Source organism: Leuciscus leuciscus (genome assembly GCF_965113295.1).
Source record: "Leuciscus leuciscus genome assembly, chromosome: 1".
Taxonomy (NCBI): domain Eukaryota; kingdom Metazoa; phylum Chordata; class Actinopteri; order Cypriniformes; family Leuciscidae; genus Leuciscus; species Leuciscus leuciscus.
This window is the reverse complement of record NC_138725.1, coordinates 7,044,229-7,116,317: the sequence shown is the minus strand read 5'-3', so window position 1 is coordinate 7,116,317 and position 72,089 is coordinate 7,044,229. Positions and strand designations below refer to the sequence as shown.

General features: G+C 40.3%; 2 protein-coding genes and 1 long non-coding RNA gene across 3 annotated transcripts; all 3 read left to right on the top strand.

Annotated features, from left to right (window-relative positions):
• Window positions 1-12,022: 12,022 nt before the first annotated feature.
• Window positions 12,023-58,518, top strand: LOC309492340 (uncharacterized protein). Its single transcript, XM_082161270.1, has 5 exons — window positions 12,023-12,074; window positions 23,999-24,347; window positions 32,100-33,213; window positions 42,981-43,069; window positions 58,451-58,518. The coding sequence occupies exons 2-4, from the start codon at window positions 24,290-24,292 to the stop codon at window positions 43,048-43,050; spliced, it is 1,242 nt and encodes a 413-aa protein (XP_082017396.1). The 5' UTR covers window positions 12,023-12,074; window positions 23,999-24,289; the 3' UTR covers window positions 43,051-43,069; window positions 58,451-58,518.
• LOC309492836 lies at window positions 43,390-44,062 on the top strand. The gene is made up of 2 exons (XR_014203724.1): window positions 43,390-43,935; window positions 43,966-44,062. It is a non-coding gene; the product is annotated as an uncharacterized lncRNA (long non-coding RNA).
• Window positions 53,831-65,010, top strand: LOC309508269 (uncharacterized protein; the record flags this gene model as incomplete). Its single annotated transcript, XM_082182802.1, has 3 exons — window positions 53,831-54,046; window positions 54,764-55,460; window positions 64,782-65,010. The coding sequence occupies exons 1-3, from the start codon at window positions 53,989-53,991 to the stop codon at window positions 65,008-65,010; spliced, it is 984 nt and encodes a 327-aa protein (XP_082038928.1). The 5' UTR covers window positions 53,831-53,988.
• Between the last annotated feature and the right edge of the window lie 7,079 nt (window positions 65,011-72,089).

Below are 72,089 nucleotides of genomic sequence, written 5' to 3'. Positions count from 1 at the left end.
CATAATTTCAATTTAGTACGTCATCATTTCAACTTTTCATCTCATAATCATGACGCATAGTCATAATTTCAACTTTTTAAGTCATAATTTCGACTTTTTGTCATAATTATTACTTAATTCAGAATTACAATTTTTGTCAATTACGCCTTTTTAATGTAATACTTAAAACGTTTTTAAGGCATAATTTGGTTGTTGACTATAGTAGTGTTGATGATGAAACGTGTTGAGTTAGGCTAGTGATTTTTGTCCCTCTCTGCTCTTTTTCAAGATGGCGGAACGACACGGAAGCCTCCTTGGACTTACCCGTCCCATGTAAATAAAGATAAGAAATGATCTTTCTTAAAATCAGATCATTGGCAGAGATCATTTTACACCCATGAGGACATATTTATGAATAAAGACAATGATTTTAGCTAATAAAATACCATTTTTCAACCGAGCGAATCTACACATGAGAGGCCTTCAGAAGTCATAACTTCAGGGGTCAACGGCTTAGGCCCGTTGGTTTAGGTATTTGTAAAAATCAAATACTGTATGACACTTTTCAAAGTTAGAATAAAAAGACCTGTTGTGTTCTGACACAAGGCCATTAACCGGTTCTTTTTTGTTTTAGAAATGTACTTTGCTTATTTCTACAAATATCAACCTGATAAATATGAAAACCATTAAACAAGATCATTTTTAAGAAAAAAAGAAAAAACTTTTAAAATACTTTTAAAATACAACTAAACCATGATAACGGATGATTTTTTGACAGTCCTACATAAATGTTTCAGGCATAGTGCAACCAGATTTCTCTAACATCTCACTCACAACGCAAAACGTTGTAAATAAAATAAAATAAAATATTATAGAAGTCATTGTACTGTAATTTAACCATATTTCATTGATTAACATTATGTTGATTTAAAGTTTTTGTTATTAACTAATACCTACAGTACTAACATCTGGCACAATCTGACCCCAAATAAACAGATAATGGAATGTTCACAATCTACATTGTTAGATATTCTCCTATGTGTGTAAGTAGTTGTGCTTAAATCTTTGGGTCTATCTTTACACGGCAGCATATTTTGTCACACCGCAGTGATGCAAAGTTCCACAACCTATAACTTTAAGAGGTTGTAAGATTCAAAAGACCAAATCACTAAGAATTTGTGATACACAAATAAATACACAAAAGTTTATTACTCCGCTAGATTTAGTAATCTTGTTCAGATAACAGATGACACTGTTTCACATGTTGGACTGTGTATGTGTTTTAGGTGAAGACGTTTCTTTGAGAGCCGTTTATAGAAATAAATGACGCTTAAGAATTTAAGCGATAGTCTTTCTGTTTGACTAAATTGATATCAATCACACAAATACGAATCACACAAACTGTTTTACACTATTACAACAGAATCACATCCGACTACTGCACCGAGAGATGCATACTCATTAAAGCTTGAGGCTGGAGAGATATGTCAGTATTTAATGTTTAATGTCATGTGACGTGTTTTCAGCTTATTTACATAAGGAGATTTTACTTTAATTTTAAGGTTTTTGTTTGGCAGCCGTTGCTTTGACTGTTTTATCATCTGTTTTGTTTTTGTATTAATTACAGATTATTTTGTTAATTTTACATACACTTGTATGTAATTTAAGGAAACACAAAAGTACTGTATAAAAATAAATAAAAAATTATGTATAAAATATCATTAATATCAATGTCAATTTGATAAGATAATTTTACACTGCACCCCAGGCTACTGATTTTACTTCCCCCTTCTTTTTTTTCTTTATGAATCTTAGGAGGCTTGACTTGTCAATATTTCTCTCTCTTGCAGCTGCTCTTATAGACTTCTTTCCTTCCTTGACCTCAGCGGCTGCACTCTCCATCTTCTCGAGGGGTGTTTTGCCCCAGGTTTTCTTCCTGGTGTATTGCCTTGGCATGATGGCTTTTCTACTATGTTTATGACATTAAAAATAAAACATATGTCATGTAATATTACATTAAAATATGTTTAAGACTAAACTTAACTTGTGTCTCATGTCTCACTTTACCCCACAGCATTTGTCTCACTTTACCCCACCGCCACATTTTAGAAAAAAACTATCTCTCTTAGCAATTCAGGCTTATCTTCAGCTAGCATCATCACATGGTTTTATATGTTGGTAGTTCATCAACATGTATGATATACGTTTTTTTACCTGAATCAATTTGCTTTGGCACAACAGTTGATTAAGTTGACAGCAAGAAAATTTACTTTTACATGCAAAAAAAATTTTTTTGTGAAAAAAACATGCTTACGACAGCACCATGAGGTCCTCTCCTTCATGGCCAAGGGGAAATAGAAGGGGCTTGAAAACATAATGGTCATATGACCACAATTGTGTTCCATTGCCTAGATATAGGGGGTGTCTCACATTACCCGATGTCTCACACCTACTGCCATCTGGTGGTGTCAGGAGACTTTTTTTTTTTAACATAAATATTGTCAAGATGGCGGAGAACACAGGCGAAATGTCACGCAGGCACAGACCAAAACGTCCACAAGGTAAAAAATGTAATAACATTTCATTGTTGATTCTTGTTAAGTTATGCATAATAGTGTTGTATGATTAAAATGGCATGCACATTGACAAACTTTTGTAACAGGAAAGATTTACTAGGCTGCTAAATTTGATGTCCACATATGTGGACATTAACTTCGATGAAACTGTAGCAAAAAAATGAAAATTTGTAGTTGCACTGAGCTTCGTGTGATGCACATTGGCTCACACTCGAGCACACACACACACACACACACACACACACACACACACACACACACACACACACACACACACACACACACACTCTTGCTCACTCGCGATCGCGCGCACACATACACACACACTTGCTCACACACTCGCGTACAGACACACACACACACACTCTCTCTTGCTCACTCGCGATCGCGCGCACACACACACACACACTCTCTTGCTCACTCGCGATCGCGCGCGCGCACACACACACGCGCTCACTCACTCACGCACACACACACACACACACACACACACACACAGTGCCGGCCCGAGCCTTTTGGGGGCCCTAAGCAGAATTTGATTTGGGGGCCCCCTCCCACCACGCAGAGTCACCTGTGCTTGACGATTATTGACACAATGTCACGCTATAATGTTACATTATAAATTAATACAATGAGGTTATGTATAAATACAAAATAAATACTTAATAAAAAATAGATACTTAAAAAAGTTTTAACTTTTTCTTTACTCTTTTACTAACTCTTGGAAACTTCTGAAAACAAACTGTCACAAAACATATTAAAAAAATTATTTGCAAAATATCCTCCAACGTTTTGCAACACTTTGCAGTTTGAATGATGTCTTGTATGAACATGACGGAGTATGTTTTTATGTTTCCACTGTTCGATCGCGCCCGCGACTCACACACACACACACATACACATACACACACACACACAAACACAACATATGCCAGCTTTGTAATCTTCCACTGTGATGTTTCCAAGCACATTTTTGCGCGTGTGAAGAGGATGATTTTTTCCGTCGATATTGGAACGTGAGTGAAGTACAAAGCCTATAAAGAATAGTTTACCATCCAAATCCATCGCGAATGTTGAAACATTCTGATTCTAATGAGAGAGATACGTGAGCCCAACGCCTCGAAATCAGAATTTTCTTGTCTTGAATTATTAATCCTTTCATTCATTTATGTCATTTGTTTAAGTTAATTAATATGTAAAAAAAAAAAAAAAAAAACTCGATTGGGGGCCCCCTGGTGGCGAGGGGGCCCCAAGCAGCCGCTTAGTTCGCTTATGCCTCGGGCCGGCCCTGCACACACACACACACACACACACTCTCTTGCTCACTCGCGATCGCGCACACACACACACGCACAAATAAAAAAAAACATTCCTAGTTTGGAGAAGTTGAAGTTTTGGAGTGTTACAAAAAGAAAGCAAATTTTCACGTTTTTTTTGTATATGTTTTTTATTTGGATATCAATTGAGTTTTTCCATATCAATGTTCAGAAGTGGTGATCAGTTGACAGCTTGCCCCTCTCTTTACCAGAGTGTCCAAGACATACGGCCGCAGGTCAGATGAAACGACCACAAAGTCGATCATCGGCCTCTGGCCTAGGGTGTCCTGGTGCCACCCCAGACAGCAACATAGTATCAGCCCAGATCTGGCCCAAATCTGGTTCATGTGGATTCCACACGGTCCAGATGTGGGCCGGATCTGGGCCGACACTATGTTGCTGTCTGGGACGTGCACTGATGGACACCCTTATGCTTGAACATGGTGTTCGTTATGGACAAGCTGTAACTAGCACTGAAGTCCAATGACAGAACACAGCTCGGGTTCAGATCAGGGGGGCCGTTCCTCCCAATCACGCCCCACCAGGTGTCACTGTCGCTGCCCACAAGGGCGTTGAAGTCCCCAAGTAGAACGACGGAGTCCCCAGTCGGGGCACTTTCCAGCACCCCTCCAGGGTCGAAGGATCGGGTCGTCGAGGCCCCCGCCTTCGACTGTCGCCCGATCCTCTAAGCACCGGCCCCCTACGGTCCCTCCTACGGGTGGTGAGCCCACGGGAGGGCGGCCCCACATCGCTTCTTCAGGCTGAGTCCGGTTGGACCCCATGGGGGGAGGGCCGGCCACCAGTCGCTCTCATACGAGCCCCAACCCCAGGCCTGGCTCCAGGGTGGGACCCCAGCTAAATTTTCGGATCCAACTCACCTGGGCTGAGTTGTGGGTCATGAGCTGTGGGTCAAGGATAAGTTCCCGGATACAGGCAGCCAAAATGAGCTTTCTCCACAGGGTGGCTAGGCTATCCCTTAGAGATAGGGTGAGAAGCTCGGTCACTCGGGAGGAGCTCAGAGTAGAGCCGCTGCTCCTCCACATCATGAGGGTCAGCTGAGGTTCCGGATGCCTCCTGGACACCTTTCCGGGAAGGTGTTCCGGGCACTGGGAGGAGACGGCGGGGAAGACCTAGGACACGCTGGAGGGACTAAGTCATCCAGCTGGCCAGGGAACGCCTCGGTGTATCCCTGGAAGAGCCGGACAAAGTGTCCAGAGAGAGGGAAGTCTGGGCATCTCTGCTTAGACTGCTGCCCCCGCGACCCGGCCCCGGATAAGCGGAAGATGTATATATGTATGTTCAGAAGTTATACAAGAGTAACAATGAAAAATGTTCAGGCACTGGCTGTAAATAAAAGAGATTTGCACTTTGTTACACAATGGTGTATTGATTTTTTTCTGCGAATTCAGACCCGGTGTCCACATATGTGGACATCATTTTTTTCAAAAAGTGCTTCATGTTCAAAGATAATATCTGGTTATTATATGTATTAGTCCCTCCTAACCCCAAAAAGCTAGAAGAAATCTAAAATGCACGCCAAACCAAAGCTCGGGTCTTAGGAGGTTATTTTTTTAACAAAAGAGGAAGGTCTTGATATTTGCAGGGCTCAAAATGAGCTTTTCTACAGGTTCATTCTGGTTCAGATTTTTACTTGCCCTGCAATAATCTTAACTGGACCCACCACCAAAAAAAATAAAAAAATAATTATAAGTATTTTAATAAATATAAAGACAAGTAAACAGTGCAAGTAAAAAGAACAAAGATCAGGGGCCTCATGTACAAAGACTTGCGTTGAATTCATACTAAAACATTGCGTACGGACAAATGTGCGTACGCACAAAAAACCCCCAGATGTATGAATCTCTGCGTACGAAGGATCCCACGCATATTCTCTTTGTACATCCCAATTAACGTAAAATTGAGCGCACATGCACGAGCACAACGCCCCACCCAGTCTCCTCCCTTAATTTAATTAATTTAAATATGGTAATGAGTCCACTTTGGCAAAAGAAAGCAGTAAGAAAATGGCGGCAAGAAACGAAACTTTACAGAAAGTGAATTGGAGGTGGAAACGAAAAAAAAAATTTATTTGGAAATTTGTCCTCCGGAATTAATAACAAAAGGAAAAAATATGAGTGGGAGAGTTTGGCTGATGCCGTCAATGCGGTGGGATCTGAAAGTCGCACTGTAGAGTAGACTGAGTACAGTTGAGACACTTTTTGCGTTTTGATTTTTCACACAAAAATAGACACTGAAAAGAAGTTAATTTCCACATGACACGCCACATGACATTTCATTAGCATATAGCATATCAATCAATAATACCCACAAGTAGTTTATATTTTCCACAATTAGCTCATAAAAATAAGGTGCTTTTTGTCTCAACTTTGTCTCAACTATACCCATATGTGATGCATGGTACAGTTGAGACACCCATTTTTAATGATGTGAAGGTAACTAACCATTCATTGTAAATATAAAAAATAAAGACAAATAAAGAAAATAACAATTGGGCAACATTTTTGTTTATTCATCCATTTATATTCATTCATTTTATTTAAATTAGCACTGGTTAAAATGTATAAAGCAGGAACAAGATATGTAACAATATTTATTAATAATACACGGTTTAAATATCACAAATATCTAATTTTATTTTCATTTGCGTCCTATGCTGGCTAATTACGATGTTTAAACTGTTATAATAACACTGAATAACTAAACAGTGTGTTTCCTAATAGAGCTCTATAGGGGGAACAGTAGATATGTGTCTCAACTATCCCCCGCTGGCCACCTCGCACATTTCTCTAGATTTTGCAATTACCTTGCATGACACAATACATTGAAATATGACCGTTTTTAGGGCACAGAATAACGTTTGTGGTGATACCAGTTATGTTTAACAGTCACATAAGGATAATAAGCTATTCATTGTGGAGAGTGCATGGTGAAGTGAACGTCATCTGAGAAAAAAAACAAACTTTTCCCGATATTTTCGGTTCGGAGATGCGTCCGTTGTTCAAATTTCCCACGATCAAAGAGGACACTAATACGCACGTGCACAGCAAAAATCACAACTTGTGCTTGCTGCGAACGCAAGTTATTTAAGGTGTCTCAACTGTACACATGTCTCTTGAAAACACAATTAAGATCAGGTCATTAAAAAAATATAGTCATAAGGTCTTTATTGAGTGTTTAAATTTACTGAATTGGCCTTTAGTGTTATGTTCGGATGTTGATGAAGCATGGGAGCAGTTTAAAAATATGTTCTTAGAGGCAGTAGATAAAGTTGCTCCGAAAAAAACTATTAGAGTAAAACTGAGGTCAGAGCCATGGATGAATGGTGATTTTTTAGAAGCAATTAGTAAGAGAAATAAAGCCTTTTCTGTATTTAGGAAGAGTAAAGAGCAGGATGACTTGGATAATTATAAGAAGTTAAGAAATATAGTGCAAAAGATGATTAAAACATGTAAAAGGGATTTTTTTCGTGATAAATTAACTGAGCATAAAGGTAACCCAAAGAAACTTTGGCAGTCATTGAAACAAATTGGGTACAGTAATAGACTTAAGACAAAGACAAATAATATTTGCCTTAATATCAATGGGGAGCTCTCTTCTAATCAATTAAAGGTTGCAGATAAATTTAACTCCTTTTTTACTTCTATAGCTGGACATTTAGTTGAAAAGCTACCAAGCAAACCTGGGTTATATGATGGTGAGGTCATGTTTAAGTATTATTCTAAGCTTGGAGTGGTAGCAGACTCTTTTGGCCTTTCTATGGTTTCACAGGACAAGGTATTAAAGTTATTGAATGAACTTAAGTGTTCAAAGGCAATTGGTCTAGATGAAATACCTGCCAGATTTTTAATAGATGCTGCAGAATATATTACTCCATATCTCACTCATATTTTTAATCTTTCAATTATGTCAGGTAGAGTTCCGAAAGATTTGAAGCTTGCTAGGGTTGTTCCGCTATATAAAAAAGGGAGCAAATTAGAGGAGGGTAATTATAGACCAGTTTCGATTTTGGGAGTTGTATCAAAAGTCTTGGAGAAAATAATACAAGAGCAAATAAATAATTACATTGGTAATTCTGATTTGTTTTATGAATTGCAATCTGGTTTCAGAACATCTTATTCTACGGATACGTGTTTATTATATTTGACAGATTATTTAAGAAGAGAGATCGATTTGGGTAAACTTTGTGGCATGGTATTATTAGACCTCCAGAAAGCATTTTATACTGTTGACCATCAGATCTTGCTGATTAAACTAAAAGCCCTAGGTTTTAACAGTATGGCATGTGAATGGATTCGATCATACTTGACTGAGAGGTATCAAAGAGTTGATATTAACAGCACTCTGTCTGAGGCTAGAGAAATAAAGTGTGGGGTGCCTCAGGGCAGTGTCCTGGGTTCATTGCTGTTTCTCTTGTATATAAATGATATGAAATCTGTTTGCAATTGTAATCTTTTTCTCTACGCGGATGATTCAGCCTTGGTGTTCTCCCATAAGGACAAAGAAGTTATTGAGAACCATTTAAGTGATGAGTTAAAGAACATAAGTGAATGGCTGATAGAGAACAAACTGTCTTTGCATCTGGGGAAAACTGAATCTATTCTATTTGGTTCAAAAATAAGGTTGAGTAGGACTCCTGAGTTTAAAATTTCTGTGGGTGGCACCCAGATTGAAGTTAAAAATTGTGTTAAATATTTAGGCTGTGATTTGGAGTTCTGTGAGTGGAGAAAGTATGGGTCAAAGGGTTATTATAAAAGTGAACCAAAGAATACAATTTTTGGCAAGTTAGGCTCAGTTTCTAAATAAAGAAACCTTAAAAATGTTAGCAAATGCTTTAATTCAGCCACACTTGATTATGCCTGTACTACATGGTACAGCAGTACCCCCAAGAGGATAAAAGTTCAACTCCAAACAGCACAGAATAAATTAGTCAGGTTGATTTTAAACCTCAACAATAGGAACCATGTCGGCTCTCCCGAATGTAAGAAATTAAAATGGTTGACAGTTGAAAACAGGGTGAGACAGTTGAAACTGAGATTAACACGAAAGATTTTGTATAGGAATGAGCCAAGGTATTTTAAAGATTATTTTAAGCTTATTAGGAACTCTCATAGCTACTCAACTAGAGGCAGTGCCACAGACATAGTTCCTTGTAGATTTAAGAGCTGTTCTGGGCAAAACACCTTTTTGTATATGGCAGCAATGGAATGGAACAAACTCCCTGTTGAGATTAAGTTAAGTCAGTCAGATCGCTGTTTTAATAGAGCATGTGGTGAATGGTTGCTAGATGCTAATTAGATTTAATTTAGATTTTTTTGTGATCTTAGGGAATATTTATTATTGCAGTGTATGTATTTGTTTATTTTATTTTTTATTTGGATGTGGTTGAATGTACAAGGTATCTTTAGTCATCTGTAGCTTGCTTGGCCATCTTTATCAGACTACAACGAGGACCACAATGGAAATAAGTTTGTAACTTTCTTGTGTTATCCTCGACAGTTCTGATTAATGTATAATGTTCACTGTGATGACTTCTTGTTATGCATTACATTTTGTTACTGTCTAATAAATCAAAAAAAAAAAAAATGTACACAGTCTATAAACGACCTTAAAAAGAAATGGTCTGATATAAAGGTGGACATTAAACCAAAGCTGTCATTGCCATAGACTAAGGGTTGTATCAATGTGCATATGCTTTTATATGTTCTTACTTAATTGCATAATTGATAGAGTATTCCGATAAGGCTCGTGTGACAATATATGTCAATTATTTTATAAATTGCTAATTAATAGCAATGCTTCCCACAGGTGGTGGTGCAATAGACTTGTAGAACAATTTGTTGTGTAATGTTTGCAACTTCACTTCATTGCCTGTAAGAGTCGCCAACGGACAAAAACAATGAGAAATGTACGTACGCCAGTCATGAAATTGGCGTGGAGGAACGCACATTCTCGCGTTAATTTCACTGTTAGTACATACGACCGTGAGCGTGAAAGCTGGCGTACGCAAAGTTTTTGTGCGTACGCAAGATTGATACATGAGGCCCCAGGTCTGGGGCCCCTGGGCTTGAGTTTATGTTCGGGCCCTACATATGCTGCAAATGACCTTAAAGGTGCATTAAGCAACTTTTTCATGTTAAAAATACCCGTTTTCAAACCCATACATGCTTAAACAATTGCCTGATGGGCTGAATGAGCCCTTCTCTGATCACTGAGATTGTCTCTATAATCCTGTAAAGTAAAATAAATAAGAGGGATTCGGGCCGGAATTTTAGACTGGGCGTGACGTCATGCGCGTTCACGGCACGCTCACATAGCTATGTCTGGCAGGTTTGTGTATTCGCCGGCATTCTCCGTAGAAGATGGATTCTAAGAGACCGGCTTGTAGTTCATTTCAAACACCAACGCAAACTCCACGTAAGATAAAAAAAAGAAAACTTTTGTCCGTGAGCGTGCACACTTCTGGCTGCAGTTTCGCTTGCCGCCAGAGGGGGCATAGTTCTGCAAAAACTCAGAGACTTGCGCAATGCACCTTTAACTAGAACATCATTATAGAGTAGCACAACATACACAACAATTTAAATATAACCTATCTGAGGTTCCTAGAACAATTAATATGCAACATGCCAAGCCTAGTCAAAGTTTAGAGGTAATATTAAATAGTCATTAAAATACAATACAGGATCAGCATAATTGTGTAATCAGTGTTGGGTGTAATGCAGTACTAACTAATTAATTAATTACTGTAATTTAATTACTTTTTATTCTGAGTCCATCTGCTTGCCTGCGAGTTTGGTCTTTTGGTCTTTAACTTGGCTACGTTAAGCGTTGTATATGTCCAGCAGGGGAATCCTGAAGTATTGAGGGAAAACCTACATGCAGCACATCGCCACAATATAAAGTTAAGGCAACTAAACAACCAAGAGAAATATATGTCAACCTCAAAAATGTAACATTGGATCTGTACATCCGCATCGGGGAATAACATTAATCTCATTCACGGTAGAGAAAGATGCATGTAGGCTTCACAGGAAAAGTAACCGTGAAGGCACTGAATTTAACATAAAACAGCCTTCATAATAATCACAAATACACTTACATTGCTGTAAATGAGTTTTATGAATGAATGACTTGCTCTAATTTTGCTGGTCTTCGTCTACAACACGCGCTTTTGCACCATCTGATGGTGAGGTCGACTAACAGCAGATGGAGAGTATGCTCAACAATCTACTGCTTTTCCTGCAGTTCCTGGAAGTCAATGTTGAATTTACTGTCGAATTTGAACCACTGAATTTGTGGAAGCGAATTTGCAAAGCGAAATAAAATGGACCGAAAATTGCCTGTTGAATATTATTGGTTGTATTTTTAAACAGTTAGAATATTTTGGAAGTGAAATATGAAAGGTGAATATGGATTATTGAATTTTTAATAATGAAAAGGTGTTTGAAATGTTTTTAATTGAAATATTCACAGCTTAAATATTCAAACATGTTGAATTTCAGCCCATAAAAATGCAAGCCCTAAAAATACAATGTATTAAAATGCAAGCATGGTTAATGCAATGCCTATTTTTTTTCAAGTAGTGCAATTCAACAGGCTTTTTATTTCAAAAACATTTGACATTATTTTACTTCCATAGTAATCGTATTACACTGTTGAAGATGCAATTAGTAGCTTTTAGTAGAATAAAGTAAAAGTTACGAGAATACAGTCTTCTGTAGAAGTGTTTTTATTTCAGTGTTTTTTCTTTAGTAAGGAAATGCGCTAGTCGAACTGCCTCATGGATCTAAACATAATAGTAGCTTTCTACTTTTATCTGGGGTTTCAACAAAAGGAAATTCTACAGGTGCTAATCTACCAACATGCCTTTACTATTTGTCTTAGGACGCTACAGAATATACTGAGCCGGACTTTACAGGCCAAAACACTTTTCAGACTGGATGGAGGTGATCGTCTGCTTATTCTGACTATTTTGTGCTTCACTTGAAAAAGTTCCTTTCACCTTTAACTGGAGTCACTTCAGTTCTATAATAATAAAAATGGAAGGCTACTAGTAATGCTGAGTCTGCGTGGCCCTGATTGGATGCGGGGGTGTCCCGTACGCGCGTGCGTTGGCGGCTGATGACGTCACTGCTCGCTCGCGCCGTTTCTTCCATCATTGTGATTCAGCGTCGAGTCTTCTGAGGTGAGGAGAGCAGTTCACGGTATTTCTCATATTTACACAAACATCACACACACTTTATACAGTTTGATTAAGCGACAGGCTCATTTCTGTATTGTTTTCATCGATCACAGCGATACTTGCGTCTTTTCTGGCGTCTTCCTTCTGAAATAAACATTTAGTGCAGCAGCAGCGAGCATGAGGAGAATATGTTGAGTTCATTCAGACCTGAGCGATGTTGTGTTCGTTTGTGTGATTGTCTCGATGTTTGGAGTGAGAACTGTTACTGAATGTCAAGTTTGAGATCTGTGAGGGGAATCGATCTCAAGTGTTTCTATTGCCGTTTTCATGTTTACCTTTATTTATTATTGTCGACATTCATCCTTGGCAGATTACATTTACTTATTAAAATGGATGTAGACACTTTATATTGCCCCTGTATGAGTAATGAACGTGGGAAATTTCAAATCTATACATGCATGGTAATATAGCCTAGATCATATTAATGAAGTTTGACACAGGAAACGTTACATTTTCTTTATTTTTTTAGAGTACCATATCATACCATACCACTTTATTTATATAGCACAATTTAAACAAACAACAAGGTTACCAAAGTGCTTTACAGAGATAAAAATATAAAACAAAGTTTAAGAACAAACAAAATAAATAAAATAACATCAACGATGACAGCGACAACGAAGACCACAGCAGCTCTCATAGTGAATCAAAAGCCATGGAATAAAAATATGTTTTTAAACGAGATTTAAAGGTGTGGAGGGTGGGCGCAACTTTAATGTGCGGTGGTTTTATGATCATTGTCAGTTTCTGTACGTACAAATATGTAACTTGTTAATGATGGAATTAGGCTACTTTATTGCAATTAATAGTTATTATAAAGTCGAATTATATTTAGATTCATTCACATATTATGTGTTGTAGGTATTTGCCTGAAGAGGTTCATAAAGAGAGGTTATATAATTTTTTATTATTATTATTGATTTATGTTATATTGTAAGATATCTTTCAATAGAGCAGTTTTACAGGCTTGTATCACGTATCCAGACTCAAATAATGTGTTAGGGTTAGAAACACTCAGAATACACTCAAACACTCAGAATAAAGTGAGATGATCTGCTGATGATCCTGAATGGCTTGTTGAATGAGTGTTGATTAGGGCTGCTCGATATTGGGAAAAAATGACATTGCGATATTTTATTTTTCTGCGATATATATTGCGATATGAAATCTAATCTATTTTTTTCTTACAAACAAAAATGGGGTAAGCACACTTACATTCTCATTTTAAATGATTTAAACATCAGAGTATTATTTAGAGTAAATTATTTGTTTGTAACTTTAGGATATTTGAATTTTTAACATTAGTTAATGTATTTAATAACTGACATGAACTTACCATGGGCAATACTTTTGTTACTGCATTTATTAATCTTTGTTTATCTTAGTTTATAAAAATACAGCAGTTCATTGTTTGGTAATGTTACTTCACAGTGCATTAACTATGTTAACAAATACTGTACAACTTTTGATTTCAATAATGTAGGCTATAGCCTAAATGTTGAAATTAGCAATGTTGTAGAAGTTCAGTTTACTAATAGTAGCCTAAATGTTAACGAATGTAGTTAAATAGGTTAATAAATAGAACATTATTGTAAAGTGTTACAGTTTTTTTTTTTTAATACACCAATTCAGACGTCTCGTGAGTTCAGTGTTGGACAGGTCAGTTGTTTAAACCATTCATTAAATTTAATCGGTTCAAAGGAATCATTAGTTCGCGAATCGGACGTGTAGGGCACGCGTTGTGTAGGGCTGGACCCGAATATTCGATTATTCGTTTGGTGCGTTGGTATTCGATGTGAAAATTTGACATTCGAATATTCGTTTTTTTTTTTTTGCCGGCCGGCGACACACTGGCTGCGTGGCGTGTCCGTTTTTATTTCGGCTCCCATGTTAATATGGCGCTCGAAATGTTCCATTCGGCGACGAGACTGACAAGCACGACAGATAACACACGTGTATACGTGCGTGTACGTCTCCATTTGTTTTATATGGAGACGTACACGCAAATATCACGTCACGTAGACACGTCAATAACGTGTAGCTGTTGATCTTTACAGACGTGACGGCGGCGTCACGTTAGAATTTAACGTGTGGATAACGTCTGCACGTCTGCCCGTCTTAACGTCTGCCCGTCTGCACGTCTTAACATCTGCCCGTCTGCACGTCTTAACGTCTGTACGTCTGCACGTCTTAACGTCTGCACGTCTGCCCGTCTGCACGTCTGCCCGCCTTATTTTCCTTATTTTCTCATAGGCTACATTTAGGCTACTGTTATAGACATTATAGATTATCTTATTTTGGCAGTTTACTTAGGACTAAATTGGATTTATTTATTTATATGATGATGAATGTCTGTTAAGTATGCATTTTGTATCCCAATGATAGATAAAAGTATATTGTCATGTATACGATGAGAGACAAATAAAATGGGCTAGTAAAATTCAGAAAAAGTGGGTCATATATTTGTTTGTTTAAGATTTGTTAAAGCCCTGCAGCAGCCGGTCTGCATGCCTCAAGTTCATTCATAGATGCTGCATTTAGTATTAATTAACCATCTGAAACCACTTTAAAACGTATTGGATTTTAAACTAAAATGAATTATCATACTTCTGATTGCTGGTTACTGCTATACTTATTCTGAACAGGTCATTAATCATTCAATTTAAAATAGTTTAACATAAATATACTATTTAATAGAGCTACACTACAGTTTTTATAAAGCCTAGCACTCTATTAAATCTAGCCTAGTCATACTGCAAATTTTTTTGCTACTATGTTAAGAGCATACAAATATATCACCCAACTCAGGCAAAACAATTGACAGCCCTGATAAATAAAGTAAAAGGCTTAAACGGATGCATCTTGTTTTCACCTGCAGGAAAAACAAACACTTAAAACAAAAATGGCAGTAAATGACCACTAAAGTCAGTAGGTGGCAGCAGAGGGACACTCATCTGCTCATTAGCCATGTCCACTCCTTGATATACTTGTAGGAAGTTTCAGTAAGTCTTGGGTCATTTATTCCTGTACATTAAGGGCTCAATGCATTAACAATTTCTGAAAGGAGCAATGTTCGATATAGTATACATTTGCTTTTGTAAAATATTTTCAGTGCTTTAAATGTCTTACAGATTTGTATGGGTTCTGCATGCATCTTTGGAAGTTATTCCACAAGATAAATATTAAGTAAAATGTATGACTGAATAATTTTTTTTAAATGGATTTTTATGTCAAAACGAAGAGTTTGTAATGTCATTTGTAGCATTTTTTAATAACAGAATAATAGACTTAAATAGTCAGAGTATGACTGCTTTATTCTATGGTATTGTCTGCATGCTGGTCCTTTTCCTGTCTAGCACATGAAATACCCATACCTTTATTCTGCTCTTAAGCACACAATAATCATAAATGCTACACTAAATCTTTAAATCCTGGGAAATAAAGTTTGTTACATAAATAAGAATTACAGTAAAAAGCATTCACTTAACAATTTTGCAGTTAATGAAGTACATGTTATACAATATGCTCAGTATTTTGTGTTCAGTATTTTCAGATTTAAACTATATGGCTACGATTTATATTTATATTCTTTATATCACAATGACATACATATGTACACATCAGGGTTTCCGTTGAAATGTCCGACAAAATTAAATCTCTCCGGTCAAATTGTCCGATTAAAATTGCCTAATAATCCCGCCCCCCAACACAATCTGAATTTGAGAATAAGCCTAAAATGTATAAAGCAAAAATACACCGACCTTTGGCTATGTTATAAAGGAACAGGCTCTACCGTTTTAAAGTTATTAAACATTATTACATGGCTTGGTTGAATTCCAATGTGGAATGCGGTCTGTTATTTCTTGATATCAGACCGCTGAAGCACTTGCGGCACCAGGATTTTGATTAGGTGGGCCTCCAGAAAACTGGATGGCCCAGTTAAAATAAGCCAAAAAATAAATAAGAACGGTTTCCCCTTCATCTCCGTTTCAGCGCTTTTCTGGGAACTGAGGACAGCGACTCAGTAGCCAACCTGAATTTAATGCGTAATTAGCATAGGTAAAAAAAATAAAAAAAATAAAAATAAAAAACACTTAAACAGGATTTTTTTTTTTGCTTTTTTAATACAATTACAATTTCATTTCATTTATTGTTTAATAAAATTATAGGCCTATTATTTTTAGTTTATTAACAGCAACAACAGCTGTAAAGATGAAGTTGACGATCGCCATCTCCGTAGTGAACGCGCCTAGAAATGCACATGATTACATAATCAGAGAGTAGCCTATTTCTTTTAGTTTTAAATTGTTAAAAAGACATTTCAAGCTTTCTTAAGATATATTTCATGTCTGTGAGGCCTATGCTGAGTTTTGTTAGATGAGATGCGCTCCAGTTCACGAGCAATGCAAGTGACCGCGCGGGCGCCTGCATGATTAGGCCTATATCGTCTGCTATATTTCCAGGCAATCGGTTGATAAACATTTTTTTTATTAAAATTAAGATACAATTTATACAAAACGAAATTCACTTCAGAAAAGTCTTTCTACAAAACAAAACTTAATTAAGTGGTCAAAATCATGTCTGACCCGCTCGATGTCTCTCGATATTGCGCATCCTATCTTACTTGTGCTGTTCACTTTTCATAATCAACATAAATACAAAAATAACATTATAATATTTTAACAAATATTAAACTAAATGAGCTTAATGGCTACAACACTTATAGTATACGTAGACTCTCTATTTGTACAAATTGCTGCACATTCATTTTATTCTGAATTTTGCACACATAAGTTGAAAGGCATTTGTTTGTGCATGCATAGCAAAACATATCTGCAACATTGATCAAGTTTCGCTGATAATTATGCGTGCATTTATTAATTATTATCTTAATGAATAATGAAACAAGGACGAAGCATATAAACTGCGTTGTTTGTTTAGAATGGAATGGATCGCAAATAGATCCGAATGAAGAAACGAACCATAGTAGAAAATGTTTTTTTTTTCGTCTATTTGAAAGTTAGGCTAATAAACATGTTGCATTCGGCCTGATTATGTATTTTTTTAAGTTGCATAGCCTGCCTCCAGTTTTCCTCAACTTTACTAATTAAGTATCTTTGACCGGAATTAAGTATCATCAAAATGATACACTACACTAAACGTCAAAATGTCCGGAAAACGAAACCTCTGCCGGTCACTTGTTTTCTAGCGGAAACTCTGGTACACACACACACACACACACACACACACACACACACACACACACACACACACACACACACACACACACACACACACACACACACACACACACACACACACACACACACACTGTATATATGTGTGTGTGTTACATTCTCTATAAAGTACATTTACTGTATTACTGTATGTAAAATGCGAGTGGAGTACGTATACAGTATTACAGTACTGAAAATAATGTCTGATTACACACCTGTTCTGTCTTGAATGATTGAAGACACTGTTGTTCTCCCAACATTCGGCTTTACCTTTTGACCCTCAGTCATTGTAAGGTCATGATTGATAACATTGTCTGCAATAGTGTCCTTATTTCATTAGAAACATGTCCACAATCTTGACCTCTTCCACTGTTTTGCCTCTGTACCCTTCTTCCACCACACATCATTACTCCTCTTCTTCCAGACTGTTGACCCTGTTTGTTTCTGTGTTGTTCTTCCATTATCTAAATGTGTGACACAGAGTTGTGCTCTGTCAATATATGCTTGTCAAATGAAGCTTCAGGAGATGCAGCTCTGAGCTATTTCAGAGACCTGGTTGATTTAATGCTTTACATTCCCCTTCATTAGTGAAATGCAAAATGTATAGCCAAGACACTGTCATTAAAATGTTAAAATGTAGCATGTCATGGGAACCAACAACAGCACATACATTAGGCTATACCCATATTTCTATTTATAACGCAGCCACTTTAAATTCACATAATGTTTCACATCTGAGTAACAGAAATATAATGAAATATATATATATATATATATATATATATATATATATATAATGAAAATGAATTACCAACATGCCAAGAATATCAAAAAATACCAAGTAAAACACAAATTTGTAAATATTTGTTTGAATGTTTCTGTAATGAGCAGTTTTTAGAAAACCAGAATGCCTATAAATAAACAATAATAATGACTGGCATTTCACACAAAAGTCAATGAAAATACAGTTCCAAACATCGCCACAGCAGAACAATTGTCTAAAAGGAGTAGTTGTGTGGGTGTTAAATATATATTTGTATTTTTGAAAGAATAGGTTGAACATCAACCAGTAATCTCAATAGAACAGGGCCTTGGCGCCATCTACCGGCAATTTTATATTGATATTTAGTAGTTTAATATTTATTTAGCCTCCGTTCATTTCGGCATTTACAACTCGGTTTAAATGAGCTTGCTAGAAGTTCATAGAACGATTTTTTATAACATAGAATTTAAGAATATATTTAAGTAATGCATCCACTCTACTATAGAGCTTTTTTATTATTATTATTGTAGCCTATATCCTATTTCATATTCCCACATGCTCGTGCATAATTGATATTGCAAAATAGGCCTACATTCAAAGCTTTTTACTGTTGAGATTCGTTTTTTTATGTATCCAAACCTAAATAGTATTTTCTTAATAGTCTTCGAGGATGTTAAAAGCTAGGCCTATGTTAAATAGCTATTAATGTGATTTTCTCTTCTGAAAATTACTTCATCTAATTTAATAATAGCTTTAATAGCTAAATGATCAAGTCTTCTAGCCCACACTGTTCGAACAGTGTCTCAAATAAGACAAGTCTATTCAATTCAATTCAAATTTAGCTGTAGCCAAGCGCTTTTCACAATATTGTTTCAAAACAGCTTTACAGAAAATGCATTTCAGAAATGTACATAGAAAAATACAATTAGTAAGTTAGTCATTTATTAATCCATCATACAAGTAGCTGCATAAAAGTACGTGCGCTATTTTTAAATTAGCCAAGGCACGTTTTGCGTTCAGACGGGCAGACGTTCAGACGGGCAGACGTTCAGACGGGCAGACGGGTAGACGTTCTCCACACGCACGTTAACACGTCTTTAAGCTTGGTTAGGAAAGAAATGACACAAAGCGAGCGCCATAGTTAACAGGTTGGAGTTTGCACACTGCCTGCGTGAGACACGCGTCTCAGGCGGCTCGAGCCACGCGGAAAACGTGTGCATGCTAGAAATAGAAGAGCCCAGAACAGCAGAGATTTTATGGACCGAAGTGCATGCCTGAGCTTGTGTTTTGGGTTAAGCTGAGTTGCTTTGACATTGTGGAAAATAGAATAATAGAAACAAAATGTATTAGCCTTTTTACCCGTTATTATCAATCTAAATTAATCTTGTTTTTAATTTAACTTAATTTCGTTTTTTCTTTATTTAAATTTCGTTTTTATTTATTTAAATTTCGTTTTTTCTTTATTTAAATTTCGTTTTTCTTTATTTAAATTTCGTTTTTTTCTTTATTTAAATTTCGTTTTTATTTATTTAAATTTCGTTTTTATTTATTTAAAATCTACCCTTTACTGTGTCAGTAATTTGTTAGTCAAAAAAATATTAGACTACCTTAAAAGTATTGCTTAATTTAACAGACCTGTTTGTGTTTTATATCACTAGTGCAGTGTCCGTTCTCGGAGCATAAGCCCTGTCCGCGTGAGGTGCGCCGCTTCCCGCCCGCGCTGTTCTGTAGTTTACTAAAAGTTTATTAATTCTGAATGTGTTGCGTCTCGCGTGTCCATCTATATTGCACCAAATGCGACACTGCATTCCCTTGTGAAGTCGATTGAATGAATGGTTCTCGAAATAATCAAAATGCAAACGGACATACCGACACATAGAGATTCCTGCATTTATTAGAGAGAAGAATATGTTCAGACCCCTCTCTCCGAAGCTTCGAATATTCGATGTTCATTACTACCGAAGCTTCGAAGCTCAAAAAATGGTATTCGGTCCAGCACTTGTGTAATTATCTCAGCAGTTTAGGATATCGCACAAGATTTGTCAACACAGAAAACATTTCATCACTGGATAGTTTTTTTTTTTTTTTTTCACCATCGTGTCAATTGATTTTGATTAATATGTGCGAGGGAGAGAGCAAGACAGCGCTCTTGTTGTTTGAAGACGGTGAATGTGAGTGCGCGCGTGCGGCCGGGGCTTTCTCGCTCTCTCTCTCTCTGCTCGTTCTTATATGCGCCCTGTTAAACTGACAGGACTTAAAAACACATGTAAATGATAAACTTTCACTCTATGATTGTTAAGCTGTGCAATTAATCCGCAAATCAAGGGCCGGTGAGCAGCTGGCCTGTACGGTTAATGAATCACGGATCAACTACGACAGCCTACATCGCACATCCTGCGATGTGGATTCGTACATCGCGATATCGATGCTTAAACGACACATCGTGCAGCCTTACTGTTGATAGTCTGAGGCTCATCAATATTAACAGATCTGCTGAAAACACTCTTTATTTCATGACAATAGTTCCTGTTTTCACCTCATTTATACATTTACATTTAGTCATTTTAGCAGACGCTTTTGGCAAAAAAAACAACGCAAGAAGTGCTCAAAATACGAAGTTCAGGCATTGTTCAGAGTAGCACATGCCCGATAAGCGAGGGTTTAAGGGAAAAGGATTTTTTTTCTACATTTTTTTACATTTTTTTATGTTAAGCGCTCACGAAAGAGATGGGTTTTCAGCTGTCTTTTGAAAGTATTCCGGATGGGGGTGGGGAGAGCATTCCACCAGCATGGAACTGTGAATGAGAATGATCTGGAAAGTGATTTTGTGGCTTTCTGTGATGGAACCACGAGACATTGCTCGTTGAGCGATCGTAGGCTTCTGGCAGGGATGTAGATTCGTAGGAGTGAGTGAAAGTAGGAGGGAGCTGAGCCTGTGATAGATCTGTAAGCAAGCGTCAATGCCTTGAACTTGATGCGAGCAGCGAGTGGTAGCCAGTGCAGAGAGATAAACAGAGGAGTGACGTGGGCCCTTTTGGGCTCGTTGAAGACAAGACGGGCTGCAGCGTTCTGAATAATTTGTAGAGGTTTAGTTGCACATGATGGAAGTCCAGCCAGAAGAGCATTGCAGTAGTCAAGCCTAGAGATGACCAGGGCCTGGACGAGAAGTTGTGTTGCATGCTCAGTTAGGAAAGGCCTGATCTTCCTGATGTTGTGCAGTGCAAACCTGCATGATCGGGCTGTCTTTGAAATGTGATCTGTGAAGGTCAGCTGGTCATCAAATGTTACTCCAAGATAGGCATGTGCCGGTATCAAATTTTCATGCTGCGATTAATTGATTGAGCTTTTATCACGGTATGCGGTATTATCACGATATTTTAATTGCTCAAAAGAAACGGATGGATTGGAAAAGAAAAGAAAAAAAAACAACTTTCATCACAATAGGTGTAATTGTGATTGTCAAAACATTTGGTAACTAAACAGAATTTTACACAATTTTCACGATTTCAACTCAATTCTTGGGATTTGATTTCAATTTTGATTCAATATTGACTCTTTGGATAAATATTAGGTAGGCTACAGTAGATAGCCTACATGTAAATTTTTCTCAAGAAAAAATATATCTCACATAATGCTGTAAACATATAGAGAGCCCTGTCAGCTGGTATTATTAAAGGTTAAAAATTAACAAATTAAATTACATATAATTTGGTTTTCATTATAATAACAATTATGACACAAGTAAAAATATAATACAAATGTAATATAGTGCACATATTTAGCAAAATACTCCTCTCTATAGCTATTTTTTCTAGTCAACTAACGTGTTGGTCATTAAATGGCTTTCCTGAGATAAATGTAACGTTCTGTGACATAATTGTTCACCTGCAGTTTTATTGACATTTCCGAGGCTGAAAAACACTGATTGATCGAGGCATAAATAACTTTCGGTAAGTTGTACTGTATCTTTAAATAAGAGGTAACAGATGATCGGTTTACTTGAACTGAGGCGCTACAGCGATCGGTCACGTCACATTTACAAGCACCAAAACGGTATGTATTGTCTGAATTTCGTAATAAAATGGACAGAACATGAGAGCTGAGAATTGTTTTCATATCAAAAGTAACCTGCTCTGTCTAGTCTGTCGGTGTCAGTGTCCTCTTTGCTCCGTGATTTTTCTCTGCGTGAGAAAATGGATGTGTGGTTGCGAGAGCGTGTGAAAAGTGTCGATTGCGTGAGTCTCAAGCTGAATGCGTAGAGTTGACAGCCCTGCTTTTAGGGGGATAAATCGACGGCAGCGTTCCTCCTTCCGCCATGCTTCTTCTCCATGTGAGGATTCATTACATTAGACTAGAGTGCGCACTGCGCCGGATGCACACAGTGCTTCTACATGTGGGGATTGTTTACATCAGAGTGCGCACGTGTTTCGCGCAGCATATACGCAGTGTTTGTTTAAGCGGTTGATGGAAAATAAGGTAATGCGCGTTCTATAAATATAAATTCTGATCTATTAATTTTCACGGTATTTTGAAGTGCCCGCGATAACAATATCGTGCATATTCATTACCGCGATTTATCGCATTACCGAATACCGGCACATGTCTACTCCAAGATTTCAGACTGATCTTGATGGGGTGATTGATGCTGAATCTAACTGGATAGTGAAGTCGTGCTGTAGAGACGGATTGGCAGGGAGGACGAGAAGCTCAGTTTTGCCAGGTTGAGCTGCAGGTGATGTTCCTTCATCCATGCCGAGATGTCCACCAGACAGCTTGAGATCCGTGCAGCTACTGTGGGAATATCTGGGTGAAATGAGAGGAAGAGCTGTGTGTCATTAGCATAGCAGTGGTAGGAGAAACCATGTGCCTGTATGATGTGTCCCAGTGATGTGGTGTAGATGGAGAAGAGGAGGGGTCCAAGAACTGAACCCTGAGGAACCCCTGTGGTCAGTTGATGTGCTCTGGATACCTCGCCTCTCCATGCGACCCTGAAGGATCTACCTGTGAGATGGGACTCAAACCAATGGAGGGAAGTTCCTGTGATACTCAGGGATGAGAGGGTGGACATTAAGATCTGATGATTCAAAGTGTCGAAGGCAGCAGACAGATCCAGGAGAATGAGAACTGAGGATTTGGAAGCAGCTTTTGCAATCCGTAGGGCTTCTGTGACCGACAGTAATGCAGTCTCAGTTGAATACCCTTTCTTGAAGCCGGATTAGTTGATATCCGGCTGGTTGTTCAGTGACAAGAAGGATGTTACTTGGTTGAAAACAGCTCTTTCAAGTGTTTTTTATTATGTCATTTATTATGCTGATGTCTTCAGATCTCCTGTAAATTGTCACTTAAAGCTCATTTCATTGGTGTCAGCAGACCGAGGTTATTTGTTGCCTACTATATGTAGCTTTAAGAAATTCAAGTATGGTAGTCTCAGCAAAAGCATATAACAGAGGGATTTTTTTTTTCTGTAAGAAGGTACTGTCTCCTATTCTCTCTATTATGAACACAGTATAAGGGTCCTCCAGGCTACAAATGTACATGTGGTAGGATAGCCAGAAACTGACCATATATGACCTTGCTATTCAATGTATCTTATTCATATGTAACACTATCTTATTGGTTAACGCTCTGTAACTCCTCTCATATTCTTGAGACAAAGATGTTAATAAACTTGAGAGATACCTTTTCTCCCTCAGCGCTGAGTTTGGCATTGTTCATTCAATCTAACAGTAGTCTATGTTTATTTCTGTTTATGCTTTCAACTGTTTTTCTTACCATTATTTATATTTGGAATAATTTACATTATTATATTCTGATGTCCATGAGCATAAAAACAAACTCAGTAACTTATATATTTTTGATTTTGGCAGATCAACTCTTCACACTACAATTCATCATCAGTGAAGCTCCTCCCACTGCAATCACATCATCAGTAAAGCTCCTCCCACTGTAATTCATCATCTGTGAAGCTCCTCCCACTACAATCACATCATCAGTGAAGCTCCTCCCACAGTAATCACATCATCAGTGAAGCTCCGCCCAAAGTAATTCTCCAATAAATGATGTAAATTCCCATTAGCTACAAGTGAAGACAAGCTTCAGAGCATCAGGAAGAACTGAAATCTGCAAAGACTGAGTTCATTAAAGAGGACAGTGAGAACATGAGTGATCCAGAACCCTGCAGAATGAAACACACTGAAGATCCTGAAGAACAAAGAGGTTGGGGTTTATTCTTCATTCATTCATGATGCTGAAGAACATTCATTTTAGAAACATTCAAGCACTTCCATCACATTTAGATTTAAATGGTACAGAATGTTCTGGGTTTTCTTCAACAAATGGTCAGTAAAGGGAGGTTTGAGAAATTTGTATACTGATTGTCAACATCAGATCAAGCTAAATACTATTGTAGCGATCGGAGGAAATGATAGACTCACTTTATAGCTCAAAGACTCTTTTATTAACGTGAGCACCTGTGTGGCCGATGCTCTTGCCTCACAACAGAACAGCAAACACAAATCTTCCACAACTTCCTCTTTTACAACCCCGCCCCTGCATAACTGTGCAGGCTCGTTCATCAGAAGAACAGCCCACGCCTTAAAGTCCCACAAAACCAGAACACATAACACATGAAAAAAAATACATGCATCTAGATTGCACCTGATATTGAACATAAACAGTCTTTAGACTTGCTACACTGCTCCCCCTTCACAAAATTCCTCGATCTCGAGGGAACAAACAAAGTCCCTGAACCGTCTTGGCGGCCTTCTGACACGCTGAGGCCGCAGTTGCCCTTCCTGTGTAACTGAAACTGGGCTATATGAATGCGAGGTTTGCCGCTCCAGAACTGGTGTGGCTGTATGTGGGTCTGCCCGAGGACTGGAAGTGCTCGACTGGGGTCCTGGTCCACCCTCCAGGGTAGGCACAACTGTAGAGGAGGCCGGTGTTTGGGCTGTAGTGGCACTTCCTCTATAAGGTGCCAATCTGTCTCGGTGCACAGCCACCTTCCTACCCCTCGGAGGCAACTGAACTCGGTAAACCACTTCTCCGATTCTCTCCTGAACACTGCATGGCCCAACCCACTTGGAGTCCAGTTTAGGGCACCTGCCCTTCTTTCTCTGAGGGCTGTACACCCACACCAGCTCCCCTACTGTGAAATGCCGCCCTTTTGCTTTCAGGTCATAATTTCGCTTTTGCCGGGTCCACAAAAGGTGCATCAGGTGGCCTCCCAAAAGCAATTTCCCCAGGTGTTCTGATCTCCCGCTCCAACATCAAAAGGGCGGGTGTAAGAGGTTGAGTCCTGCACAGTGGATCGGCACGCCATTAGGATAAATGGCAAGTGAGTATCCCAATCTCGCTGATGCTTGGCAGACACAATGGCCAGTTGTTCCGCCAGTGTCCTGTTAAACCTCTCAACGAGGCCATCACTTTGGGTATGCAAAGGGGTGGTTCTTGTTTTGTGAATCCCTAATTTTTCAAACATCAGCGAGAAGACACATGACTCAAAATTCCGGCCTTGATCACTGTGTATGGATTCAGCAACCCCGAACCGACTGAACATGACATCCACTAACGCGTTTACCGCTGTCTCTGCTTTTTGGTCAGGTAGTGCGTAAGCTTCTGGCCATTTAGTGAAATAATCCATAGCCGTCAGCACAAACCTGTTACCCCTCTCCGAACATGGAAAAGGACCCATTACATCCACCCCCACTCTCTCCATTGGGCCTCCTACGGGGAACTGTTGCAAGGGAGCGAGGGACTGGCCAGACGGGCACTTGCGGGCAGTGCAGCCATCACACCGCCGACAAAAATCCTCCACATCTCTCCTCACAAGCCCCCAGTAAAAACTCTTTCTGACACGTTTGAGTGTTTTTGAAACCCCAAAGTGTCCAGACCCCACCGTCCCGTGAGCAGCCCTTATAACCCCCTCCCGCAGCGACATGGGTACCACCACCTGCCACCTTCCCTCCCCAGTGGCAGGGTCTTTCCACTCCCTCTCTAACACCCCGTCTTGGAGACGCAGGTCTTTGAATTTTGTCCATCATCAGACACGCCGGCATATCGCCATTCTTACAAACCACAGAAGCCCCACTGGCATCCGGGTCATCCAGCTCTTTCCCTGGTTTATCTTTTATCACAGTAGCGACACCCGTCAGCAAAGCATGGCCAACGAGAAAGAGTGTCTGCATTTGTATGGCCTGACCCTGGTCGGTGGACTACTCTCATATTGTATGCCTGGAGTTCCTCAATCCAGCGTGCCAGCTAGCCCTCAGGCTCTTTGAATGACATTAGCCCGCACAGGTAATACTTAAAGTGTCGGACTGTAAACAGCATCACAACAAATTCCTGTCTGGTGACACAGTATCTGCGCTCAGCCTTATTGAACACTTTACTGTAGTAGGTCACAACTCGCTCTTCCCTAACCCCTGCCTGAGAGAGAACAGCCCCCATACCCACACTGCTGGCATCCGTGTCAAGAATGAAGGGCAGTGCGAGGTCAGGGGGGACCAGTACGGGGGCTGTGACCAGAGCATGTTTCAGGGCGGCAAAATAGTTTTGACTCCTCAGTCCAAGTGAAGGACTTGTCCTTATAGCAGTCGGAAAAGTGGGTCCGCGATGCTGGAAAAACCCTGCACAAACCTTTAAGGCCAACCTTAAAAAACTTTTGAGCTACTGTGAGGTTGTAGGAGTGGGCCAGTTGCTTACCGCCTGTACCTTCTCTTCCATCGGGCCAATCCCTTGGCTCCCCAGCTTGTGCCCCAAAAACGTCACCTCCCTCCTAAACAAATGACATTTCTCTGGGTGCAGTTTCAAGCCAGACTCTCTAATGTGAACCAGCACACGCCTGAGTGCCTTCAACAAGGTCTGAAATTAACTGCCATGGACTAGGATGTCATCCAGGTACACCAGACACCCGATAACACCCTGTCCATTAACCTGGAAAAAGTGTCTGGTGCATTGTAGAGGCCAAAGCAGAGCACCCTGAACTGCCATAGCCCCCTGCTCGTATAAAAAACAGTTTTCGGTCTGGCATCAGGAGAAAGTGGTACCTGCCAGTAACCAGTGCGCAGGTCCAGTGAAGTGAACCATGACGACCCGGTTACGAGGTCCAGTGACTACACAAGGGATGGGGTATGAGTCCTTCCTGGTGACCTCATTAAGGCGCCTATAGTCAACGCAAAACCTCCACTGCCTCCCCTTCTTAGGCACCAAGACCACTGGTGCGGCCCACGCGCTCTCGGACGGCTCAATAATCCCCGCTCGCTGCATGTCTAACAAGGCCTTATCAGCAGCGTCCTGACGGGCAAAAGGGAGCCTCCGGGGCCGCAGCCTAATGGGCATGGCGTCATCAGTCTCAATTTCGTTCTGCACCAAGGATATTCGCCCCAAATCTCCTTCCCCAAATGCAAAACAATGTTGGAAATCAACCAACAAATCCCAAAACTGCCCCCACTGACTCTCATCCAAGCCCTCACAATTCTTCAGCCACAACTCCTTCAAAGCAACCAACCCCTCCCCCTCCTCGAGAGCCAGAAATGGAGTGCCGGTTGCCTGCTCATACCTGCTGGGGAGGTTCGAGGCTGGCTCTAAAGGGGACTGTGTGGCCACCCCGGGGAAGAGGTCAGCTGGGGTGTTGAGTAAGGGGGTGGAATAAACATCTACCTGTGGTGGATTGGCGGCAGCGCTGGGGTGGGTTTCGCGAGTGCAGTGTGTGGTGCTCCAAACTAGGGTCCTCAGGTGCAGCTGCTGCATCCAGCAGACCTGTAAAAGACATATCAACATTCATTTCAGTGGACATGACAACCTCAGGACCCCCTTCAAAACGAAGCACCACACACTGCACTTGCGAACCCACCCCAGCGCTGGTCTCAGGTCTAACTGGCAACCTGCACTTCTAAGGAAGTCCAGACCAAGAATACAAGGGTCCTGAACTGCAGCCACCCACACTGAATTACGTAATGTTTTTCCCCCTACAGTCAGCCCCACCACACCTTTACCCTTCATTGGCGCCAGTTCACCTGTCACTGTGCGTAGACGGACAGTGGTGGGTTCCAGACTGGCATTGGCAGGAACTACCTCTGGTCTTATAACTGTCACAATTGATCCCGTATCCACCAATGCTAAACGTGGAACCCCCTCCACCAAAATTGGCACATGACAAAAATCACTAACACATGTCCGTCCCACCCGTCCGGGGGTCTTTACGGCCACTGTAGCCGATGTTCATTCATGTTGGAAAGCAGCGCAGCTCCGTGGGTGCCGCCATGTTTGTTTACATCCGAAGGCAGTGCGGTTCCGTGGGCACCGCCATGTCTGTTTACATCGGCAACCAGCGCGGTTCTGTGGGCGCCGCCATGTCTGTTTAATAATAATAATAATAATTCATTACATTTATATTGCGCTTTTCTAGGTACTCAAAGCGCTTTAAGGGGGCGCTTTTCTAGGTACTCAAAGGGGGAATCTCCTCAACCACCACCAATGTGCAGCATCCACCTGGATGATGCGATGGCAGCCATACTGCGCCAGAACACCCACCACACACCAGCTTACTGGTGGAGAGGAGACAGTGATGAAGCCAATCAGTATATAGGGATGATTAGGAGGCCATGATTGACAGAGGCCAAGGGGCAAATTTGGCCAGGATGCCGGGGTTGCACCCCTACTCTTTTTCGAAGGACATTCTGGGATTTTTAATGACCACAGAGAGTCAGGACCTTGGTTTAACGTCTCATCCGAAGGACGGTGCTCTTTAACAGTATAGTGTCCCCATCAATATACTGGGGTGTTAGGACCCACACAGACCACAGGGTGAGCACCCCCTACTGGCCTCACTAACACCTCTTCCAGCAGCAACCTGGTTTTCTTAGGAGGTCTTCCATCTAGGTACTAACCAGGCTAAGCCCTGCTTAGCTTCAGCGGGCAACCAGTTTTGGGCTACAGGGTGATATGGCTGCTGGCTCGAAGACAGCGCTGTTCTGTGGGCGCCGCCATGTCTGTTTACATCGGCAACCAGCGCAGTTCCGTGGGTGCCACTGCCACCATGTTTGTTTGTTGTACTCGTGAAAGTTCGGCGGTATTCGGCAGCACTCGGCTCCGGCAACGAAAGCCCGGCGTCTGCAGCCATTCTCCTAGTAGCCTCCCTCACACAAGCCTTGTGTGATTCCAGCAAGTCTTCCTCTGTTGCGAATTGATCGGAAGCCCATGCTGAAGCACCTATTGCCTCACAAAACATTTGGCTTGCTTCTGGCTCGGACTTAATCTTTTCTTTGGTCTGCTTCCGCATTGTGTTTCGGGACACTAATGAGAGCAATCTCGTATACTAACTGGATTCACTTCTGACACCAGTGTAGTGATCCGAGGAAATGATACTGATGAATACAGTCAATGCTACAGTTTGTGTAAAAACTGAGACAATGGATTGAGATTATTTTCTTTCTTCCCATCATGCAGCAGAAAGAGCCCAGATGATGTCACTTCCTGTGTGTCACAGTTTCAAGAAATACTGTGTTTTTAAAAGGAGGAAAATCATGTCAGTAGTAACAGGGTTGAGTAAAACATGTAGGATACAGATAAAGATAATAAAATTATTATTTTTTTAAATAGTTTAAGCAACGGCCACTCTAAACTTTGAGCAAGTTTCTACAGACACTGCAACGGTCGTGAAATGACGGAAATGAATTTAACATATAAAAAATAATAATAATTCAAAATAAACAATCCACTCCACTTGAATGCTAAACGTTTGTGTTATTTCTCACAGGGTAATTCACTTGAGCTTGTGTTTCTGGTGTCCCACTTTCACATGCGCATGAATGGAAGTCAGTGCAAGGAAAAGTCTAGTGTGAACGGCCATTAATAATTAAAACGTTTTTAGTCAAATAAATATCAATCTCAGAGTTGGTGTAAAAAAACAAAAGGTAACTAAACAGAATTTTACACAATTTCAATTCAGTTCTTGATTCAATATTGACTCTATAAATATTAGGTAGGCTACAGTAGATAGCCTACATGTTAATTTTTCTCAAGAAAAAATATGTGACCCGTCACGGAAACCAGGGACACAAGTCGGCAGCACAACTTTCGAGCAAAATGAGAAAGAAGCGTTTTTTTTTCAAAATTGGTGATTTTCGTTTTTTTGCAGAATCTGTTAGTTGAGATCACGAAGAAGCCTCTCCATGTTTGAGATAGCAGTATTGGTATATTTAAAAGCGTACATTTTGATGTTGAAATCGGCTTGTTTTTCGGAGATTCTAGCACGCAGTAGGGGCGTGTCATTCTCGGTGTGTATTTCCATACTGAATAAGCCGGCGTGGCTACTTATTATGCAGCGCTCTGGCCGGCTCTATCTGATTTCAAAATTCAATGAACATGGACGCCAATAACATTACGATGTCCAGCAATCGATTTAAATAGTAGGTTACATGGGGTTTAATTTGTCGTTTAATGAGATGTAGCCTAATGCATGTTGTCAGTGCCAATACATAGATCCGCCTATACACTTAACGTGTATATGAATGGTACAGTGGTAGAGCTTTCGCCAGCCATGTCAGAGGTTGAGAGTTTGAATCCGCCCTAGTATGGATTTTTTTTTTTTTTCTCGTATAGTTTTTTTTTCTCTCATCAAAACGATTATGTTCATCAGTGGTTGTATATCAAGCAGGGACACGCAAACGTTTGAATTATTTTGTTATTTCAACAGAACGAATAGAGAGTATCCGCAACGCAACGGATTGAAGCGCGCGTCGAGTGAAGACAATGCAGTGTGTGCGCGAGCCACACGAGTAAACACTGTAGCCTATCTGCGCCACTGATCGCAGCGGCAACGAGCACTTTGATCACTTGATTAAAAAAAAAAACACATTTCAGCGCTAGTATCTTATTTAAAAAACGAACGAAATGAATGGCTCTGCCAGTTAACTGGAGATGTTTTATTTAGAGAATTTGTAAAATTGGTACATTCAGGGGGGAGGGGGAGCTTTACAGGGGGTATGACTTATCTAAATGAGATGTAAATGAGCCCTATTGTCATTCCCAGAAGGGCGAGAACTTGCCAATCTTTAGAAGCAGATTTCTACCATTTCAGGTTTTTTTGAGTGCCTACCTTCAAATGGCCACAACTTCTCCAAATATTATCAGATTTACATGTGTTACACATCGTTGGAAAGCTTGAATACTACACTTTCAGAATATGTGAATAACTCAAAATGCCCCAGAACCGACTTGTGTCCCTACTTTCCGTGACTGGTCACATATAACTCACATAATGCTGTAAACATACAGAGAGCCCTTTCAGCTGGTATTATTAAAGGTTAAAAATTAACATTTATATATAATATTATATAATTTGGTTTTCATTCTAATAACAATTATGACACAAGAAAAATATAATACAAATGTAATATAGTGCACATATTTAGAAAGATACTAAAATCAACTAAAGTCAACTAAAATGCTGGTCATTAAATGGCTTTCCTGAGGTAAATGTAACGTTCTGTGACATAATTGTTGTCCTGCAGTTTTATTGACCTCTTTCTGTGGTTGAAAAACTTAAAATAATCTTTAAATAAAAAGTAACAGATGATCGGTTTACTTGAACTGAGGTGCTACAGTGATCTGTCACATCACATTTACAAGCGCCAAAACGGTATTTATGGTCTTAATTTCGTAATAAAATGTACAGAACCTGAGAAAGTAACCTGCTCTGTCTAGTCTGTCGGTGTCAGTGTCCTCTTTCGTGATTTTTCTCTGCACGAGAAAATGGATGTGTGGTGCGAGAGCGTGTGAAAAGAAGTTTCAAGGACATATAATCATTTATAAAAAGGCATTAAATTATCATAATATTTTATAGCAGTTGTCTACTTTCTACCATTACATCAGGGCTCACTTTCATGTCCTTTACTTTATATTTCTCTCTTTGAATTATTTTTATGTACTGAAAATTAAATGTAATATTTGTTTCTTTCATGTCAGACCTGATGGAAGTGAAGGAGGAGAGTGAAGAACTGAGTGAAGTGAAGGAGGAGAGTGAAGAACTGAGTGAAGTGAAGGAGGAATATCATGTCAAACCTGGAGAAAAACCTTTGAGTCACTCAAAGAATAAAAAGACATTTTTAAAGAAAAGAACAGCCAAGAAATCTTTCACCTGCACTCAGTGTGGAAAGAGTTACACAGCCAAACGAAGTCTTAAGATTCACATGAGGATCCACACCGGAGAGAAGCCGTTCTCATGTGATCAATGTGGGAAGAGTTTCAGTCAATCATCATCCCTTAATGTTCACATGAGGATCCACACCGGAGAGAAGCCGTTCTCATGTGATCAGTGTGGAAAGAGTTTTACACAAATAACAAATCATAATCAACACATGAGGATCCACACTGAAGAAAAGCCATTCTCATGTGAACAGTGTGGGAAGAGTTTCACTCAATCATCATCCCTTAATGTTCACATGAGGATCCACACCGGAGAGAAGACGTTCTCATGTGATCACTGCAGCAAAACATTTCTTAGGGCATCCCACCTGAAGACACACCTGACAGTTCATACGAAGGAGAAGCCACATTCATGTTCTGTGTGTGGAAAGAGTTTTTCACAGCTGCAATCTTTACATATACATGAGAAAACTCACACTGGTGTGAGAGAGTACATGTGCTTTGAGTGTGAGAAGACTTTTACTACAGCGGACAGTTTAAAACGGCACCAGAGAATTCACACTGGAGAAAAACCTTACAAGTGTTCACACTGTGACAAGAGATTCAGTGACTCGACATCTCTGAAAACACATGAGAGAATCCACACTGGAGAAAAACCTTACAAGTGTTCACACTGTGACAAGAGATTCAATCAGTCAACACATCTGAGATCACACGAGAGGAACCACACTGGAGAAAAGCCGCACACGTGTTCACACTGTGACAAGAGATTCAGTCAGTCAACACATCTGAAAACACATGAGAGGATCCACAGCAGAGAGAATCCGCACACGTGTGATCAGTGCGGGAAGAGTTTCTCCTTTAAAACTCACCTGAATCTACATATGAAGATCCATGCAGTGGAGAAACCACATCACCTCAGTCTGAGATCACGGTAAGTAGTTTATTTTCATGTGCTGAGCAACAAAGTCTCTTCTGTGTAAGTTAGACACACATCACCCTATAGCCAAATCTCTCCTCTCCACCTATAGCCGTTGTGTGGTGAGCACAGGACACTTTGTTGATTGATTGATTGATTGATATCTATTAACTCGTGTTCAACCAACAGGAATGTCTAATGTGTCAGTTCAAATCAATGCAAAAAAACACAAATTCTCTCTCTGACAGCAGGTGGCGCTCATGTAAAGCAGAAATACAGCACTATACAGGGCTCTAGACTGAGACTAAATGGTCACATTTTGCAACCTTTTTTTAGAGAGAGCTGCCATTTCTGCCGCATACGAGAAACATCACACGGCAAACGAAAGTAGAATGAAACCACGCTACTCGTCTGAGCTGCGCAGCGAAAACAGTTTGTCAGCTCGGAGCAATACTAGATAGAGGTTTACTCGTGAGCCGAACTCGATCACGCAACAACATTACTACACAGAGCTGGCAGATCCATTGAGAAAGCATTTTAAAGGGTTAGTTCACCCAAAAAGGAAAAATAGTCCATGATTTACTCGCCCTCAACTCATCCTAAGTCATTTAATTTTTATATTCATTCCAGCTATTCATTCTGTTAATTTTGTGAATTGGTAAGTTTCGTCAGGGCGTGAAGAAATATACAGCTGAGTATTGTCAGCATAACAGTGAAAACTAATGCCATGTTTCCTAATGATATCTCCTAATGGTAGCATGTACAGAGTGAACAGCAACGGTCCTAGTACTGAGCCTTGTGGTACACCATACTAAACTTAAGACATCTCTTCATTTACTGCTACAAACTGATAACAGTCAGATAAGTATGATTTAAACCATGCTAATGCAATTCCACTAATGCCAACATCATTTTCAAGTCTATTTAAAAGAATGGTGTGCCTGTAATTGACTAATTCTCTATGATCAAGTTGCGTTTTTTTAACAAGGTTTAATCAAAGCCAGCTTAAAAGTTTTTTGGTACGTACCTTAGAGACAAAGACGAATTAATGATATTAAGAAGAGGATCTAGGACCTCTGGAAGCATCTCTTTCAGTAGCTTAGTCGGTATAGGGTCTAACATACATGTTGTAGATTTAGATGATTTAACGAGTTTAGTGAATTCCTCTCCTATAGCAATAAATGAATAGAATTTTTCTTCAAGGAGACTACAATGCACTGCCTGATGTGATACTGTAGTAGATGGTTGCATGGTTATAATTTTCTCCCTGATATTATCAATCTTACAAGTGAAGAAGTTCATAAAGTCATTACTGCTGTGCTGCTTGGAAACTTGGGCTTGAAGCTTTATTTTTCGTTAGTTTAGCCACTGTTTCAAATAAATACCTTGGGTTTTGTTTATTTTCTTCTAATAGGGTTGAAAAATAAGCAGATCTAGCAGCTTTTAAAGCCTCTCTGTATGTAATCGATCTCTCTTTCCATGAAATGCGAAATACCTCTAGTTTTGTCTTTTTCCAGTTGCGCTCCATTTTTTTGGCTGCTCTCTTAAGTGCCTGAGTGTGCTTGTTGTACCACAGCGTTGGACTATTTTCTTTAATCTTTTTTTTTTTTTAAATAGAGCGGACGGATGGCACGCTAAAAGGCTAGCGAATTACTAGCGTGTTGTGCTAGCAATAACGATTTAGATTAAAGCTAGCGATGTCAGGTTAATGTGTGATGTTGAGTAAGTTATATTTAGCAGTATAAACAACAAGGAATGATAGTAAATAATGATTAAAAACAGAAAGATATATGAAGCTTACAGACGCAAACCAACGCAACAGCAGAAGGAGCAACGAGGCAGACAGGAGCAATCAGTCAGAGGAGAGCAATCGATCAGAGCCCAAGTTTTTTGTAATTTTGTTAAAAAAAAAAAATTGTCGCAATTGTTATAGAGAAAGTCATGTTGTAATGAGAATATCATGATAAATAAAATCATGTAATTGTTATAGAGAAAATCATGTTGTGATGAGAAAATCATGCAATTGTTATAACATTTAGATGTTTGAATGAAAGGGTTTCTTGTTTCCTATCAGTACGATCATATGTTCATAATTCAGAAGATGACTTAACTGAAATCTGTGTAACATGTCTTGTATTCTTATAGGAATCATGTCTAAACTGTTCTCTCTGTACTCTCTGCTAGAGCTGGAGAATATAGAGATCACAGGTAATGCATGATTTATGAAGAGAGGTGAAGAAAATGCCACATCTCTAATAAAGACTAATTGGTCAGAACTCATCCAGAAGGCTGGATAAACATTTGAGTTTAAAATCTTAGGACCCGAACAAAGCCTTAGAGCAGGGGTGCCAAACTCAGTTCCTGGAGCGCCACAGCCCTGCAGAGTTTAGCTTCAACCCTAATTAAACACACCTGATCAGCTAATCAAGTCCTTCAGGCTTATTTGAAAACTGCAGGTGTGTGTGTGTTGAAGCAGGGTTGGAACAAAACTCTGTAGGGCTACGGCCCTCCAGGAACTGAGTTTGACACCTGTGCCTTAGAGTTTCGCTAGAGAAGATTCCAGAATGCATTAGAAGATACATAGTCATGGAGTAGCCATGACGGAGTAACCAGACAGACGAGTGACCATGTAGACGAGCAGACGAAAGAACCCAACTCAAGATCAGAGGGGGTTAAACCGCTTCATTCTAACTCATCTAACTACTTTCGCCTCACTTTTCTTTCTCTTACCTAGTTTCTTTTCTTTTCCGTTGAGAGTCTCGGTCCTAAGTAAGTTTTGCTGTAAGATCTCGGTCAACGATTCGCCTGCAAGGCCCGCTTCCAACTTCAACGCCAGAAGCCATATCACCCTGTAGCCCAAGACTGGTTGCCCACTGAAGCTAAGCAGGGCTGAGCCTGGATAGTACCTGGATGGGAGACTCCTGAGAAAGCCAGGTTTCTGCTGGAAGAGGTGTTAGTGAGGCCAGCAGGGGGCGCTCACCCTGTGGTCTCTGTAGGTCCAACACCCCAGTATAGTGACGGGGACACTATACTGTCAAAGAGCACCGTCTTTTGGATGAGACGAAAAAGAGTAGGGGTCTAACCCGGTGTCCTGGCCACATTCCCTCCAATGGCCCTTGCCAATCATGGCCTCCTAATAATCCCAATTCACTGAATTGGCTCTCTCTCTCCATTATAGCTGGTGTGTGGTGAGCGCACTGGCGCCGTTGTACTGTGGCTGCCGTGATGAGAGATCTCTGATATGATTGTGAAGCGCTTTGGGTGTACAGTAGTACATATGAAAGCGCTATATAAATGCCTCCTTCATTCATTCAAAGACTTTCCATGTGATTGACTGCTCAAGACATCAATCCAGATGTCTTTGTCATCAAGACATCAATCCAGGTTAGACCGCCAGTCAATCAGTGAACCCGAACACAGACAAAGGAAAACCCCTTTGAGCAAAGGAACGCAAACAAATGCAAGTGGCCTCCAGACTCTTAGCTGAACTGGTGCCTTGATATAAAACTTAGGAACCCACCTAAGAAACTATAGATGGGTTAAATGAATGATTGTTGGTTCATTTAGGTCATGTCTTATAAGTGCATATATTTAGCCCGACATCGTCATACTCAGATTCTAGTAAGAATATGAGTCTGAGACTGCTCCATTGATTGACAAATGCCTTGATCGCGGTTCTCCGTTCCTCTTTTAAAATGAATGTGCTGTCGATATCTAATGGACGCGATGGCGGAATCTACACCTCAATTCTCCAGCGGCAGCCATCTTTGTTTTTAACGAATTTAACCCAAGCGCTCTTTGTGACGTGGATGAATACGTTACTGTTGATCATCTGTCCATCATCGTATAATAAACGCCCTGACAATATGATTGGTCCGAACAACTCTGTTTCGAGCATAATTGCTCCACAACGGATCAAGTCCAGACCAAACTTCCCAACCTCAAATGTTGTGGGCGGGGTTAAGTTCGGCTAGCATATATTGCTAGAAACTTTGCATTTCATCATCTCACTCTTAAAACTCATTCTTTCCTCACTTTCCAGGGCTCCTGACTAACTATTTTCACTAGGAGCACAGTGGCCCCCAACTGAAAATTTTAGGGGCACAACCAGAAAATTTAGGGACGCACACTGTAAATCAACATGCTAACCAAATCTACTAATTTCCACTGTATTACTAAAAAAATACTTTGATAATAGATGCAGAAATTACAATGTGCTGTTTCAAATTCAGTGTCACATTTTATTGTGCACTTTTGAAGATGCAACAACAAGGTAAACTGACTGCACCATCGCTGTCAAGACAGTACACATATTAAACAAATATACCATACATTCAGAATAAAAAAAAAGTGCTTAGTAACAATGTGCTTAGTAACCTTTCGGTCATTTCACAGACAATACTTAAATGTATGTAAATATTAGGGGCACTGGCTAATAACATTCCACTAGAACAAGTAGGCCTAAACAACTTGAGCCTTTACTCACTCCCCCTTAGAGCAGATCCTCCTGTGTTCCACTAGGAGGCTCAGAAGGTCAGCCCTTGTAATTTGGCCTCCTAGACCTTTTACCCTGACTGAACCATGTTTGTACAGCTTTCTTGGCATCAAACTCTTGTAAACTAGGTCCCTCCATGCTAATTTGAATCAAGTCCTCCACAGTGTCTACATGCAGGGACATCAGATTTAATCCTCTTCTGAGCAGAAAATCCCCTTTCACATATAGCAGAGGAGACCGGGAGGACCAGCGTGATGTGCACAAGATGTAGGATGTTCTACAAAGAATGGATCATTAGTGTAGGTTTTATTTAATCAAAAAGTAATAATTACTAACTAAATTAACAAGGATATGATCATAATGGGGTACCTTGTAATCAGAGCAGAATGGCAACTTAGTTAACATCATCCCCCATAAGGCATGGTAAGACTTGTCCATGTAGTTCCTAAAGATGAATGTCTTCATGGATTGATACTCCTCTCTATTTCTGAAAAGAGTGAAAGGAAAAACTGACCAAACAATCTAGGTTAAGGATCAAAGTAGATGTTTGAAATGTTGCTCTGTGTTATACTTTTTATATCTTTATGATAATTTAAAAAGAGTCACTAACCTTGTTAAGACAGAGGAAAAGTGGTCTAGCAGGAAGTCCAGCTCCTCTGCACCATAGTCTGTCAGCTCTCGTTGCTCTGGCCAGGAATCATGACTGAATATCTTGAATGACTTCACTGCCTTTGCTGATGTAGACTCTTCATCTATCAAGGAATAGAAAGACAGAGTTGAGAGAAAAAGAAAAATGAATGTGTCATAATGATAGCTCATCTTATTTTCACAGATTTTTTAAAATATATAATTCTGTGCTTTCACTTACAAAGCAGACTGCTGAATCTTTGCTTCAACTGAAGCAAAGTGCAGTCGATGGTTGCTCTCACTGCTTGTTGCAGCTTAGGTGTGCTTGCCATGGAGAGTCCTTCCTTTCCCAGCCCAGCAGCTTCACCTTTGATGGTGATCCCCTGAGTTCACAAAACATTCAACATTTAGACAAGAATAAAAAAAATCAACTCCAAAGCTAAAAATTACTTTAAAAAAAAAAAAAAAAAACACTGCTCACCTGAAACTTGTACAAAAGGTGAGTCTCCCCCTCAACCCCTTGTTGTCTTCTCTGGGCCTGAAGGTCTGCCCGTAATTCTGCCAGCCTACCACCTGGCTTGCATCTCACTCAATAGTTGCAAGGAGATTCCCAATCCCATTCACAGCCTGTAAAACATTTTCCTTGTGAAAAACATGAAGGGTAAAAGCTACATATTCCTTGATTAAAATTATTTGTAGCCTACACTGTTATTCTTCTTAACATTTTTTTAATTTTATTTTTTATTTAACCTTTATTTAACTAGAAAAAGCTCTCTGAGATTAAAAATCTCTTTCACAGGAGTGTCCTGGCCAAAATGTGCAGCAGTACAATCAGTTCCATCACAGATAAACATCACACAAACAGATTAAAAACACTTAAAAGCAGTTGCATAATGTTAGATCAACTTCCATTTGCCGGATAACTGATTTGAAACGGTCTAGAGTCAGCAGATTTTCTAATTTTAATTTAGATTGGAGGAGATTCCAATCAAACGGCGCTGCATACATAAAAGACTTCTTGCCTAACTCAGTTCGAGTAAAAGGAACAGAAAGAGTATAAAAGTTTTGCGAACGAAGAGAATAATTCTTGTTAATTTTCTGCTGCATAAAACAACAGAGATAAGAAGGCAACAACCCCAAGATGGCTTTGTAAATAATTAAATACCAGTGCATTTTTCTTCTGGTAGACAGAGAAGGCCAACCTACTCTATGGTACTAGGTGCAATGATGAGTTGAAGATTTACAATTTGATATAAACCTTAGAGCACCATGATAAATGGCATCTAAGGAAGAAAGAAGATAAGAAGGTGCAAACTGATATACAACATCACCATAATCGAGGACAGGGAGAAAAGTAGCAGAGACTAATTTCTTTTTTACATTAAAAGAGAAGCAAAACTTGTTCCTGAAATAAAACCCAAGCTTGATTTTCAGTTTATTCTTCAGTTGAGTGATATGAGAGCTAAAAGATAGGGCATCATCAACTATGATGCCTAGATATTTGTACTCTTTTACTAATTCAATCACTGTACCTTGAAAGGTCAACATGTCAACATTACCTGAGGCAAAATAACATAATTTCTTCGGAGAAGAAAGCTGAATTAACCTATAACTTATGGTCAGCCAAGAAGTGACAGAAACCCACAAATCTTCCATCTTCCATCATCTTCTTGGCCTGCAAGACATAACCAGTTACTAACCACTAACCACCAATATCAGTTATTTTGTATGCCTCCCAAATATGAAATCATTTTGAAATTAAATACAGACCTTCCTTGATCTCCCAGCAATATCAGCATTGGTGGATGATGCAGTCAAATGTTCCATGTGGTAATACACTGCTGTGAACTGGCCAGGGTTCTGCAGATGTTTATCCTTTCCTCCAGGTTTTAGCAAGGTTTGGAGGGCCCGGTTCACATGTGGTAGCCAGCGTGTCCCACTGACACTACCTGGTACATTAACACGAACACCCAACTCCCTCTCCAAGTGCTCGTAGTTCTCTCATAGACTTGCTGCTAAAGTGATATGTCTTCCAAACCATGTTGAGGAGATTGTAGACATGATCCACCATTGGCATTTTCCCTTGTACAGATAGCATTGCCAGCTCCAGTCTACAATTACAATGAATTCAACTTAAAATTAAACATGCATTGTTTAGGTTACTACCCTATCTTTATTCTGAAGGTTCACATTTAACCTACCTATGTGGCATGCAATGAAATGGGACAATAAAAGCCCCTGCCTCAGCCTGGAGGAGGGCTATTACCCCTCCTTTATGCCCGAGATTGACAGCTGCACCATCAGCTCCCATGGCAACTGTCTTCTCTAACCACCCTGTTTCTGTCCCTAGATGCTGAAAGGCCTCTTTGGTGGCATCATATACACCCGAAAAATGCAAGCACATGACTATGGTGTACAATTATGTCTTATATTCACTGGATGAAAACACCAGTTGCCTGAACAGTTTTTCCCTCTGTCATCATCACACCTCACAGCTGAAGTATTATGGCACCTTAAGTGATTATTTAAACTAATAAATATTCACCGTAAACACAGCTAAAGAAGTTAGTGATAGGTCTAAACATAATATGAATTAAAACATACCTTGAGGCACAGCTGAATCATTATGGCACCTTAAGTGATTATTTAAACTAATAAATATTCACAGTAAAGACAGCTAAAGAAGTTAGTGATAGGTCTAAACATAATTTGAATTAAAACATACCTTGAGGCACAGCTGAATCATTATGGCACCTTAAGTGATTATTTAAACTTATAAATATTCAAAGTAAAGACAGCTAAAGAAGTTAGTGATAGGTCTAAACATAATATGAATTAAAACATACCTTGAGCATGTGCATGTTTCACTTCGATGTGGCCAATCAAAATATGCATTGGTTTCCCTTCATTCAGGATCCTTGCGTATATGATTTTGCATTCCTTTGTTGGCCCCATCGATCATAATTGATAAATACGGAGCATCCTTGATTTTCTTCCCCTTCAGAGTATCCGCACTTACTCCAACGAATTGTGCGCATGCTGTATCATTGTTGTATATTTTGTTAAGTTTTAAGCCATTCTTCCTTTGAAGGTCGAGCTGGCTTTTGTATTTGGTGAAGGGTAGTTCCTCCTTAGCAATGAAGTAGGCCGTGTTAAATTTCAGCATCATCTCTGCCTTTTTGATTTATAAACATGTCACGGCATACTCTGTGCTTTAGGCTGAGATTGTGTTTAATCAACGTATTGTGTTTTAACTGCGAAGTGCCTGTACTGTCGGCAAACTTAGTGTTCCCCGCAGTTCTGGAGTAGCGGCTGCAGTATTCACAGTTCATGGAGTTCGACTCTTTACAGTACCTCAGCCTGCTGAATTCTCTCAGCCAGTCTTCTCGAAAATGGTGGGTGCGGGCCTTTTTCGCCACGCAAACCTCTGACTCTGCATCATCATTTGACAGTGACACTGTAGACTCTGGCACTGGCACACTGGCCGCAGGTTGGAAGAACAAATCAATAGTTTGCTTGCTCACAGCTCAGACGCACATATCAGGTTGTGATGATATTTGTCTCCGTTTCCTTCCCACAGACGTTTACGCACGCTCGATTATCTCTAGGCCCCTCCCCCCTCCACACATTTTAGCACTTACAGTGGCCATTCCCTATTCTTCTCACACTCATTGGCCTGCCACACATGCTGGACTCATTGACGCGCCCCTTTCACGATTAATGTGTAAAAAAAAACTGGTCGCACATGTGCGATGTAAAATTCAGTCGTGCACTCTAAAATTTTGGTCCATTTGGTCACAGTCTGGAGCCCTGCTTTCTTTCTGCAACTCGTATTAATGTGTGTGTGTTTGTTAGATATTAGTTCCATGTAATAGAATAATCAAGTCTTGTTTGTATTTTAAAGAGAAGTGTTCTGTTATGTGCTTAGGAATGTAATGTCTTAAACTTCTGATTTAAGTTACCTTGCTCATAAATAGTGTTTCACTATAGATTAGATATTTATATCTGCTGCAGAGCTGATAGTTACGGCCTATTCAGATGAACGCTGGACGCGTCAATTGCTCGGCTGTAATAAGTGATTCTTTCGAATTCCCTATAAAGTAATAAATAATTCCCTTTGGGCTCAATTGACCTGTTTGACCCTTACACCCTTTCAGCGGGTGCTTAATAAACTGGTAAACTTTATATCCGTAAAACAACTCTGATGTAATAAACGACTCTGACTCTGACTGTAATAAAGTGCGCATTACTGTCGTGATCAGTAACGTTAGGCCTATCACTCCGGAGACTGTAAGCTGGATAACGGACAGTTGGTACAGATCCATCCGAGAGTAATAACGAGAGTAAATGAAGACTGCCATGTTCATTCTTACATCCATCAACAAAACACCTCAATCGCTTAGGAGACATTCGTGTCTACAGCTGCTCCGGCGTCGAAACACTGGTGGACTGTGTTTAGCTCACTCAGGGCCGGTCTACGCTAAAACTGCAGTGTCCCTCAAACACCATGTAAAAGTGAATTTTGCATAACAGATGCCCTTTAAGTCACATGATCAGTGTCACTATTTTTTTAACATGTGATTAGCCTAGTTCAGATTCTGAAATATTAATTATTCCTCTCGCATCATGTCTGTTAGAAATTAAACTTGTTTGTTTTTAGCAGAACTACCAGAAAGCATCTGGAAGGAGAGGACAGAGAGAACGCCAGTGATCCAGAACCTGCAGAATGAAACACTGAAGAACAAAGAGGTTGGTGTTTATTCTTCATTCCTCATTCATTCATCATGATGAAGAACATGCTGATGCTCACCAGATTTACATTGTTTCATGACCAAACTAGTGATTTATAACACACATCATCTTCATGATATTAAAATAGATCGTAATCGTACACAGCAGTTGTTGACCAGATTTGATGGGATTAAAATGTCTATTGAACTTATCAGTGATATTGACTTTGAGCTTCACTTTTCATGTCACATTTGTCTCTCATTTGAAATCTCACTTGATTTAATGTTTATTTTATACCTGATGGACGTGAACAAGAAAGGAATAACAGAAGCCAAAAAATCTGTCTCCTGCCCTCAGTGTAAAAAAACGCTTCACATGGAAAAGTGTGAAGGTTCACATGAGAGTTCTGCCTTCTCATTCTGAAGAAGAGCACCGGAAAAATACACCGGAAAGAAACTGTGAAATGTGATCAATGCGGGAAGAGTTTAATTTAAAGAAAATACCATTTAACTGGGATCAGTGCGGTAAACAAGTTTCATTGGGCGTCAGTCCTGAAGATTCACACAAAGGAGAAGATTCATCCTTAATATTACAGCAGAAAAGACACAGCGGTGTGTGTTTCAGTGCAGAAGGCCTTTACTACAGAAGATGAACTGAAAGACCACCAGAAAATTCACACTGGAGAAGAAGGCCATAACACTTTTAAGAGAGATGTGAATCTGATATTAATTTTTAACTCGTTCTTCATTGTTTTTCATCAGAACATCTAGTTTCTCTTCCACTTCTACTCTTCCATGCAAACGCAAGATATACTTTCATGTATCTTTGAAACTGGACACTTTTCTTCTCTTCTTCTCTTGAGATGCTTTGGCTCTTATAAGTCAGTAAAGAGAGAGAGAGAGAGAGAGAGAGAGAGAGAGAGAGAGAGAGAGATCTGTCTCATTCACTTTTACTTAATGTTTGTATTTGCTATGTAATGATTGATTAAACTCTTTACTCATTTTATGAACATTTCATTGTCATTGTCCATTTTCTTATTTTCTGCTGATTCTCCTTGAATTAGTTATATTTTTATTTCTGAAAGTCATGAAGTATCCTGATATGATTGCTTTTTGAGCTTTCCATGTTTTCATTTTCTCAATAGAGTTTTAAAATACCTAATAAATTATATTTCACTGCACACATGACTGACATTGAATGAGATTGCTGTCTGTCTACATTATTAACAGTTTCATATCCAGTATCATATATACATTTCAAAGAGTTTGTTCTAGTCAGTTTGAAGTTCATTCACACCATGAGGCTTCATGAAGTCAGAACAATCACTATGAACTTTTGAACTTTAAACAACACCAGACCCGGCTCCAGCTTTGAGATGTAGGGTGGGCCAAGTGAAATTCCTAGTTTTAACTTTGTATTATTTTTTACCCGTAACAAAACTTTATTTTATAATAAAAGAGGCAGGTCTTGGTATTTGCAGGGCTCAAAATGAGCTTTTCTACAGGTTCATTCTGGTTCAGATTTTTACTTGCCCTGCAATAATCTTCACTGGCCCATCACAAAAAATATATATTGTAAGTATTTAATAAATATAAAGACAAGTAAACAGAACAAAGATCAGGTCTGGGGCCCCTGGGCTTGAGGTTATGTTTGGGCCCTACATATGTTGCAAATGACCTTAACTATAACATCATTATAAAGTCAAGTCAAGTCACCTTCATTTATATAGCGCTATATATAGGATTGTTTCAGAGCAGCTTTACAGTGATAATAGAAATTAGCGTAACAGTGAAGTTGCAAAGATCATTAGTCATTAACTTAGGGACCGCTAACACAACACCGTTCTAACAGAAAACCCTTAACGCGCTCCGGCCGCCCATTCGTACAAAAAGTGCCTAGTATCTCCAGAACGCACTCCCTGAAAAAGGTTCGAAGGTGCAAACGATTATCGGTTTTCTCTGCGCAAACCTCAAAAACGCAAACCCGCGAAAAACGCAGACGAGACAATGCAGACAACGCAGACAATGCACATGCGCATCACGTGTTCGGTCGATAGGTATGCGTGTTTGAATATATAAGTGCGCAGACGTGTAGTCCTTCACAACCCTCAACAAACTACATGTTAGGCCTTAAAAATGTATAATTCTGAATTTTTTGTCGCGTCTGCGTAGCCATGCCAACCAGAATTATCCCGACAACGTTTTATCTGTATAGAGGTAAAAGGAAGGAGGCTTTCACAGGGGAGAGACTAGTGGACACTTCAGGACTGTGTTGTCGTCGTGTCCAGGCGCTGGTCCTTCATCAGATCTGGATATGGCCTGGATCCGGCGGACTGTGGTAAACCTCGGGATAAACAGAGAGACTAATATTAGCGTAGACGCCATTCTTCTTATGATGTAACGAGTACATCAGGATTTATGGGAAGTGTTCCCAATTCCGTCTGATCTAAACTATGCAGCCTAACATTGAATTATAGAAGTATATAATGTATTTTGTGTATGCTAGGCCGAAGAGATGTGTTTTTAGTCTAGATTTGAACTGACAGAGTGTGTCTGCTTCCCGGACAATGTTAGGAAGATTGTTCCAAAGTTTTGGTGCTAAATAGGAAAAGGATCTACCGCCAGCAGTTGATTTAGATATTCTAGGTATTATCAATTGGACGGAATTTTGAGATCGCAATAGACGTGAAGGACTATAGTGCGCTAAGAGCTCACTCAAGTACTGCGGAGCTAAACCATTTAGTGCTTTGTAAGTAATCAGCAATATTTTATAATGTATATGTTGTTTAATAGGGAGAAATCTTGTAAGTAAAGAAGTTCATAAAGTCATTACTGCTGTGCTGCTTGGAAACTTCTGGGCTTGAAGCTTTATTTTTCGTTAGTTTTGCCACTGTTTCAAATAAATACCTAGGGTTTTGTTCATTTTCTTATAATAGGGTTGAAAAATAATCAGATCTAGCAGCTTTTAAGGCCTCTCTATATGCAATCGTGCTCTCTTTCCATGAAATGCGAAATACCTCTAGTTTTGTTTTCTTCCAGTTGCGCTCCATTTTTCTGGCTGCTCTCTTAAAGACCTGAGTGTGCTCGTTGTACCACGGCGTTGGACTATTTCCTTTAATCTTCTTTAAGCGCAAAGGAGCAACTGTGTCTAAAGTGCTGGAAAAGAGAGAGTTTAAAGTTTCTGTCGCAATATCGAGTTCTTCTAAGCTATCCGGGATGCTGAGATGATGAAACTGATCAGGAAGATTATTGATAAAGCAATCTTTAGTGGCAGAAGTGATGGGTCTCACATATTTATAACACGGAGTCGACTTTGCAGCCTTGGCTAAATTAAGTTTACACGAGACTATATAATGATCTGAGATGTCATCGTTCTGCTTCAGAATTTCAACGGCATCAACATCAATTCCATGTGATAATATTAGATCTAGAGTATGATTACGACAATGAGTAGGTCCTGACACATGTTGTCTAACTCCAATAGAGTTCAGAATGTCTTTAAATGCCAAACCCAATGCATCTTTTTCGTTATCTACATGTATATTAAAATCACCAACAATTAGGACTTTATCTGCAGCCAGTACTAACTCTGATAGAAAATCAGCAAATTCTTTGATAAAGTCTGTATGGTGGCCTGTATACAGTAGCCAGCACAAATCTCAAACGCGATTTATCATTTACACTGTATAGTTTTACATTTAGCACCATACATTTATATTAAGCACCAACACTTCAAAAGAATTATATTTAAAACAAGACTTCTCAGTAATTCTGAAGATATTACTATAAATTACACCAACACCTCCCCCTTTGCCTTTCAGATGAGGTTCATCTTGCGGGGTGGACTCATTTAAAGTAATATAATTGTCTGGTTTTAGCCAGGTTTCTGTCAAACACAGCATATCTAGGTTATGGTTTGTAATCATATCATTAACAATAAGTGCTTTTGAAGTAAGGGATCGAATATTCAGCAACCCCGAGCTTTATCATTTGTTCATTTGTATTATATCTGTTTTTTATTTGTTGAACATCAATAAAATTTACCCTTGAATGGGTTTAGGAATTTTTTGTATGTCCTAATTCGGGGAACAGACACAGTCTCTATATGATGATATCTAGGTGAAAGAGGCTCTATGTGATGGGATTTATCTGACCTTGGTGACGCGAGGCCGCTAGCAGATGGTCGGTTTAGTCAGTCTGTCTGCTTCCTGACCTGAGCCCCAGATTGTCATGTTTGAGCTACATTTACATTTATTCATTTACATTTATTCATTTAGCTGACGCTTTTATCCAAAGCGACTTACAATTGCTATATATGTCAGAGGTCGCACGCCTCTGGAGCAACTAGGGGTTAAGTGTCTTGCTCAGGGACACATTGGTGTCTCACAGTGAATTCGAACCCGGGTCTCTCACACCAAAGGCATGTGTCTTATCCACCACCACCAGCTCTAAGACTATGAGCCAAATTACTAGAGAGAAGAGCAGCACCATCCCAGGAGGGATGAATACTGCCACGGCAGACTAAAAACAAAAGGTGTGAGGACTCAAATGCTGGAGAAAATAAGAATTTATTAATGAAAACACAAAACAAACCCACGAGGGGGAAAACATAACTAAGTAAATACAAAAACAACAGACTAAGAAAACTCTGGAAAATCTCGGGGAACAGGAAACAAAAGACAACGTACCGACACAGACTGCAAACAAGAGGGAACTAATAAAGGGAAACTAATCAGGAGGGAACAGGTGGATGAACTCAAACAATAATCAGATAACAAGGGGGAGGGATCAGACAATAACACGAGCACATGGCCCAAAATAACAAAACACCCATGTGCAGCACAAGACAGGACAGGCATGTGACATTACCCCCTCCCTACGGAGCGGCTACCAGACGCTCCATAAGACCCGGACGGGAGGGACAGACCAGGGCGGGACGGGAGGGACAGACCAGGGCGGGACAAGGGGAATGGACAGTTCAGAGGGCCAGGGAGGCACGGACAGTTCAGAGGGCCAGGGAGGCACGGACAGTTCAGAAGGCCAGGGAGGCACACAAAGTTCAGAAGGCCAGGGAGGCACACAAAGTTCAGAAGGCCAGGGAGGCACACAAAGTTCGGGAGTCCAGGGCGGAGACGACGACCCCTCGGGCGGCCAAGGAACAGAAACCTCAGGCACTGGAACTGGCGCCACCGGCTCAGGCACTGGAACTGGCGCCACCGGCTCAGGCACTGGAACTGGCGCCACCGGCTCAGGCACTGGAACTGGCGCCACCGGCTCAGGCACTGGAACTGGCGCCACCGGCTCAGGCACTGGAACTGGCGCCACCGGCTCAGGCACTGGAACTGGCGCCACCGGCTCAGGCACTGGAACTGGCGCCACCGGCTCAGGCACTGGAACTGGCGCCACCGGCTCAGGCACTGGAACTGGCGCCACCGCTCAGGCACTGGAACAGGCGCCACCGCTCAGGCACTGGAACAGGCGCCACCGGCTCAGGCTCAGGAACAGACACAGGCTCGACGGCGGCCATCCTGTCAGGGGACACAGGCTCGGCAGGCGTGACGTGAACAGGCTCGGCGGCGGCCATCCTGTCCGGGGACACAGGCTCGGCAGGCGTGACGTGAACAGGCTCGGCGGCGGCCATCCTGTCCGGGGACACAGGCTCGGCAGGCGTGACGTGAACAGGCTCGGCGGCGGCCATCTTGTCCGAAGACCCAGGCTCAGCAGGCGTGACGTGAACAGGCTCGTCGGTGGCAGCCATCTTGTCTGAAGACATAGGCTTGTGAACAGTCTCTGGCTGGGCAGACGTGACGTGAACAGTCTCTGGCTGGGCAGACGTGACGTGAACAGTCTCTGGCTGGGCAGACGTGATGGATCGCTGGGGTGGTGCAGGCAGTGCGAGCAGCTCGGGCGGGGCCAGTAGAGCATGACGCCTGGGTGGCGCGGGCAGAGCAAGACACCTGGGCGGTGCGTCAGGGACGGTAGTCACCTCCGGGATGGTCTCCGTGTTAGGAGCCACCGGACTCGGGACCACCGGACTCGGGACCACCGGAACAGTTACGGAGGGAGCCTTTCTCCTCCTTCTGTGTCTTGGAGCCACCGGACTCGGGACCACCGAAACAGGAACCACCGGAACTGGGTCCACCGGAATAGCCACGGAGGGGTTCTTCCTTCTCCGTTTCGGAACCACTGGAACTGGGACCACCGGAACTGGGTCCACCGGAACTGGGATCACTGGAACAGAGACCACTCCCCTGGCGATCCTCTCCCGATGGCGAATGAAACCCTCCACCATTACCTCAAAACTGACATGATCAAACGCTCTACAGATCAGCCAGTCCATCGGTTCATCCAGCGCATAATTAAATAGATCCCTGCAAGCCTCCTAGCCCAGGTTCAGCCCTTCAGCAGCGCGACGGAACCTCTGACCGAAAACCCTCACCTCCATTCCCTGCTGACGGAGGGAGACCAACTCCTGAAATTGGAGAATCCGCTCCCATTGCGGACAGAAGACTGGTTGCGGCTCTCTTCTCCGCTGAGTCCTCATAATGGTCGGTACGTTCTGTTACGGCAGACTAAAAACAAAAGGTGTGAGGACTCAAATGCTGGAGAAAATAAGAATTTATTAATGAAAACACAAAACAAACCCACGAGGGGGGAAACAGAACTAAGTAAATACAAAAACAACAGACTAAGAAAACTCTGGAAAATCTCGGGGAACAGGAAACAAAAGACAACGTACCGACACAGACTGCAAACAAGAGGGAACTAATAAAGGGAAACTAATCAGGAGGGAACAGGTGAACTCAAACAATAATCAGATAACAAGGGGGAGGGATCAGACAATAACACGAGCACATGGCCCAAAATAACAAAACACCCATGTGCAGCACAAGACAGGACAGGCATGTGACAGAATACCATCTCTTTTCAACAGGTCAGGTCTGCCCCAAAAACTTTTCCAATTGTCTATGAATTCTATATTATTACGCGGACACCAATCAGACAGCCAGCCATTGAGTGAACACAATCTACTAAGTACCTCATCACTCCTGCGAACAGGAAGGGGGCCAGAGCAAATGACAGTGTCTGACATCGTACTTGCGAGTTCACACACCTCTTTAACGTTAGTTTTAGTGATCTCCTATGGGGCGCCGTTTGTAAAGCGGTTCACGCTGAAAATAACAGCAACATTTTGTCACATTTAGCTTCAAACAATGTTTAAAAAACTGGTATGAATTTTTTGACGGTCACTTTTTAGCACATTTACAACAATATTTGTCAACTTGGAGATATTTTAAATAGTTAAATCTAAATATTAAATGTTATACCTAAATGTTAAATCTAAATGCTAAATCTAAATGTTAAATCTAAATGTTAAATCTAAATCTAAATGTTAAATCTAAATCTTAATGTTAAATCTAAATATTAAATCTAAATGTTAAATCTAAATCTAAATGTTATATCTAAATCTAAATCTAAATGTTGAATCTAAATGTTTCGGGTGAAACTAAATATTTAACTAATATGCAAATTCAAAATGCCGGTAATTGGATTTAGATTCAACATTTAGATTTAGATTTAGATTTAACATTTAGATTCAACATTTAGATTTAGATTTAGATTTAACATTTAGATTTAACATTTAGATTTAGATTTAATATTTAGATTTAGATTTAACATTTAGATTTAACATTTAGATTTAACATTTATATTTAGCATTTATATTTAACATTTAGGTGTAACATTTAATATTTAGATTTAATTATGTAAAGTATCTCTAAGTTGACAAATATTGTTGTAAATGTGCTCAAAAGTGACCGTCAAAAATTCATACCAGTTTTTTAAATGATGTTTGAAGCTAAATGTGACCAAATGTTGCTGTTATTTTCAGCGTGAGCTGCTTTACAAAAAAATGTGATGTATTCTATATATGATTTCACAGTGTAGTAATGGCCGTGGGAATAAAATATTTTTTGTATATGTTTTTCCTTGCAAGTGGAACTCTGTAGCGTCGACCTGATGGCAATAACTGAAAGGATTGGTTAAGGAGGTGGGTGGGATCCTGTGTGATTGTAGTGGCTTTCCTCAATACTGACCGGTGTGAAGTTCTGTTAAGGGAGTTTGAGGCTATTATCTTACTGGCTTAATTTATTATTCGAGAGATTTATTAATTTATTTATTTATTAAGAGAGATTAGACATGACTTACCGTGGTTGTTGAGCGAATTAAACAAAGAATGAGCGCACGGATGGCACGCTAACAGGCTAGCGAAATACTAGCGTTTTGTGCTAGCAATGAATTAGATTGAAGCTAGCGATCACAGGTTAATATGTGATGTTGAGTAAGTTATATTAAGCAGTTTAAACAACGGCGAATGATAGTAAACAGAGATACAAAACAGAAAGTTATACGAGGCTTACAATACAGACGCAAACCAACTTAGCAGCTCGGCAACTCAGCAGTATCAGCAGGGCAGACAGGAGCAATCGAAGAGTAGCACAAAATACACAACAATTAAAATATAGCCTATCTGAGGTTCCTAGAACAATTAATATGCAACATGCCAAGCCTATAGTCAAAGTTTCGAGGTAAATAATAGTCATTTAAATACAATACAGGATGTGCTCTATCAGCATAATTGCGTAATCAGTGTTGGGTTTGCAGTACTAACTAATTCATTTATTACTGTAATTTTATAACTTTTTATTCTAAAAGTAAAATAAGGAATTATTCTTAAAAAAATAGTATAGTAATCGAATTACACTGTTGAAGATGTAATTAGCTTTTAGTAGAATTAAGTAGAAGTTACGAGAATACAGCCTTCTGTAGAAGTGTTTTTATTTCAGTGTTTTTTCTTTAGTAAGGAAATGTCTCTAGTGCCTCATGGATCTAAACATAATAGTAGTTTTCTACTTTTATCTGGAGTTTCAACAAAAGGAAATTCTACAGGTGCTAATCTACCAACATGCCTTTACTATTAGTCTTAGGACGCTACAGAATAAACTGAGCCGGACTTTACAGGCCAACACACTTTTCAGACTGGATGGAGGTGATCCTCCTCTGCTTATTCTGACTATTTTGTGCTTCACTTGAAAAAGTTCCTTTCACCTTTAATAACTGGAGTCACTTCAGTTCTATAATAATAATAATGGAAGGCTACTAGTAAAGCTGAATCTGCGTGGCCCTGATTGGCTGCGGGGGTGTCCCATACGCGCGTGGCGTGCTCCGTTGACGTCACCGCTCGCTCGCGCCGTCTCTCTTCCCTCATTGAGAGTTTCAGTGTCGAGTCTTCTGAGGAGAGGAGAGCAGTTCACGGTATTTCTCATATTTACACAACCATCACACACACTTTATACAGTTTAATTAAGCGACAGGCTCATTTCTGTATTGTTTTCATCGATCACAGCGATACTTGTGCGTCTTTTCTGGCGTCTTCCTTCTGAAATAAACATTTAGTGCAGCAGCAGCGAGCATGAGGAGAATATGTTGAGTTCATTCAGACCTGAGCGATGTTGTGTTCGTTTGTGTGATTGTCTCGATGTTTGGAGTGAGAACTGTTACTGAATGTCAAGTTAAAGTTTGAGAACTGTGAGGGGAATCGATCTCAAGTGTTTCTGTTGCCGTTTTCATGTTTACCTTTATTTATTATTGTCGACATTTATCTTTGGCAGATTACATTTACTTATTAAAATGGATGTAGACACTTTATATTGCCCCTGTATGAGTAATGAATGTGAGAAATATCAAATCGATACATGCATGGGAATAAAGATACATATTAATGAAGGTTGACACAGGAAATGTTACATTTTCTTTATTTTTTAGTTTCTGTACATACAAATATATAACATGTTAATGATGTTACAGGCTTTTATCATGTATCTGACTCAAATAATGTGTTTCTAACAGCAAACACTCAGAATAAAGTGAGATGATCTGCTGATGATCCTGAATGGCTTGTTGAATGAGTGTTGATAGTCTGAGGCTCATCAATATTAACAGATCTGCTGAAAACACTCTTTATTTCATGACAATAGTTCCTGTTTTCACCTCATTTATTATGCTGATGTCTTCAGATCTCCTGTAAATTGACACTTAAAGCTCATTTCATTGGTGTCAGCAGACTGAGGGGATTTGTTGCCTACTATATGTAGTTTTAAGAAATTATAGTATGGTAGTCTCAGCAAAAGCATATAACAGAGGGATTTCTTTGTTCTGTAAGAAGGTACTGTCTCCTATTCTCTCTATTATGAACACAGTATAAGGGTCCTCCAGGCTACTAATGTACATGTGGTAGGATAGCCAGAAACTGACCTTATATATGGCCTTGTTATTCAATGTATCATATTCATATATGATGTAAGGTATATACACTATCTTATTGGTTAACTCGCTGTAACTCCCCTCATATTCTTGCTATATCTTCTGAGACAAAGATGCTAATAAACTTGAGAGATACCTTTTCTCCCTCAGCGCTGGGTTTGGCATTGTTCATTCAATCTAACAGTAGCCTATGTTTATTTCTGTTTATGCTTTCAACTGTTTTTCTTACCATTATTTAGATTTGGAAGAATTTACATTATTATATTCTGATGTCCATGAGCATAAAATCAAACTCAGTAACTTATATATTTCTGATTTTGTCAGATCAACTCCTCCCACTACAATTCATCATCAGTGAAGCTCCTCCCACTACAATTACATAATCAGTGAAGCTCTTCCCACTACAATCACATCATCAGTGAGGCTCCGCCCACTGCAATTCATCATCAGTGAAGCTCCCCCCACTACAATTGCATCATCAGTGAAGCTCCGCCCACAGTAATTCAGCAATAAATGCTGTAAATTCCCATCAGCTACAAGTGAAGACGAGCATCAGAGCATCAGGAAGAGCTGAAATCTGCAAAGACTGAGTTTATTAAAGAGGACAGTGAGAACATGAGTGATCCAGAACCCTGCAGAATGAAACACACTGAAGATCCTGAAGAACAAAGAGGTTGGTGTTTATTCTTCATTCATTCATGATGCTGAAGAACATTCATGTTAGAAACATTCAAGCACTTCATCACATTTAGATAAACAGTTCAACTATGACATGGCTGCAAAAGTTTATTTTTTAACAAATGGTCAGTAAAGGAAGTTTTTTTGGTGCATATTTTTACGAACATGTATAACAAATAATCATTCCAAAATATACAAATTTACAATTTACTCTGCTTTACTGCAAACATTTGTGTTCTTTCTCGCAGTGAAATTCACTTGATCTTGTGTTTCTTGTGTCCCACTTTCACATGCATGTGAAGTCTATGGAAGAAGAAGTTTAGTGTGAACGGCCCTTAATTAAAACTTTTTAGTAGTTTTTGACATAATTAAATATCGATCTAAAAGTTGGTGTTAAAATATGGCAGTATTGTGTATTTTAATGTTCATATCATGTTAGATAATTGTGTCATTGATCAAACATATTTAATAGTTCTCACTACAGAAACATGGGATTTGTGCCTATAATGTTTTTAAAAAATAACTGGAAGATCAGGGAAAGTTTCAGGGATGTATAATTAATTTATAAAAATACATAAATTATTGTAATATTTTATAGAAGTTGTCTGTTACATCTGGGATAATTTTAATCTTCTTTCACTCCATATTTCTCTCTTTGAATTATTTTGATTATTTAGAAAATTTGAAAATGAGAGTTTTTCTTTCATTTCAGACCCGATGGAAGAGAGCGAGGAGAGTGAAGAACTGAGTGAAGTGGAGGAGGAGAGTGAGGAACTGAGTGAAGTGAAGGAGGAGAGTGAAGAACTGAGTGAAGTGAAGGAGGAGAGTGAAGAACTGAGTGAAGTGAAGGAGGAGAGTGAAGAACTGATAGAAGTGGAGGAGGAGAGTGAAGAACTGAGTGAAGTGGAGGAGGAGAGTGAAGAACTGAGTGAAGTGAAGGAGGAGAGTGAAGAACTGAGTGAAGTGAAGGAGGAACATCATGTCAAACCTGGAGAAAAACCTTTGAGTCGCTCAAAGACTAAAAAGACATTTTTAAAGAAAAGAAGAGCCAAGAAATCTTTCACCTGCACTCAGTGTGGAAAGAGTCTCGCAAGCAAACGAAGTCTTGAGCGTCACATGAGGATCCACACCGGCGAGAAGCCGTTCACATGTGATCAATGTGGGAATAGTTTCAGTCAATCATCACACCTTAAGACACACATGAGGGTCCACACCGGAGTGAAGCCGTTCACATGCCATCAATGTGGGAATAGTTTCAGTCAGTCATCACACCTTAATGTTCACATGAGGATCCACACCGGAGAGAAGCTGTTCACATGTGATCAATGTGGCAAAACATTTCACTGTGCATCACACCTGAAGAGACACCTGACAATTCATATGAAGGAGAAGCCACATTCATGTTCTGTGTGTGGAAAGAGTTTTTCACTGCTGGGAAATTTACATAGACATGAGAAAATACATACTGGTGTAAGAGACTACATGTGCTTTGAGTGTGAGAAGACTTTTCCTTCACCAAGCCATTTAAAACTACACCAGAGAATTCACACTGGAGAGAAACCTTACAAGTGTTCACACTGTGACAAGAGATTCAGTGTGTCATCATCTCTGAAAATACATGAGAGGATCCACACTGGAGAGAAACCTTACAAGTGTTCACACTGTGACAAGAGATTCAGTCACACATCATCTCTGAAAATACATGAGAGGATCCACACTGGAGAAAAACCTTACAAGTGTTCACACTGTGACAAGAGATTCTGTGTGTCATCATCTCTGAAAACACATGAGAGGATCCACACTGGAGAGAAGCCGCACACGTGTGATCAGTGTGGAAAGAGTTTCTCTTTTAAAAGTGACCTGAAGCGACACATGAAGATCCATGCAGTGGAGAAACCACATCAACACAGTCTGAGATCACGGTAGTTCATCTTTATGTGCTGAGAAACAAAAGCTGCTTTTCCACTTTCGGAAAAGGTTCCAGTTGTGCTTCCACTTGATCCTGGTACGGCACGGCACAATTACAAACCGTTCTCGGCCCTGAACTCTCAGCACACTTGGCTAACCGTGCCGAACCGTGATGGTTGAATGTGTTTACTAGTGGTGGAAATTTGGATTCTTTCCAGAGATTCGTTCATTTTCAGTTCGTTCACCAAAATGATTCGTTGATTGATTTGTTCAGTGACAATTTCTTCATATTACATAAATAAGCCAGCAGGGGGCGAAAAAGAGTGTTGTCTTAAACAGGGCCGTTTGAAGGAATTTGGGGGCCCCAAGCAAAATGGACATGAAGATAATGTCATATTTGCATAAACTGTCACTACCGTATATCCCGACACTAGCACATTAAGATAAGCTAAAGTTTCAGGAGACATTCATGGAGTCAACAAAGTGTAATTTTATTGACTGCAACACTTATTAACAACACTTTGTGCAAAAATAAAAACAAAAAAAAACACTGACTAATAAATGGTGCATCAGCACACAACTGAGTTCTGGGTCTCAGATGGTTCTCAGGGATCCCAGAAATGATAAGAAAATGTAAAGGGAAGATAAATGTTGTTTTTGAATTGAATATTCTGTGTTTTTCCAACAAAAAAAAAACAACAAAAAAAAAAGGACCATTTATTACAAAAACAACATAAACTGAAGGAAGAATATTTGTTTTTCCCAAAAAAAATTACAAAAACATTCATACATCCAACGCTGTTGACGAAAAACTGACGGTGTTGACGGGAAAAACTGACGGTGTTGACGAAAAACTGACGGTGTTGACGAAAAACTGACGGTGTTGACGGAAAAACTGACGGTGTTGACGGAAAAACTGACGGTGTTGACGAAAAACTGACGGTGTTGACGGAAAAACTGACGGTGTTGACGAAAAACTGACGGTGTTGACGGAAAAACTGACGGTGTTGACAAAAAATGTTTGAATGTTCTACCTCCGATTTGTGAAATGTACACCTGTTTGTCATGATATGTTCTGACAATAAAGAGTAGTTTAAAACCACAATTAACGCTCTGTTTTCTACAACTTTCACTTAGGAGCAAAAATCTGCCTTTAAACTTGAAAGAAATAAAGATTTGACATTTATCGTGATAATTATCGATATCGACTGATATAAAAAAAATTACCGTGATAATTTTTTTTCCCCATATCGCCCAGCCCTACACTGGCTTCTCATTTCTCTATCTCTGTCTCTACATATAAATATATATATTAAAGTGCTGGCAAAGTTACACGTTACACAATAATAAGCAGACCACTGCCTGCCCATTATCTACAAGTCAGATGTGTATGGTTAAATAATGTAATGCATGCTATGTATGTGCATTTATGTGTAAATAAAACCCAGAAATAACAGTTTAACCCTTCACTATATTCATAAATAATATTAAATTCGCACATTAAGAGGTTATAGGTGGATTTGTCAACTCCGTCAGACGGAAGGGCATGTATTTTCCCGCCAAAACATGTATTGTACACTGCAGCTAGGTAGTTTTTCCTCAGTTGCTAGCTGTCCCAATAACCTCACTAAAATGCTTAAATTCAATCCACTATGGTTTAAAAAAAGTATCTTAACAGAAAGATGGTATTGACATGGTGCAGCTGTGACCTTAGGAATATTGACATTGTTTGTCTAAAATATAAAAAAATGTAAAACGCACCAGAGCATGTGTGGTAGTGCTGCATTCACCACAGGCAGGGAGATGAAAAGGGGTCCTCAGGGATATAGCTGACCATGCTATTTCCTGATTTAAAGAGCTTTATGAAAAAATCTGACGGAGTTGACAGAAACTGAGGACACAACTTTAATAGGAAGATTTTTATGGAAAATATTGTAAATGCATATATAAATAATATGAGAAGACAAAATTTTGATCTTAAATTAAGTGTTTTCGGCCACATCAGCACAATTTTTTATTTTATCAGAAATCAGAAAATCTTTTTTAGAAAACACACACAGGTATTATCTTTTTTGATAAAGTGTGTGCGGTTTTGTTTTCTTAAGTACCGGTTTAAGAACCGTTTGAAAAATACAGAGTAGGTACTGGTATCGGATAAAACCCAACCAATACCCAACCCTATTCATCATGATGAAGAACATGCTGATGCTCACCAGATTTACATTGTTTCATGACCAAACTAGTGATTTATAACACAAATCATCTTCATGATATTAAAATAGATCGTAATCGTACACAGTAGTTGTTGACCAGATTTGATGGGATTAAGATGTCTATTGAACTTATCAGTGATATTGACTTTGAGCTTCACTTTTCATGTCACATTTGTCTCTCATTTGAAATCTCACTTGATTTAATGTTTGTTTTAAACCTGATGGACGTGAACTAGAAAGGAATAACAGAAGCCAAAAAATCTGTCTCCTGCCCTCAGTGTAAAAAAACGCTTCACATGGAAAAGTCTGAAGGTTCACATGAGAGTTCTGCCTTCTCATTCTGAAGAAGAGCACCGAAAAATACACCGGAAAGAAACTGTGAAATGTGATCAATGCGGGAAGAGTTTAATTTAAAGAAAATACCATTTAACTGTGATCAGTGCGGTAAACAAGTTTCATTGGGCGTCAGTCCTGAAGATTCACACAAAGGAGAAGATTCATCCTTAATATTACAGCAGAAAAGACACAGAGGTGTGTGTTTCAGTGCAGAAGGCCTTTACTACAGAAGATGAACTGAAAGACCACCAGAAAATTCACACTGGAGAAGAAGCCCATAACACTTTTAAGAGAGATGTAAATCTGATATTAATTTTTAACTCGTTCTTCATTGTTTTTCATCAGAACATCTAGTTTCTCTTCCACTTCTACTCTTCCATGCAAACACAAGATATACTTTCATGTATCTTTGAAACTGGACACTTTTCTTCTCTTCTTCTCTTGAGATGCTTTGGCTCTTATAAGTCAGTAAAGAGAGAGAGAGAGATCTGTCTCATTCACTTTTACTTAATGTTTGTATTTGCTATGTAATGATTGATTAAACTCTTTACTCATTTGTGACCTGATCCAGCAAAATGAGTCACAGTGACCCAAACTTCAAAATTGAGATTTTGGTATTAATGGAAAGAGGAGACCATAAGCTTTCAACTGATATCCTAGTCAAAGCCATACCTTGAATGGTTGTAAAGATATACACATTTGAATTATGGTCATCTGCCCTCTTTTTCCAATTGAAAACCTGAGAAAATCGCTTTTAAAGTTTTTTGCCCGTTTTTTGTTGATATCTTTCAAAATCCATTGCATTTAAAGGGATGAACTATTTATTGTACAGCTTAATTTGACCAAAGACATTAATATATGCTATTATGCCAGGCTGAAGCTCAAATTATTTTACATTTTTTATTTGAATAAATCATTTAAAAGGCACTTTTACAAACATTTACTAAAATCAGAAAGATTGAACAGAGGTGCTACAGTTTTGCTTGAGAGTGTGTGTGTGTGTGTGTGTGTGTGTGTGTGTGTGTGTGTGTGTGTGTGTGTGTGTGTGTGTGTGTGTGTGTGTGTGTGTGTGTGTGTGTGAGAGAGAGAGAGAAAGTGAGAGTGTCATGATTCTGCCATCTTGTTCTTGATTTTCTCTTGTCTTGCGGCAGAATCATGACAGGCCCATGTTTCATGTGCAGCACATGGCCATTTGTTTGGCCATGTGCTTGCGTTGTCTCGTCATGTAACCCCGCCCCCTTGTTATCCTCGTTTTGTAATTATCAGCGTATTAGTTTCATCTGTTGCTCATCATTAGCCTCCCTTTATAACCCCCTTGTGTTTCTCTGTCCTTTGTTGGTTCATTGTCAAATGCTGTCTAAACATTGCGTGTTATTCATTGTGAGTATCCTGTCAAGAGTATTGTCTAGAGAAAGTTCTGTTTTGCTGTTTGTTTATAGTCTAGTTAATTGTCAGAGTCATAGTCTAGTTTAGTCACCTGTAATCCCGTCTTGTCTTGTTTTGCCCCCTCGTGGGCTTTGTTTTTCCTGTTATTTGTACAATAAACTGTGTTGCTGTGACTACTGTCTGCAATTGGGTTCATCTCCACACACCCACATAGCAGAGAGACAAGGAAACAGAGAACAAATAATGTTAGCCTATGCAATCATATCTTTGTGTAGGCTAGATCAGGGGTTTTCAAACTTTTTGTGTGTGTGGACCACTATTTGTAATCAAGAATTTTCGCGGACCACCTCATAATACACATAATAAAATATGTCTACACAGAGTCCTACCTGAATTAATCTGCACCTCTAAATAGGCTTACTAGCTCTAAAACTATCATTGGTCATCACATCAGTACAACAGGCTTGTTAAAAGAAAGTTTACTGCACACAACGGCTGCCACATATTTAATTTATTTATTTACTCAAGCGCCCGAGGGCATAATCAGGTTCATTTGAACAACAGGCTTATTTCCATAGCAATGGACTATGAAATCTATACAGAACACTGGAATATAGTCAACATTTCAAAACCTTTGGCGATTTTAGGGTCTAGTGATACGCTTGACCACTTTGTATCGCAAATTGACGCGCGTAAAAACAAAAGTTTGAAGCGAAATTTCGTCCGGTGTGAACGCACCATTAAAGGCTATGCGTGTGATGTGATAATGAGAACATATTTGCCTCTGCCCTTTTCTCTTCAGAGAACCTGTTGCTATCCACCGAACCAATGTTGTGGTTCTAACGGCACTGAACTTGAATGTCAAGGCCGAACACCACTAGGCTATTTTAGTAATCACACAATAACTTGACATTTTAATTAAAATGTTATATCAATATAGGCCTACATATTATTCTTTTACTTTTTTTTATGGGAATTTTAGAAAATTAAGGTAAAAAAAAATATTATTTTATATTTTATTTTGCCTTTCCACGGACCACCTGCAGTACCCTCACGGACCACTAGTGGTCCGCGGACCACAGTTTGGGAATAGCTGGGCTAGATGACAATAACAGTGTAACATATTCATAACGGAGATACCAACAATTAAATATTGGGTTAAAATAAATCAAACACATTGTAATGGATTCTCCTTGCAGATAAATACACTCACAGAATAATTGCACTCACTCACATCCATACACGATAAATACCACAGGGCTGTTACTTTTGCTGTAGCTGTCATCAGAGGATGACACGTCTCCAGATCCAAAACAATCACTGACTAGCCTTAGCCACTCTTGATGACCAGCAGCAGAGCTTAGGTTAGAAGCCTCTAGTGAGTCCAACGCTTTTGGCGACTTTTTGGCGACTTTGCTCTCTTTTGACAGCGACATTTCTCAAATTAATAATAGTTCATCTTTCTGAGGAGATCATGCTAGCTTGTTTACACATAGCGCTACGAGTCTGAGGAGGATGGCTGGACCAATCGCGTGCCGGTCAGTCGAAACGGGGCTTCCCATTGACAAATGATCAGCGTTTGTGTACATTTTTAAGCTTTATGATTGGTTCCATACAACGTGTAACCATATTTGGAAAGCAGAGACGTTTGAGGGGATTCCCGGTAAACGCTCAGAGGTGAGGAGAGGAGTTGAGAAAAGCAATATTCATTTCCAGCGAATTTAGTAAAACTTTGTAAACTTTAATAGTCATTTAAATACCTTTTCTCAATTATCTGGACTACGAAACTTTAGGAGATTATTTTTGAATGTCTGTTCTTTGAAATTTAGCAATAATAATAATAATAAAATCTATTATTTCATTGTTTTTCCACATAAACGGCCCATATCTTAAAATGGAACGTTGCGACTTCCGACTCATTTCGCCAGATCGGGTCACATTTTATGAACATTTCATTGCTATTGTCCATTTTCTTATTTTCTGCTGATTCTCCTTGAATTAGTTATATTTTTATTTCTGAAAGTCATGAAGTATCCTGATATGATTGCTTTTTGAGCTTTCCATGTTTTCATTTTCTCAATAGAGTTTTAAAATACCTAATAAATGATATTTCACTGCACACGACTGACATTGAATGAGATTGCTGTCTGTCTACATTATTAACAGTTTCATATCCAGTATCATACATTTCAAAGAGTTTGTTCTAGTCAGTTTGAAGTTCATTAACACCATGAGGCTTCATGAAGTCAGAACAATCACTATGAACTTTTGAACTTTAAACAACACCAGCCCCGGCTCCAGCTTTGAGATGTAGGGTGGGCCAAGTGAAATTCCTAGTTTTAACTTTGTATTATTTTTTACCCGTAACAAAACTTTATTTTATAATAAAAGAGGCAGGTCTTGGTATTTGCAGGGCTCAAAATGAGATTTTCTACAGGTTCATTCTGGTTCAGATTTTTACTTGCCCTGCAATAATCTTCACTGGCCCATCACAAAAAATATATATACTGTAAGTATTTTAATAAATATTAAGACAAGTAAACAGAACAAAGATCAGGTCTGGGGCCCCTGGGCTTGAGGTTATGTTTGGGCCCTACATATGCTGCAAATGACCTTAACTATAACATCATTTCTGTCACGAACTGCTCCGAGACACGAAGGTTGAGGATCCAAATGCAGCTTTATTAAGGGGTAATCCAAAGATGAAATCCAATAAACAGGCAAAGGGTCAAAACACAAGTAGACAGTCCAAACAAACAAACAAACAAAACAAAACAGGCAGGGGTCAGAGGCGAGAGAGTAATCCAGGGAACAGGCAAGAAATCCAAAAACCAAGAGACATGAAAACCAGGGAAAATGCTCAGAAGTGCAGTGCAACAACATACAAAACTTCGCAATGATAATGAGGTGAACCAGGCTTATATAGGGTGAACTAAACAATATAATGAGACACAGGTGAATGTGATAATCAGGGATGATGAGTCCGGGCAGTGAATTATGGGAAGTGTAGTTGTGAGTGAATCATGATAGTCTGGTGTGGAGTGCCCTCTGGTGGCTTTCAAGGGCACTCCAGCTGGTGACTGTTACATAGCCCCCCCTCAAAGGAGCGGCTTCCAGACGCTCTAAACTTGTCCAGGAGGGAGGTGGAGCGGAGGCGGACCCGGGGGCGGGATGGTGGGCCAGGCCCGTGGAGCGGATAACGACCTGGAGACTGCGGCAAGACGGGAGGCCAGGGCGGATCAGGCTGTGCAGGCGACCAGGGCGGATCAGGCTGTGCAGGCGACCAGGGCGGATCAGGCTGTGCAGGCGACCAGGGCGGATCAGGCTGTGCAGGCGACCAGGGCGGATCAGGCTGTGCAGGCGACCAGGGCGGAGCAGGCTGTGCAGGCGACCAGGGCGGAGCAGGCTGTGCAGGCGACCAGGGCGGAGCAGGCTGTGCAGGCGACCAGGGCGGAGCAGGCGGCCAGGGCGGAGCAGGCTGTGCAGGCGGCCAGGGCGGAGCAGGCTGTGCAGGCGGCCAGGGCGGAGCAGGCTGTGCAGGCGGCCAGGGCGGAGCAGGCTGTGCAGGCTGTGCAGGCGGCCAGGGCGGAGCAGGCTGTGCAGGCGGCCCGTCAGGCGGCCAGGGCGGAGACGACCCTTCAGGCGGCCAGGGCGGAGACGACCCTTCAGGCGGCCAGGGCACAGGAACAGACACCGGCTCAGGAACAGGAACAGACACAGGGACAGGAACAGACACCGGCTCAAGGACAGGAACAGACACCGGCTCAGGTACAGGAACAGACAATGGCTCAGGAACAGACAGCGTGACAACGGCCATCTCTGTTGAAGGCTCAGGTTCAGGCATGTCAGCGGCTATCTCTGCAGAGGGCTCAGTCAACGTGGCAGCGGCCATTTTGTCCAGAGACACTGGCTCGGTGGCGGCCATATTGTTTGGAGACACTTGTTTGGCAGCGGCCATCTTGTCCGGAGACACTGGTTCAGCATACGTGACTTGAACAGACACTGGATCGGTGGAGGCCATCTTGTCCGGAGACACTGGCTCGGCGGCGGCCATCTTGTCCGGAGACACTGGCTCGGCGGCGGCCATCTTGTCCGGAGACACAGGCGTGGATTCAGCCATCTTGTCCGAAGACACAGGCGTGGAGTTGGCCATCTTGTCCGAAAACACAGGCGTGGAGTCGGCCATCTTGTCTGGAGACACAGGCGTGGAGTCGGCCATTTTGTCCGAAGACACAGGCGTAGAAAGAGGAAGAGGAACAGATTCAGGCTCAGGAACAGATTCAGTCTCGGCGGGACGAGACTCTTGACGGGCGGACGTGACGTGAAGCTCAGTCTCTGGCTCGGCTGACGTGACGTGAAGCTCAGTCTCTGGATCGGCAGAAGTGACGTAAAGCTCAGTCTCTGGATCGGCAGAAGTGACGTGAAGCTCAGTCTCTGGATCGGCAGAAGTGACGTGAAGCTCAGTCTCTGGATCAGGATCAGCGCGCTCTGAGCTTGACGGGACCAGCGGCGGCAAGGGCTTTGAGTTGGGTAGGACCAGTGGCGAAGAGGACTCTGAACTGGACGGAACCAGCGGCAAAGAGGGCTCTGAGCTGGGCAGGACCAGCGGCGAAGAGGGCTTTGAACTGGACAGGACCAGCGATGAAGAGGGCTCTGTGCTGGACGGGACCAGCAGTGAAGGCTCTGTGCTGGACGGGACCAGCGGTGAAGAGAGCTCCGTGCTGGACGGGACCAGCGGTGAAGAAGGCTCTGGATCGTTGGGCATGTCGCTTGCTGTCTCAGGGGCGGCGGGCACGACGCATACTGCCTTGGCCTCAGCAGATTTGGCGTGAAGTGCGGGCTCGGCTGGACTGGCGTGAAGTGCAGGCTCTGGCTCTGGCTCGGCAGGACTGACGTGGAGCGCAGGCTCGGCAGGGCTGACGTGGAGCGCAGGCTCGGCAGGGCTGACGTGGAGCGCAGGCTCGGCAGGGCTGACGTGGAGCGCAGGCTCGGCAGGGCTGACGTGGAGCGCAGGCTCGGCAGGGCTGACGTGGAGCGCAGGCTCGGCAGGGCTGACGTGGAGCGCAGGCTCGGCAGGGCTGACGTGGAGCGCAGGCTCGGCAGGGCTGAACCCTAGAACGATGGCCCTCTTGGCAACGCGTGCAGACATAAGCGGGGGATCGGCCACGCTGGAAACCGGTCCTGTACGTCCATAGACCGATCCAGTGGCTGGCAAGACGTGATGATTCCCAGGTCGGGCGGGCGAGACGTGAACTGACTCTGGCTGGGCAGACTGGACGTGGAGCTGTGAAGACCCCGGACTGGACGCGGCCAGCGATGAGGGCTCTGGGGGTACTGTGAGCTTGCAGGGTGTTTCATCAGCCAAGCCCACAGTAAATGTCGTACCGCTCAAGGAGAGGGCCAGGTCGACATACCCTTCTAGAGTCCAGCCGGTATAGTCCTCCGGCATCAATTGAGCAACGTCATCATCCAGCCCGCTCAAAAACAGGTCCATGAGCTGGGTGTCATTTAACGTTCCCAGATGACAGCAAGACAAAAAGTCCCTCGCATACCTCTCAATAGGCTGGCCATCTTGGAACACAGAAGAAAGGAACTTCCTCAGGGCCTGGTTGCTGACAACTGCTGGATCCATATGTGGCGAAGTTTTCTGTCACGAACTGCTCCGAGACACGAAGGTTGAGGATCCAAATGCAGCTTTATTAAGGGGTAATCCAAAGACGAAATCCAATAAACAGGCAAAGGGTCAAAACACAAGTAGACAGTCCAAACAAACAAACAAACAAAACAAAACAGGCAGGGGTCAGAGGCGAGAGAGTAATCCAGGGAACAGGCAAGAAATCCAAAAACCAAGAGACATGAAAACCAGGGAAAATGCTCAGAAGTGCAGTGCAACAACATACAAAACTTCACAATGATAATGAGGTGAACCAGGCTTATATAGGGTGAACTAAACAATATAATGAGACACAGGTGAATGTGATAATCAGGGATGATGAGTCCGGGCAGTGAATTATGGGAAGTGTAGTTGTGAGTGAATCATGATAGTCTGGTGTGGAGTGCCCTCTGGTGGCTTTCAAGGGCACTCCAGCTGGTGACTGTTACAATTATAAAGTCAAGTCAAGTCACCTTCATTTACATAGCGCTTTATATAGGATTGTTTCAGAGCAGCTTTACAGTGATAATAGAAATTAGCGTAACAGTGAAGTTGCAAAGATCATTAGTCATTAACTTAGGGGCCGCTAACACAACACCGTTCTAACAGAAAACCCTTAACGCGCTCCGGCCGCCCATTCGTACAAAAAGTCCCTAGTGTCTCCAGAACGCACTCCCTGAAAAAGGTTTGAAGGTGCAAACGATTATCGGTTTTCTCTGCGCAAACCTCAAAAACGCAAACCCGAGAAAAACGCAGACGAGACAATGCAGACAACGTAGACAATGCACATGCGCATCACGTGTTCGGTCGATAGGTATGCGTGTTTGAATATATAAGTGCGCAGACGTGTAGTCCTTCACAAATCAACCCTCAACAAACTACATGTTAGGCCTTAAAAATGTATAATTCAGAATTTTTTGTCGCATCTGCGTAGCCATGCCAACCAGAATTATCCCGACAACGTTTTATCTGTATAGAGGTAAAAGGAAGGAGGCTTTCACAGGGGAGAGACTAGTGGACACTTCAGGACTGTGTTGTCGTTGTGTCCAGGCGCTGGTCCTTCATCAGATCTGGATATGGCCTGGATCCGGCGGACTGTGGTAAACCTCGGGATAAACAGAGAGACTAATATTAGCGTAGACGCCATTCTTCTTATGATGTAACGAGTACATTAGGATTTATGGGAAGTGTTCCCAATTCCGTCTGATCTAAACTATGCAGCCTAACATTGAATTATAGAAGTCTATAATGTATTTTGTGTATGCTAGGCCGAAGAGATGTGAACTGACAGAGTGTGTCTGCTTCCCGGACAATGTTAGGAAGATTGTTCCAAAGTTTTGGTGCTAAATAGGAAAAGGATCTACCGCCAGCAGTTGATTTAGATATTCCAGGTATTATCAACTGGCCGGAATTTTGAGATCGCAATAGACGTGAAGGACTATAGTGCGCTAAGAGCTCGCTCAAGTACTGCGGAGCTAAACCATTTAGTGCTTTGTGAGTAATCAGCAATATTTTAAAATGTATACGTTGTTTAATAGGGAGAAATCCCCGAAGTAAAGAAGTTCATAAAGTCATTACTGCTGTGCTGCTTGGAAACTTCTGGGCTTGAAGCTTTATTTTTCGTTAGTTTTGCCACTGTTTCAAATAAATACCTAGGGTTTTGTTCATTTTCTTATAATAGGGTTGAAAAATAATCAGATCTAGCAGCTTTTAACCCTCTGAGGTCTGAGCTGTTTTCTGGGCCCTGGAGGTGGTCTGACATGCTCTGACATTTGTGTTTTTTTCTGTTACTAGTGACATTTTCATGGCTAAAGTCGAATTACACTGTATTGAGCACAAACTCTGCTACAATAATATATCAGCAGCATGTATGTAAAAGTTTGTAGTTTTGAGATAATGACATTTATGCGTGGTTTGTGAAAATACAAAAAAAATTTCTCACTGAAATAAGACCATGAAACCCATACTGATTATTTCTTCACAAGACTTTTGAAAATGTTATGACATAGCCTAGAATATTTGCTCCAAAACTATGTGAAAATCACCCTGACTGCTCATTCAGATAAGACAATATATTGATTTAAAATGTCTAAGACGTGTTTTGTGTGACAAAGCCATATGCGAAGAGGCGTGATCATCTCATTAATATGTAAGCTTTTAACACCTGAGAAAGACAAAGACACTCCCCTAACTGCCCTATTAGGAGCGATCAGGCCCTGTCATTCAGAGCAACCTTGCACAAAGAATGAGAAGATTTAAAAAAGAATGGCTTTTAGATTGTTTGGATTTATTTACAACACAACACAATCCAAAAATACAAATGATAAAAGAGCACATTGAAAACAATGATCCAAAGACAGAGACCTTTGTGCCATTCCTAAAAACATACCTTTCATTTCCAAGGTGTTTGATTTTCACTTTACCATGTTCATGTACAGAGACTCATGTGAATGTTGAAGTCAGCAGGACTCAGTTGCATCTGGTCCCTGAAAGAAAGAAAAAAAGAAAAAAACTGTGAACATACTGATATCAAGAGAAACTATAGGGCTGCACGATTTTGGGAATAGATTTTAGATTTTTCTGGTTAAAATTTCTTTTTAAAATTCACAGAATACACACACACACACACGTTTCCAACAATATATAATGAACACCAGGTTTGTTGTGCCTTGTAGGCATAGGCTACGCAGTGCTGCATAAAATAATAATAACAATAAATTAAATCTTCCAAAAGATTTCAAGAACGAGAAAAATATATTGATTATCATATGTTACTTCAAATGTTTCCATTCGTTATGATGATATGAAATGAGATAATAGTAAAAACATAAAGCCTAATGTTTGGTGCATTTTTCCTTTCAAACGCAATCGCGCTCCAAAATATGATACATTAAAACCCACAGCGCGCTCCAAAATATGATACATTCAAACGCCATCGCGCTCCAAAATATTAAACATTATGGTTATACATATCTATGTTTGAGCAGATATCCACAAACAGTATTTAACAGGAAACACGGGTCTAAATAGTATAATATTCACCATATATCTAGCAACAGTTCAACTGCAATGTGAAGTTTATGCAACAATACCATAAACTAATAAGTAAGAATTTCTTACCTTACATCTTTCTTGTCTTCAAATCGCGTTCTTCTTCTTCTTCTGAGTTAAATCCAATGTAAGCTCAGACGTGTCTTCCAAACTCGACGAAAAGCAGAGACTTGTGAAGTTTTTTGGTGTTTTGTGTTTGAGGTAACGAGGGCGTTCGCGTCCCATGTGGACGATTTGCATGTGAATCACTTTTGCGTGAGTGGGCGTGTCGAATTAAAAGTAATTAGCAAGCGTTTGAGATACTGGACATCCTGTTGGTTTTATACAAATTACTTAAACAGAGAATATTTGTTTTCAGTTTGAATCCGATCATTTAAAAGTACACACTTAAATGTGTATAAAGGTATATGGCTCATAAATGTGTGAGAAGTATTCGCTGAGTTTTGTTTCAGTTTATAGACGTGCTCAAGAAAAAAAAGTTCACCGCGACGGAGAGGCAGAACGCACACCCTGTTTATTTTCTTTATTTTACAAAAGCACAATGTTTTGATTTGATTGTAAGTGGACACATACAAAAGTAGAAATATCACAGATTATTTTTTTATATTTCTTTTTTCTGTATAACCATAAATGACGGAGTAATTTAAGTTTATGTTGCTGCTATGTGAAAAAAATCCAGCAAAACGCGTCGGCGCGTTTCTCGACCTCAGAGGGTTAAGGCCTCTCTATATGCAATCGTGCTCTCTTTCCATGAAATGTGAAATACCTCTAGTTTTGTTTTCTTCCAGTTGCGCTCCATTTTTCTGGCTGCTCTCTTAAGGGCCCGAGTGTGCTCGTTGTACCACGGCGTTGGACTATTTCCTTTAATCTTCTTTAAGCGCAAAGGAGCAACTGTGTCTAAAGTGCTGGAAAAGAGAGAGTTTAAAGTTTCTGTCGCAATATCGAGTTCTTCTAAGCTATCCGGGATGCTGAGATGATGAAACTGATCAGGAAGATTATTGATAAAGCAATCTTTAGTGGCAGAAGTGATAGGTCTCACATATTTATAACACGGAGTCGACTTTGCAGCCTTGGCTAAATTAAGTTTACACGAGACTAGATAATGATCTGAGATGTCATCGTTCTGCTTCAGAATTTCAACGGCATCAACATCTATTCCATGTGATAATATTAGATCTAGAGTATGATTACGACAATGAGTAGGTCCTGACACATGTTGTCTAACTCCAATAGAGTTCAGAATGTCTTTAAATGCCAAACCCAATCTTTTTCTTTTTCGTTATCTACATGTATATTAAAATCACCAACAATTAGGACTTTATCTGCAGCCAGTACTAACTCTGATAGAAAATCAGCAAATTCTTTGATAAAGTCTGTATGGTGCCCTGGTGGCCTGTATACAGTAGCCAGCACAAATCTCAAGCGCAATTTATAATTTACACTGTATAGTTTTACATTTAGCAGCATACATTTATATTAAGCACCAACACTTCAAAATAATTATATTTAAAACAAGACTTCTCAGTAATTCTGAAGATATTACTATAAATTACACCAACACCTCCCCCTTTGCCTTTCAGATGAGGTTCATCTTGCAGGGTGGACTCATTTAATCTTGCGGGGTGGACTCATTTAAAGTAATATAATTGTCTGGTTTTAGCCAGGTTTCTGTCAAACACAGCACATCTAGGTTATGGTTTGTAATCATATCATTAACAATAAGTGCTTTTGAAGTAAGGGATCGAATATTCAGCAACCCGAGCTTTATCATTTGTTCATTTGTATTATATCTGTTTTTTTATTTGTTGAACATCAATTACATTTTTACCCTTGAATGGGTTTAGGAGTTTTTTGTATGTCCTAATTCGGGGAACAGACACAGTCTCTATGATGATATCTAGGTGAAGGAGGCTCTATGTGATGGGATTTATCTGACCTTGGTGACGCGAGGCCGCTAGCAGATGGTCGGTTTAGTCAGTCTGTCTGCTTCCTGACCTGAGCCCCAGATTGTCATGTTTGAGCTCTAAGGCTATGTATTTTACTAGAGAGAAGAGCAGCACCATCCCAGGAGGCATGAATACCATCTCTTTTCAACAGGTCAGGTCTGCCCCAAAAACTTTTCCAATTGTCTATGAATTCTATATTATTACGCGGACACCAATTAGACAGCCAGCCATTGAGTGAACACAATCTACAAAGTACCTCATCACTCCTGCGAACAGGAAGGGGGCCAGAGCAAATGACAGTGTCTGACATCGTACTTGCGAGTTCACACACCTCTTTAACGTTAGTTTTAGTGATCTCCTATGGGGCGCCGTTTGTAAAGCGGTTCACGCTGAAAATAACAGCAACATTTTGTCACATTTAGCTTCAAACAATGTTTTAAAAACTGGTATGAATTTTTGACGGTCACTTTTTAGCACATTTACAACAATATTTGTCAACTTAGAGATATTTTAAATAGTTAAATAGTTAGATAAAAACATCTAATCTGTCTCAGCTGCTGCCTGAACCCAAACAAACAGATGAACTAGAAGAACTAACTAGCACTATGTGCACCATTCTCTCTAGAACATTGGATGTGGTTGCACCTATTAAATTAAAAAAGGTCAGAGAGAAAAATAAAGCACCATGGTATAACAATACTACGCATGTTTTAAAGAGAGAAACCCGTATTTTAGGGCGTAAATGGAAACGAACTAATTTAGAGGTCTTTAGAATCGCGTGGAAAGACAGTGTGTCACGTTATAAAAAGGCCCTTAAAGCTGCCAGGGCTGAGCACCTCCGCAAACTAATAGAAAACAACCAAAACAATCCAAGGTTTTTATTTAGCACCGTGGCTAGACTAACAAATAAACAGACGTCACCCGAACAAAATATCCCGTTACAGTTCAGTAGTAATGATTTCATGAACTTCTTCACTGAGAAAATAGAAAGCATCAGAACCACAATTGTAAACGTTCAATCTTCAATCGCGCCTTATAATTCAGCTTCAATTATCACCCCGCAAGAACAATTACAGTGCTTTACAACTATAGAACAAAAAGAGTTAAATAAACGTATCACTTCATCTAAAACAACAACATGTTTATTAGATCCGATACCAACTAAACTACTGAAAGAAGTGTTACCTGTAGTGGAAGAGCCTCTCCTCAATATTATTAACTCGTCTTTATCTTTAGGTCATGTTCCAAGAACATTTAAACAGGCAGTTATAAAACCTCTCATTAAGAAACCACAATTAGATCATAATAATCTAGCAAATTATAGACCCATTTAAAATCTTCCATTTATGTCTAAAATATTAGAAAAAGTGGTGTCCGCTCAACTGGGCTCTTTCTTGCAACAAAATGATATCTATGAAAAGTTTCAGTCTGGATTCAGACCGCATCATAGCACTGAAACTGCGCTCGTTAAAATCACAAATGATTTACTTTTAGCTTCTGACCAAGGCTGTATCTCAATACTAGTTTTACTTGATCTTAGTGCTG

Coding starts and splice junctions, on each gene's coding strand:
- LOC309492340 (XM_082161270.1), top strand. CDS start 24,290: ATGAGTGATCCAGAACCCTGCAGAATGAAACACACTGAAGATCCTGAA. Junction 24,348..32,099: donor AGATCCTGAAGAACAAAGAG/GTTGGGGTTTAT, acceptor CTTTCATGTCAG/ACCTGATGGAAGTGAAGGAG. Junction 33,214..42,980: donor CACCTCAGTCTGAGATCACG/GTAAGTAGTTTA, acceptor GTTTGTTTTTAG/CAGAACTACCAGAAAGCATC.